At 33.7% G+C, this 72089-nt stretch overlaps 1 protein-coding gene across 1 annotated transcript; it reads right to left on the reverse strand.

The window, feature by feature from the left end:
- Nucleotides 1-16188: 16188 nt before the first annotated feature.
- LOC149552864 (DNA polymerase V family) lies at nt 16189-46363 on the reverse strand. Its single transcript, XM_089788395.1, has 7 exons — nt 45329-46363; nt 31744-31869; nt 20635-20838; nt 19506-19733; nt 18223-19404; nt 17600-17875; nt 16189-17501 (listed from the first exon to the last, which is right to left on the reverse strand). Exons 1-7 carry the CDS (start codon nt 46118-46120, stop codon nt 16263-16265), a joined length of 4047 nt encoding a protein of 1348 aa, XP_089644521.1. The 5' UTR covers nt 46121-46363; the 3' UTR covers nt 16189-16262.
- Nucleotides 46364-72089: the final 25726 nt, after the last annotated feature.

Consider the following 72089-nt stretch of genomic DNA (forward strand, 5'->3'; position numbering starts at 1 on the left):
TATTCAAGTTGCAAGGCGAAAATATTAATGTTATTGCTAAGTCTAAAGTGTTCTTAATGTGGTCCTATAATGATTAATTGAAGTCTAACAACTGACTCAGGGAATTGTTTTATGGACTTGGTATTAAAGAAGGACATTTTCCTTTATCGTGATGTGTGGATCATGATATGAAGAAGTGATTGTAAGCAGTAGAGAGAGCGAAATGTGAAGTTGAGCAGAGCAGATTGGAAATGAAGGAAAATTCATTGCCGAGGTTTTGTTGAGTGATCTGAGGTTTGATATTTGGATCAGAGGTTCGTGACCTAGTCTACAAGGTCTGGCAGTGATTGGTTTGGTTGACAGAACAAAGGAAACAAGAACATAACAATAAATTGCATGTTTGAGAAATGAGCTCTTTTTGTAGTTGAAATTGCATGTTTGGGAAGTGGGCTCATCTTGCATACATTGTACTACAACTCCTAACAGGGTTGGAATCTCCTAACAAGGATTCAAAGTCTCCTAACAGGGACTCATATGTACTGAATGTTGTAACAGAATCTTAATAGGGTCCATCCTCTAACAAGGAATATTAGTACATCATCTTGTGGGCATCATTCCCACTAGGGTTTTCCCTCTAATCAAGGGTTTCCCTAGTTAACATATCTAGTGTAATTGTCTATGTGCATCTTATTATGGTTGTTGTTTACTTTGGTTGAATAGTTAAGTTTTTTTAAAGAAGATAAATGTTTTAGTTGTTGGATAACCGATTCACACCCCCACCCTCTCAATTAGTCTAATAGAATTAATAGCCATAGCACTATCACTAAAAAAGGGAGTAGACACCAAGGGTCCATTTCCACACACATTCAGAGAAGCACTATTACAAGGAGTAGATGGTCAAGTCACATTCCCACCCACATTTGGTGGGACAGCAAGCACCAAACCACCCTTTGCACTCCTAACAGCAAAAACCAAAACATCTTGATAAGAGGCCAACACAAAATATTGCACAATGGATTAGGACAAACTTCTATCAAATATCTTCTAGACCATATAATGTTGATTTGATGCACCATTCCACCATGGAGCTAACAATTTCTTTTTTTCTAAACCACATTAAGCAGCTCCATGACTAGTCTTAAAACATCTTCTACATATATATAATTCCCTCTCATAGTCCAATATTTGAACCCATTTTATCTTCAAAGAATGAATCGCAATCTCAATAAGTATCCCTTTAGAGGCATTAATTTCCATAAGAATACAAGCTAAGGTGGAATTAAAAATATTTGTCAAGTAGGCATCAATCATCAAAAATTCACCAATTGTTTCTCTCACAACCTCTAAAAGAGAATGAACCCATAAATGGAGGGGGAGTTGAGGAAGCCACACCCAAATAAAAATCTTATCAAATGTTTTTGAGGAAGGGTAGAAATCAAAATGCCAAGGCTTAACCATTAAAAAATATATATCCTTCCAGCTAAAAAAGTGACCACATGGTATAATATTTTGTCCTAGGCATTCTCAAATTTAGCAATAAAAAATGCCTAACCATAGGGTAGATATGTATTACACCCAAAAGAAGGGGTTACCTAGATATATATTATACCTGAAAGAAGGGGTTGTCATTGTTCTGAGCTCCAAGCATGCAACTAAGGATGAATGATTTGAAAACCTCAAAATTGAAAGATAATACCATTAGAGGAGAAAATAGACACATTATGATCTATTTCCTTTTTATTTTCCTCACTCAAACTCACTAAAATGGCTCTCGATACAATAATGAACCCTCTGACAGCTTGCAAACACTTTGACTAAGGGGAATCAGGCCTACCTTCTGCAACCCCACCAAGAAGCAACACAACACCCATAGGGACTAAAGGAGAGGTAGACGCAACAACAAAAGTAAGAACGGGAACAATTGCATCGTGAGAAGATAGAGAGAAAGCATCCTTACCACTCAAAGCTCCACCTAACATCAAGACATAATTAGATACAAGAGCCTTGATAGAAGATGGTGTCAAAGCAAAGCTAGAAACTCTAAAGTCAAAAGGATTCCCCATCGAAGCAGAAATGCCAAAGGATTTGATGGTGGTGAGACACACCCACACTAGAAGAAGCACCACCATTAATCGTAGAGGGAGAACGTTGCAAAGATAATGGGAGGGCAAGTGGCAAAAAGTAATGGAGAAGACATTTTCAATGTGCAATTTGTAGATAATTATTTTGGTAAAGTGAGATGAATGAAAAATTGATATCTTAATGAATATACTGGATTTATTTTGTGTAGCCTTGGGGATTAAAGTCCCACTAACCAAACCTATTGTGTTGGATGGAGTAATCTCTCCCCCACCCCAGTGGCTTAGCAAGTATAATTTGGCTCATGGGGGAGGCCAAAAGATCAAGTGAGATACTTTTTTATCGCCTTTTTTGACTCTCCAAATTTATGGAACATGTGGGAACAAATCAAAGATAAAATTGATAGGAAATTGAGGAAATGGAATAAGGATTGTTTCTCTCATAGAGGGAAATCAGGTTTGTCTGAAAGTTTTATCTTCCTATGATATCTACTAGTCCTGTTGGCTATTCAGTCTGTATCATTTCAACCGCATTCAAAAGCATATTAGAATTTACCTTTGGTCGAATGGTAAAGGTAAAAAGAAGAAACATGTGAGATCGTAGTCATTCACCATATGTAAAAAGAAAGCAAGCCTAAGTCCAAAGGACCTTAAACTCTAAGGTGTTGGACTTGAAACTAAGTGGATATTCAAAGCACTAGATGGTATGAAGCCATCAAAGATATTGATTAGGAATAACATCAACAAAGTAGTAACAATTAGATATTTCTGACCAAAAATAAAAGTAGTAGCAATTAGAGGTGCAACATGGAAATAATTATGACCTCATAGAAAGTCTCTTCCCCATTAAGGTGTTGTGATGTGGAGACTAATCAGACTTGGAGATTTATTTAGTGCAATTTCTCCCTAGGTTATTTTTACAAGGATTTGGGGGCAATGCCTCCAAGACAGGGTCAAGGGGTAGTGCCCCTACGAGGTCCTCGAGAAACGCCCCAAGTGCGCACCCTATCGCAGTACAAGGTGGGGTCAAGGGGAAACACCCCCAGGGGGGTTTTCGGGGGCAACATCCCCAAAGCCAAAAATGACCTTATATTGTAAAAGGCGTCAGCTGCTATTTTACTATTGGACAATTTATTCTAGCCCTAATTTTGCAAGCGGAAAAAACTTGTTTAAAATAGGTTAGGGTAAGGGATTTCATTATGTATGGTGATATTGTATCTTTTGGCTATAATATTGAGTTGTAAGGGATTGCAAATTGTAATCACTAGATAGTAATAATATTGGATTTGTTGTTAGTGGACGTAGCCAAGGGATTGGGTGAAACACATTAAATCTTGGTGTCTTGTGTTCTCTTCTAGGCAATCTATTATTTTCTGATATTGGTTATATTTGCATGTAACTGTTATTTCTATCTGTGGTTAATCCTAACATAAGGTTATTAGATCAAATGTATTCAAAGCCACATCAAAAGGTTGGAACCTTGTGTCAAATAATGGGATCATATTTGATGGCTCCATTAAATTAAAATAATGAATATACATGACAAGAAAAACCTACCATAGCAGATAAAGAAGATTTTATTGATTGATTATAAAAATTGATTATAGTACCTCTCATTTATAGAGATTTTTACATCACAGAGAAATCAGAGATCATTACAAATCAAACTCTTAACAGAGTTGTCAGCTATCAATTATTATAAGTTATGATTTATTCGTAGGGAAAGGTCTATATGGAGGAAGTTATTTCACAAGGGTAAGCACCTAACTTTGTTGCAAGAATGCTCCATCAAACGTCGGGTAGCCAAGGGAGTTAGGAAGTTTGAATATATTATTAAATCATTTAAAATCTTAGACAATGCACTTCTTCAGAAGTTTGAAATTTTTCAATCCTAGTGGTATACCTACTTTGTTCTTAGTGAGGCCTCTCTCACTTTGTCCTTCCAAGATCTTTCCTTCCAAATAATTTTCATTGCTGAGTATGTCGACTTTGTTTGGGTTGTTGGTTGGGTCTCAGCTTCTTGGCAAAAAATCTTTGAGGATTTGTAAAGGAGATATGTTGATCCAAAAAAGAAATGTTTCCTTTGGAGGGTTTTGATTCACAGACTCACTTAAACATCCTACCAAGGAGTTTAACATATGCAGCATCTGCAAACTACCTGAAATTGTTGCTTGCCTTTTCTTTGACTATTTCTTTGCAAAGAAGGTTTGGAGCATCTTTGGCCTTTCTTTCAATCTGAATATTAGCATCCATGAGGTTGTGACTGGTCATACCTTGAGTCTTGTAAAGGTTTTAATGTTTTTTGGTTGTGTATTTCAATTGAAATTAGGTGGCTTATTCGGAAGTTAAGAAATGGCAGTGTTTAGTGGTAGGATTAGAGCTTGTAGGGTCTCCCTGAGGAGACTCGTCTTTCATGTTGTTGGTTTGCAGGTCTTAGTTACCATCAAGTTGTCCAGGAAGATGCTTGAAGATTTACTACAGGACAGGTCTACTAGAGTTTTCAAATGGGAAATATACCACGGTTACACATGCAGCAGAAAGACTGAAGAAAGAAACCGTTTTGAAATAGCCCTACACAGCTTCATGGAAAAACTTCACCTGTTATAGCAGAAGTTGTAGCAGAGTCTGTCTGTCACCAATACAACACATGTATTCAGTAGGACAAGGAGCTTAAGTGGATGGAAGGTGACAAAACATGGGTAGCTTAGGTTGACAGAAGGTATGTTTTAGTGAATTAGATCAATAGCCATGACAGTACCAACAAGCATATATACTCTATTATTTTTGTTTTTTGATATATTTTAGAATGTACCGAACTATAAACATAATATAATGTAGATATTATATAGCAGTCAATGTATATGTGTTGAGATGTATCTAAAAACTGGTAAGGCATTGTAATCTCCCCTTCACTTCGTATTGTGACTTCTCTATAATTCATAGAAAAAAATATGTACACTTCTAATTTTTCTTTTATTTTCCAAAATTTTCACTTGAAGAAATGTATTAAAATAATTTATCATATTGTTAAATAAAATTACAACATTGCCTAATCGTGTTGCATGGGAAAAGTAAAAACTAGTGGTTTCCAATGTTTTTCCTTAATTTGTACAAGTAAAAATTGTTTAAAATAGGAAATATTGAGAGGGGGTGAATCAGTATTTTACAAACTTTAGCACAAAACTGGATATTATTAACAATCTTATAACTTGCATATTAAAGAAAACTAACTATGCTAAGAAGTAAACATAACCATGCAATAAGAGAACTCATAACACCATAATTTGTTAACTAGGGAAACCATGGCCAAGGAAAAATTCTGGTAGGGATGGTACCCACAAAATGATCCACTAATCAGATGTGTCTTTTGAAAGATATTGACCATGTTACAATTCTATTACATCTATATAGTGTCTCGATCCTTGGTAGAGGACTAAGCCTTGTTAGAAGCCTCAACCCTGTTAGGAGTTGTTATCTACAAATACAAAATGTATACAAGATGAGCCCACTACCCAAACATGCTATATACAATATAGTTTCCTCAATACAAAGAGATAGATAAAAAAACATCTTTACTTCTATTGATATCTTGTATATCTGATATTGTCTTTGTTGATCATCAAAAAATTCCCATTCCTCTTATCATACATCAAAATTCACATCAAAGATCATTACATCAATATCACATTGCACCACACTGAACTTTGCATTTAGCAATCTTTCTTTATACCATGCTAATTACAAATTATCTTACCAATTGGCCTTCATACAATTATCTCCCTTATATATATATACATATGTATATACATATGTATGTATATACATATGTATATACATATGTATGTATATACATATGTATATACATATGTATATGTATATATATATATATATATATATATATATATATATATATATATATATATATATATATATATATATATATATATATATATATATATATCCTCATCTCTCCCCCTTTGACATCAATGACAAAGGTGTCAAAACTTATATACAAGTCAAAATTTTGTTGCAAGGTTGTTGCTAGCTAGTGATTCGCGATATGCAATCATCAAAGTTCTACTTCAACATGGTGAAGTCCATGTCCCTTTTTTTTTCACTGCATCTACCACACTCAAAATTGCACATAGAGCATAGGATGTTATCTCTGCTACACCTAAATCTCTATAGGAAAACTTGTCATAAGATGCCTTTAGTGCCAAGCATTCTTCCAATTGTCTTTGTACAAGGTCGATCTTCAATGCAAGGTGTTCCCTTAGTAATGAAAAAAAATTCAACTTCATCTCCTTTTGTAACTCTAGAAGCCTGATATCATCATTAACTTTACTAATTCTTCTCTCAAAATCTACAATCTTGGCTGAGGGATCTTGTACTTCATTCATCAATGCCTCTAGTTTTATGATTTAGGTACTCATCTCATTTGTGGTATCCCTAATAAGTGTGTGTTCCAACACACTTCTCATATACTATCTTCCCTTTTGTTAAACAGTGTCTTAGTTCCTTGATCTTTTCATCAAGGTTCTTCAAATCATTTCTGATATTGTTGCACACCTTTCTGAAAATCTTTGCATCATGTAGATTTTATGCCTTGATTGTTGTTATATCAAACAAATTTTTAAATGTTGCATCAAAAGCTTGAACAACATATTTTGCTCTTTCATGTGGATCTAGTTCTGTCATTCTCACAAATATTGTTTATGTAGTCTATCTGCCATTTCCATCAGTGAACTCTGCAAACTTTTTACTTTCTCGTTCTTCTCAATTATCTTGCCAAGTGATGAGATCAATTCGGTTTGATCGGCATCATCCAATCCAATAAGAACTGCTAATGCAAGGGGTGTCCTAGAAGAACTAGGTACACTTGCCTCCTTATCTTCCTCCTTTTTCTTCTTTTCTTCTTCCTCTTTCCTTTTATCATCTTCTTCCTCCATTCTCTTTTTCTCTACTTCCTCCTTTCTCTCTATTTTTGCTATCTTTCTATCTTCTTATTCTTTTTTTTTTTTACTTTTCTTCCTCCTTCACCTCTTCTTCTCTTTTCTTATTTTCTTCTTCTTCCTTCCTCTTTTTCTCCTCTTCTTCCAATTTTTTTCTCTTTTCATCCTTTTCCTAATTCTTTGCTTCTTCTATCTACTTCTTTTTATCTTCTTCTAACTTCTTAGTTGCCTCTTCATTTCTTTTATTTTCTTCTTCTAGCCTCCTTTTCTTTTCTACTTCTTTTCTTTTCTATTCTTTTGTTGCTCTCTTCTTCTCTTATTCTTCCTTTCTTTTTCTCTTCCTCATCATCAAAAATTGTATAGGTGACGAAATTGTCAACATTTGTAACATAATCCTTAAATGGATCTTCTTTTGTATCAACTATAACATTGGTAGTACCAATTTGCATTGTATTTGTACCAACTGTTACTTGTGGATCTCTACTACAACTGTTAGTATTGTTGTAGTTTTGATAGTTGGAGGGTGTGATGCTCTTCATCATTTGTACAATAGCTTCTTGGGTCTCTTCTCTCAACTCCTCATAATTACCACCCATAATCAGAATAGCCCTAGTCTTGTTCCTTAGGAAAGGTTCAAGACTCTGTAATAAACTTTTCAAATGTTCTTCACTCTCAACTACATAATTTTCTGATCAAATTTCCTCTTATCTAATTGTTTTCTTCTTGTACTCTCCTTTTCTATTTATCAACCTCTCATATAGATCATTTGGGATCTATCTTTAATATCCTCAAATTTCTTCTTATTCAAGATCATGTATCTAATTGTAGCACTCTCTAATTATAGCTTATCCAAATTGTTGTGTAGATCATAAAACTTATTCAACTGAACAAAGTTACCTTCATTAGTGATTGCATTGTTCAGTTTCTCAACCCTAGGCTTCCATGGTTTCCTTCCTTTGCTCACAGATTTTCCTTCTCCTTGCTTTGTTGGCTCGGTGCATTTGATCTTCTCAAGTGACTCTACATGATCTCCCATCTTTTTCCCTTCATAGGTCATCAAGACCTTTTGTCTTTTACCCAGTCCAATTGCCATCTCTTTACTCTTTTGTGTTTATGTGATTCTTCTAGTTCCTGCTTAATCTCATCTAATCTAGTTGACTTCCCATTTGTTTCCACAATTTTTATTTCTTCTTCTTCTTCACTAGACTCCATTGATTGAACAGTGGGTCAAGGATAACTTTAAGAAACCCCCCTTCGAACAAATATATAAAATCATGGCGAATCCAACATTATTTTAAGGGAAAAAAATTAATTTTAGTTGGCGATTTTATTTTTCAAAATAGGAAAAAAATTAATTTCATTGGCATTTTTTTCCGTCGTATGAAAATTTTGTAAATCTGTGGCAAATCTTTAATTGTTTTAAAAAATCGCAAGCAAAAGTAAAAATATATAAAAACCATAAATTTATATCATCCAAGATCTAATAACCCTTTTTGACGATTGTTAGATGATCACAAATCAACGGTCTAAACCCCATTTTGGGCTAAAAAGTTAAAGTAGAACAAGTTTTGAAGAAAGTTTATGAAATAACAACACTTGTTCACAGTATAATCTATTTTGGGCCAAAGATCAGAAGGATAAAAAGTTCCTTAGAAATTCTTCGGAATAGAAACTCTTATCAAATATATGTAATTTACATATAACCCAACTTAAAGTTTTACCATAGATTGGCGAATGTGACCATCTATTAAGACATGCCTCAAAAATTGTGGGCGAAAACATTTAATTTACAATGTGGAAAGATTAGATTCCATTGGCAAAGTCCTCGTCAAATTAAAAATGATTATGTATCAGTATTGGCAATTGGTCTGAGCATGCTACCCAATTTTCATAAATTGTGGGCGACGTCGCCACCCCAAAAGTGCCAAAAAAATTGTCAAATCCAGGGTCCCTAATGAGTGAGATTAGTCATTTGGCAAATATTTGCCACTAAAGTAAACCCTCTAGTGTGTTCTCTCTATGGTTGCTCTTGTGCTATAACTAGATAGGGAATGGTTGATGTTGTTGCTTGAGGTTCTGCAATAGTTATGCCTTCTGATAGTCTTGTTGTTGCAAGTGGTGACACATACATGATACCATGTTGATCACTTTGCTTCATTCCAGCAATTGTCTGTCTAATTGTTGCTACTTCTTCTACGGTTATTTGTGCTTCCTCCATGATCTTCCTTATGGTGGTCTCTACCTTCTTCTCTGATGACTCCTGAAGTTGAGCTTGATTGGTCATTTGCGTGGTTTCTTCATAGGTTCAAAACCTATTGAATTCTTCATCTCTCGCTGATTTCAATATGACTTCCACAGATCCTTCAATTTTCTCCTCACTGACCTCATAACCAAGAGGTCCACATACAACATCATGGGTTCAACTGGCTCTATGTAAGTAAAGTCAATGTCCACCATAAAACATGTCATTTATGTACTTTTTTACAACTAAGGGTGGAATCTTGTACCTCCATTTCATTTCACCTTGAAAGGTCTTCGCAACTAGATCCACACTACTCTCAATCTTGTCAATAGAATATCTTATGTACAAATCAATTATCTTCTCAATAATGCACTTATCATTGTTAAGTAATTCAGTCACAAATAGGAATGGAAATCTCTTTATCAAGTGGAAAAACATGTAAGTTATTAGTGACCTGAATCTGAATTGATTGTTCTTAACTTTATTTATCATCTCCAGTTTTCTATCAACTACACTCTTAAGATCTCACACATATTCACCTTTACTTTCTCTACACACATCTTATAGGTTGCATGCATAAAAATTGTTGCCATGCCATACTCTCTAGAGCTAGCACAAATCTTAGATGCCATGATTCTGCATATAAATTGAACATCATTCTACTTAATTTTACTTATCACAAATCCTCTCCCATTATACTCAGATTTAGTGTTCTCTAACACAAGCTTCTTCACATTCTTTTCATTCACTAGAATTGAACCTTCATTGCACAATCCAGTTGCTTCATGAATTAGGTTAGCTGATATGTTCACTATATTATCTCCTAACCAGAATTGTCCATCATGAATTTTCTCAATATTATCTTTGCCCAATCCTCATTGTCAAAGTCATATGAAAACAAGAACTTAACTAAATTATTATGTTCGAGGTGCTCATATCCACTCTTAAAGCTCATTTCTTGGTTGTAAATTAGGTCAAACTCTTTAGTAATACTTCATTCTCCTACTGTCTCAAACTTATTCTTAAGGTAACTGCCTACGTTTTTCAACTACATAACTATGTCTAGGATAATCGAAAATGTTGACGTGGGGTCTTATTCCAGGGGATGAATAGGGTTTATCTTGATCTTAGGTTTTGCCTCATCCTCAACATTGTGAAGAAAACTTCTATCCATGTCTACTACAAATTTTGAACTCAAATTCACAGTTTAAACTTTCGAAATTTGATAAATACCTCAATTACGCAAAAATAGGATTTTTCTGATGTATTTGTTTCAATGTTGCTTGGATTGCCTTGAATACAATCTCCAATCTCTCCTCAACTCTTCCCACATTCGAATGATACTCGAAATCTCAATTTTGATCCTTCAATCCTTTGTGTTTACCAACTTCATTAATTGCGCAAGTATGCAATCCTCAAAAAATTGTTCATTCTTTACCAGTAACTTGTTTTGCTTCGAGTAACCACATACTATCTTCAAACCACCTGTGAACTTAACCATAGCTTTCACACATCCTCTTTACCTCATATTAACTATGCATGCCCTAACTTACTCTCTAACATCTCTTCTATCTTTCTAATAATTGGTCTTTTGTAAAAGTACTTAATTTATAAAAGATAAATCAATCAGTAAAATTGATTTTAATCTCCCTTTACGTGCTTCATTTGACTGCTCTTCCAACACTACATGTGAACTTGATGGATCTTTAGCTTTGACAAATACTTCTTTGAATTCTTCTATATGTTCTTTTATACCGTCTTTTTTATAGTCACCATTGTTATCATTCCTTCTAGCATTCATGTTCTTATTCCTTCTGAAATTTGGGTTCCTTGTGTTGTTCCTCATATCCATTCTACAAAATATCACTAGATGACCAAAGTTGTTACATAAGTGGCATACCAATGCATTGTTTCCAAATCTAGATCCAAGTTGGTTAACAGGCGCTCTACAATTTCTTGCAATATGTCCAAAGTTGTTGCACTTGTAACATACAATGTTGTTCATTGCTCCATTGTTTCCTTCTTCAGATCTTCTTCCTACAGGGTTAGTACCTTTAAACATTCTACTATTGCTATTATTGTTATCAAATTTAGGTTTCTTACAATTAATTACTCTATGATCAAAACCATGACAATTATAACAATAAAAATCAGTAACAAGTTTAAATGACTTACCTGTGCAGTCATATGACCAACTTCATTACATCCATAACATCTACCATTGAATTCATATCTCACTTCTTTAGGTGATTTTGTTTGCTCAGATTGCTTAGGTTCATCAACTTGCTTAGGTTGTTTGGGTTGCTCAACCTCCTTAGGAGCATTATCGAATTGATTCAACTCAATCTTGTTCAAATGTTCTTTATCTTGCATAGGTTGATGAATTTCATGATTAGGTTCTTCTCTAGATTTAGATTTATTGGCTAACTTTTCTTCAATGAAATATCCAAGACCAGTCTGATCATAAGGTCTCTGAAAAGACATTTGTTCATCAATATTCTCACTGCTAGATTATAACCTCTCAAGTTGTTATTTAGACTAGGTTAACTCTCCTTTCACAATGATATTGTACTTCTCAAGTTCTAATACTACAATTTGGTAGACTCAAGCTCAGATGTCACTTTGGTAAGGTTGGATCTTAGATCTACATTCTCAAACTTCAAATCTGATCCAATTTTACCATCATCATTCTTCAAGCTTAACTTTAATCTGTAATCTTAAGTTCATGTTTCATCATCTCATTTTCTTTCTTCAATTTAAAAACTTCATCACTTCCCTTGAACTGATCTTTACGCTCTTTCTTGGATTTGAGATGATCTATCTTATCTTTTAGCTTTCCAATGTAGTCTTTAGCATCTTCATATCTATATTTCAAAGCATCTCTTTCTTTAGTAAGAATATCAATCTGGTCAAGAGCTTCTTCTAGGTTCTTCTACAATATTTCCATATCCATAGGGATATTACTCAAGTTGTTAAGTCTCTTCTGAGTAACTGTACTCTGATACCAATTTGTAGAAGTAGGAAATACTGAGAAGGGGGGTGAATCAGTGTTTTACAAACTGCAGCCCAAAACTGGATATTATTAACAATCTTATAACTTGCATATGAAAGCAAACTAACTATGTTGAACAGTAAACATAGCCATGCAATAAGAGAACTCATAACACCATATTTTGTTAGGTAGGGAAACCCTAGCCAAGGGAAAACACCAATGGGGATGGTACCCACAAAATGATGCATCAATATGGTAACCTAGCCAAGGGAAAATATTAGAATTTGCATCATAGATGATTACATCAATATCGCATAGTACCACACTTAACTTCACATTTAGCAATCTTTCTTTATACCTTGCTAATTACAAATTTCTTGCCCAATCAACCTTCATACAATTATCAAAATACAAAATTAACTTTCATTAACTTAGGGTTAACATATAGGATGTCATCCCTAATTAGTTAAGTAATTATTTCATAAACAAAATAATTCTTTAACCCAAAATATGCATTTCTCTGTCTTGCTTTGTTATGTTCATATACTGTTGTAACTAATAATATGTCCATAACTTTATCCGCATTGTATGTACTGACCTACGCACTCACATACATCATCATCATGATGTCAAGTATCTGTACATAACTCTGCACGTGTCCATGATATGCGTGTGGAGCTTGTCAATCAAATCTGTTCTGTCACATAAATTGTATGATACTTGGACAATTTTCTAAGTATAATTGTCATAATTAAATCTCTATGTTCTGCCCACTTCACATAGCTGATAAGTTGCCATTAATGACAACATCAAATATTCTAACCTAGCCAAATGGTCAACAAAAATAGATATTGTTTTTTATTTAGTGAAAATACTTTGAATAGGATTATAAACAAAATGGCATATAAATTGTAGTGAAGGTGAGAAATGTGCATGTTTATAGGGTTTGAAGATTCCTTTGCAAAATACGTTCACATGCAGTTGATTGTTGTTTGGATGCGTGCTGGTTAAATGGGGAGCAAGCAAAGCTTTTCCATGTTTATCACGGCTTTTATTTATTTTGTTTGCTGCTTGTGATGACTGATTCCCAAGCAATGTGATTCCAAGACGGCAAATGCAATTACTGATGAATTTTAGATTAACAATTTCATTTTAAAGGTTTTTAGCGGACATTTGTAAATTTTCAGTGTTCATTTTGTAGGTTTTTTGCATACATTTGTAAGTTTTCAGTGTTGATGTTTTATTTAGTCGAAATAAATATGCCAACTATAGCTCATGCAACTGTAAAGGTGGCGTTGTGAACTCCGCAGCTCATCTCTATCACTAATGGAGACACTTGAAATATACATTTTCTTGGTTTGATTGCAAGTGTTGGGGTTTTGCAGTACACCAGCTTTGATACTCATTTTTCTTAATAGCATGCTTTATTTTGATAACATTTTGTTGATTTAATTTAGTAAATGATGGGATGAGACAACTGCCCGTATATTGAAACAATCATTTTTGTAGTGCCACTGATGACCACCTACTCATGCAGTATCTAAAATTGTTGAGCCTAAATTTGTGATGTGGAACAGGTGGAAAGCTGAATTTTGCTGTTGAATTCACATGTTTTGTAGTTGTTGATGGAGGGAATGGTTTTATCATCTTATCTCTTATAAGAAAGATGCCAACTATAGCTCATACAACTGTAAAGGTGGTGTTGTGAACTCCACAGCTAATCTCTATCATTAATGGAGACCCTTGAAATATACATTTTCTTGGTTTGATTGCAAGTATTGGGGTTTTGCAGTACATCAGCTTTGATATTCATTTTCTTAATAGCATGCTTTAGTTTGATAACATTTTGTTCATTTAATTTATTAAACGATGGGATGAGAAAACTGCCCGTATATTGAAAAAATCATTTTTGTAGTGCCATTGACAACCACCTACTCCTCATGCAGTATCTAAAATTAATGAGCCTAAATTTGTGATGTGGAAGAGGTGGAAAGCTGAATTTTGCTGTTGAATTCACATGTTTTGTAGTTGTAGATGGAAGGAACGGTTTATCATCCTCTCTCTTATAAGAAAGAGAATATGACAGCACCCCAACCAAGCACTAAAATATCAAAGAAGCTGGCATTAATAATAGCACTACCCTTTGTGTAAACAAGTAACAAAAACTTCTCAGCAGAAAGGTATGCCATTTCTATTAGAATATAATGATTTGTATTTTCAAACTACGATTCTATAATATATATTCTATACTTGATTAATATTATCCTGAGTCACTGGAAAAATCTGCACAGCCAGGAAAGAGGGGAGTACCAAACCTTTTAGAGGAGAGTGAGTACAACTTTTTATCATCCAGTACCCGAAATGGCATGAAGATAGCGAACATTTGTGCCAGAGATTTCAGGGAAGCAGCACTGTGAATATCGGCACCTCAAATCACAACAGAAAAACACCAATGAAATAGAATGTGAATGTCCTCATCAATAAAATATCTACGACACAGCTTTTAAAAAAATGTGGGTCCAAAACAAATCGATATTACTTATAGCTTTCACATCATTTAGCACAGTTTTTGATGAGAAGATTGTGCAATAAGCATGGTCTAGTCCTAAGTTTGCTGGATACCCACATGTCCTGTTGAAAGTCCCACCACCTGCAACTCTCTGCAAGTTAAACACAGTTGTACACATGGACCCATAGTGGAGGATGACTTTTAGCTTTACTCTTTTTTCACGTTTTTTATTTACTTTATCATTTCAGTAATTTAGTTGCATATCTGGGGCTATTTCGGGAAGAAATTCAGAGCTTTCCCCTAGGCATCCTGGCATTCTGTCTGTGAGAGAGTGTCTGTGGGAAATATGGGGTGAGTAAAGAGAGCTATGAAGCAAATAGAGAACGTGAGGGACAGGCAACTCACTCACATTATCCAAGCCCAAAGGTGATTTGTTTAAGAAGTGCAAGGAGCTCTCTGTTTTGTACAATGCACATCTGGCTGCCATTGTTTTACCAGACACCAGGAAACGCAGCTGACCGTAATGACAGTTTTCATTTATTCAACTGCAATTCACGAAGTAAACTAAATGCACATGTGGCTGCCATTGTTTTATCAGACACCAGGAAAAACAGCTGACTGTGATGACGGTTTTCATTTACTCAACTGCAATTCATTAAGGAAACTAAAATAACCACAGAATCTAAGGTGTTGTGGAACTCTGTAGCAGCTTTCATCTGGGAAGTTAAATGTGTTTGATTGAAGCCACAAAGAACAACAAAAGCAGTCCAATGGAATGCAGGGGGCGAGTTGGGCAATGAATACAAAGATGGAGGTGAAGAAATATTGGACCAAAAAATTTCAGGAAAGTACGTTGTGAGAGAATTTCTAAGCCATCTGAAGCGGCCAGATGGACAAGTGGGAAGAAGAAAAGGCGATTATTGTCATTTCTGCATGCTGTTGTGATTCTGGAAGGAATGGAGATGCGAAATCGGTCATTTGTATGAATAGATAATTTAATACGGCAAATAACTAAAATACAGTGAATTGAAGTAAGGCAAAACGGACAGCCATGATCTATTTGATCCTCTTGCATTGAATATAATCAATTATCCAACGTAGATGTCAAAATACAGGTCGCCCTTTTTTAATGAGTATTCACTGTGTCATACAAGAGCAGTCATGCAAGTTCTTTATTCTGCAGATTTGGAGTTCCTTGGCTTCATGTGTCATTAGCAAAAATATTTTTCACTCTCCATTTAGCACCCATAAAACTTGTCCAGAAGTACCATATATATTGGCTAAATGTAAACACAAAGGATACCGTTCAAGAGAAGAAGAAAAAGTCCTCTCCATTGTATTTGTAAACATAACACAGAAACCAAGGAGAAAATAATTTATCAAAGGCACTAAATATTCTGTACAAGAATAAACCCGAACCAAAAAGTATCTAAAAATAGAGTTTAAAAGCATTTCAGCTCTTCACGTTATCCATTAACATTGTCAAAAAATGAGTAACAAGTTAAAGATTTCATGTATCTAAACCAAGTTTTGTTTGTAAGAGATTGGCTATAAATGACTCGGGCTTGATAAGTTGATTAAGTTGAAGCAACTCAGCAAAGGGCTTCTCGAGTTTCAAAAGTTGTACCGCTTCAATAACTCCCTTGCAAAATTGAAGCGCCTGCAGTCGAAAGGCCTTTTTGGCTTGTCTTTGCAAAAGGTGCCGGATCAACTCGGCTAGTTGAGACAAATTCACCTCAAGAAATTGCAAATTTTGACAACTATTCTGTGAAGATTTGCTGATCATGGGCCTTATTAGTGTGTCCATAATTGATAAAGCTTCACATTGTAAGAAATCTGATTTGGCTTTTAGGAAATTTTCAACAAGCACACTAAAACAAGCAGTGCCTAACCAATGATGGCGTCTAAACACTTCCCTCAAAAAACCTCCTTTCAGGCAGCATTTTTTGCTGTAAAAGAAACTTTCTAATGATGGGACAAAGATTTTTGAAACCTCATCTACCTCAGCATCACTCAAATTCCCATGTATAACCTTCAAAAGCCAGAAAGTACATGTCTGAGCCATAGACTCAATCTTTTTTCCCTTAGGACGGGAGACCAGTTTTAGAACCTTATCCAAAAGACTCTTCAAAACTGAGCTCACCTCCAAACCTTTTGGGTAGTCTTTTGCTTTACAAATTTTACGATCTAAAATAACACCAATACGGTTGGCAAGTTGCTCATTCCCTTCTGTTGGAGAAGAATTCTTCTCAAAAGCATGCAGTAAAGTTGAGAAAATCATCAAAACAATTGGTTTATTGGAGTTCCTCTGCAGATAGAACTCTAGAAGAGAGAGTACTCGTAGTTTAAAATTCACTAGCTGTGATGAGGCAGTATCATTCCCAACTGCATTACTTTTATCTTTAACAATCTGGGCGAGATAAGTATCCAATCTGAACATTGCATCATCATCAAACTCACTATCCATGTCATCTGAGTCTCCTGATCCTTTGGCATTTTTCTGTTCAAGTACTGGTTCCGTTTGAACTTTGCTCTCCTGCTCTTGAAGATTATCATCAGAATTTTCTTCATCCTCAGATTCCTCTGCTTCATCACCACTTTCAGATTCTTCAATTTCTATAGGATCTTCTTCATCACTATCACCAATAACAACTGGTTTACGTCGAGGTTGTTTCAGGTCCTTCTTCACAACTCGCAGCATATTCATTACTCCCGAATCAGTTATACTGTCACAGAAACACCTGAACACCTGCATGACAATAGAGAAATTAAAACTTTTGGTTTTAGAAACATCAAAATACGGGTAGGAAATCTCAGTGCAATACGGTCTTTGCAAAATAAACATACCTGCTCAACAGCCACACGCACAGGACCTGATGACTGAGGTAGCAAAGAAAGCAATGCATCTATAAGGACATCCATAAAAGCAGGTCTAACATTCTCCTCATTGTCATTTTCAACATCAAGATCTATAACATTACCAAATGCCTCCTTGCAGCATATCAGAAGTTCAGTAGCCGTTTCACAAACTTCCTCATGTTTAAGGGGAATTTGAAGTAACAATTGTATAAGCAAGAAGCGCATTGCTTGCATTCTCCTGATGTTACTCCCACCTTTATGGGCCTGTAAGATTAATTTCCCAAAAAGATTAGAATTAGAGGGATGAAGGTTAAACATGGACCAAGTGTCAGACAGCAGAAATTATGACGCTAGTAAGACATGACATGTAAATTAATTAAATATTGCTCATAATTACATGATTCTTAACCTATATACTAAAACCACAAATGGAAAAAATCATAAAATTCTGCAAACGTGAACCATGCCCACATCACAGAATGAAGCAGGTAAATATGATATCTCAAAGATCAGACTACTTAAAAAATTTAACAGCAATGAAAACATGTAATCATGCATTTCTATAAGTTCTATAAGAATAAGTTGAACCCTTAGATCATTATACAACTAACCGCTCGAAATAGTTGCGCTTCTGCATCAAGCATTTTGTTGAACGTATGCTCATCATCCTTACTCAAGGGCCTGAATAGAGAGACTGATGGGATATTCTGCAACGTCCCCAGAAAGCACATTGCATATGCTCCCAAGTCATTCGATTCCAATGGACTCAATTCATGCTGCATTATCTCATCTACTTCTGCACGTTTTTCTGAAATCAACAAACGTTGTGCATCTGCTAATAAATGCTGCATTTGCTCAATGCAAAGCCTCCTTATTTGAACTGATGCAGATTTCTTTGGCCACTTTAGCTTCTCCTGCAACTCAAAAGATGTTACCTCTATACCTAGAGATGCAGTAAATAGTCCCTGCACAGCAAGAAATTTCAATATCTCCTTTTGAAGGGGAAATTTTACGGCAGGTTCAAGAGAAGCATTTTTTGAAAGATGATAAATGCAATCCACTATCCACGACCTCAGAACATCATCTGAGCCACTTGCTTCTCCCAGTGAGCTTTCATCGTCCTTATCCATGATCTTGACCCCTAAGTTTGATGCCTCATCTTCTTCCACTGCATGAATCTTATCTGGATAACTTCTTTTATCTATATCAGGGTGGCATCCTTCCAGAAATATGCCAGTCAACTTCTGCAAAAACAATAACGATCCTCCTGCTGTGTCAAATTTACTAACCAATTTTCTTACTGTTTGTGTTCTGGAAATATTATCAAATTTCCCATCACTGTTTAATTGCAAAGCTATAACCACTGCTACTCGGCGCCCATCATCACCAATAGACCAATTTACCACTTCCTCCAAGCAATGCTGAGCAAATTTGTAAAGATGACTGTCCTTGGCTGATAAAACATCCTCTAAACACTGTACAAACTTGTTGGACAAAAATATTTGAACAAATGATGCAGGTATTCTTGGAAGTATCATAAGGAAAATATCAATAGCTAAATGCTTTCGATCATGAGACGATTGCAGAAGTGTTCCTTCAACCACCACTTCCCAAAAACAAGCAAGCTTCTTTGCAAGATTCTTTTCTGCACTGTTGCGCTTTTGGCTTTTCTTTGTTTTCTCAGAAGAATGACTTGAAACCAGGTGCTTTGTGACTTTTGCTAGCTCTGTAAACAAAATGTCTAATAGAGCTCGCCAGACAGAGTGAACCCGAGGATGACAGAAGGATGCTTCCTGCAACCCAAAAATGCCACTTAAGAAACAGATATCGCATTATTTAATACATCCATAAATGTTAGCTAGCATGTATTATATGATTGTCAATCTACAATTACCTTCAATGAAGGAACAAGAAATAGCATATTATCAGGGGTAAATAGATCACTCAAACTGCACACATGTGGCATCATCTTGCATAAATTTCTCATCTCTAAAGGAAGTTTGTCAAAAAGTTTTAAAGCTAACAATAGTGCGTCTGGATTTCCAATTACAGGGTCTTTTTGTAACCATATCTTTACAAGCGGAGCCTCCAATATTCTAGTTAAAAACACTTTTTTAGGCACCTGCAAAACTAGAACAAGTAAATTACATTAGTAAATACTAAAACCTAAGAGTTTGAAAACAAGCAAATTTAACAGCATAAAAATAAGAGAAACCAAGTTAAAAACTTAATAACCAACATGTATTGATCCCACTAAACCATTACTGCTTGCAATACTTAAATCTTTTAGTTCATTACAAAATGGGAGTGAAAACTATTGAGAAATTGTACATCTATCTTGCTTTTACTTAAACTGATTCCATATTCACTATATGATATTAACTTTCTTTACACAAGTTTTCCAAAAACTATTATCTGAAGAACTAAACCATTCCCTTTGTAAGGCTGGGCTATGAAATTTATAAACAGTCCTTTACACCAAACTCATTCTTTTCAAAGGCATAAAACCTAATCTCATGACACTCACATCATGTGAAACAACTGAAGAAATTTCAAAAAAAATTGTAAAGCTACAAGGATCGTGATTCCAATAAGTTACAGAAACGAAAAGCCATTCAACATGAAATAACTCGCTCTTTGTTAAAAAAAGATAAGCTTCAAACATGTTGACAATATTGAATTTGGTGTGCAATTTAAAAGACTACAATCTAACAACTATTCTCAATGCATACGGTTCTAAGATAGAAAACCGAACACAATGAGACAATTATGGTCGTAGCCACCAGATCTCTGGATCTGTTCTAAATCCAGCCAGATACAAATTGTTGCGACTGGTTTGATTTGTCTGATCCAATCCAAGATTTACTGTTCCTAAAGATGTTTCTGGAGATCCTTTAAAAATTTGTAGATTTCTGATTTTGTGTTTTGAAAAACGTGAATTTTAGAGGGGGAAATAAAACCTTCATATGACCAGTTAAAACCCATACATGTGAGCATATCTCTTTGAGATCATAAGAACATACCCTATCAACCAAATCCAGAATAATGGCAACAGCTGGTTCACGCATAAAACACTTCTTCTCTGCTAGTTCAAGGATATGTTGGGTGACATCTGTTGCAAATACAGCACCCTCTTCTGAAGCAAGAATGTTCTTTGCCTCTAAACGTCCAGATCTTACCAATGCTCCATATGCAAACAATTGACCTAAAAGGCCTTCTCTGGCTTCCTGCAAAATGCAGAAAGATTATTAGGCTATATAGCTCCAATACATTAATACCAAAAAAATAGAGAGGGTACCCGGTACACAACAAACACTCTCAAAGAGACATGTAGTAGCAGGATGTTAAAATTTTCAAAATGCTGAACCAGTGGAGTTTAAATATTACTGTAAGAGATAATATTACCATTGGGAGCACAACAGGAAAGCTTTTCAACAGATTGAAATTTCAAGCTATGCCCCTTACAAAACTCTAGCAGTAGCAATAATATCAATTATTGCTCGTGTTAAAATAATCAATTCACAACCCACTGATTTCTAAACTATTCATTTTTATATAACCTCTAGTAGTAGTAATAATATCAATTATTACTTGTGTCAGAAATAATCAATTCATAACCCACTGAATTCTAAAAATTCATTTTTAATTATAAAAGAACATATAGTTTTCCATAGCATATGAGAGACTCTTAATAAAAAAATTTAAAAATAGGTGAAAATATCAGGGACCAGGAGTTGACCAAGAAGGCATGCTGACAAGGTATCTTGAAAAGTTCAACAAATATAATAACAGGGCAGGGGCCAAATGGAGGGCATGACAAGATGGATAAGTTCAAGACTCTGACATAACCAAGGTAAGACCACAGTTGAATGTAAAAGCATACTCAAGCAAGAAAAATTTGTAGCAAGAGAAAACAAATACAGACCTAATATGTGCAGACTTAATAACTAAAAAGAAGATGTGTCAAGTCCGATGAAATTGTTTGTTCTTAAGCAATTCAGATGTTTCAATATTTGCGGACCCTCTTGTCAGAACCACAAATTGTTTGTGTTACAATTATCTTTGTTTCATACTCATCATGTTTATTTGAACCTATCTCGCTCACCATTGACAACCAATCTGGGATAACTCCAACTGGATCCTCTATAATGAAAAGTTTGTAAGTGAGTTTTTTAGAAGTATTTTCATCAAAAACTCCCATAGAATAATATGTTAATAGAGGGCTTTGTGGTCAGTGCCCATTTATTTGGACCTTCTTTGGTATTTTCTAGCGTTTTGGAGTTTTTTGGGGCCTCAAAGACATCGAAACTAACCCCTAGATCTTCTAGATTTGCATTTCCACCCTATCCTCTTCCCTTGCAATGTCCTCCCCACTTCCCTTTAGAACTTTAAGTCCCAATGGGAAGTTTGGACCAAAACTTATGATTCTCATTCCTCGTTTAACTCCACCCTTCATTGCTCGACTTTACCTTACATTTTATTTCCACACATCCCTCAAGACTCTCAATGAACATGGAGCCTAATGGTGCAGATCCTTGTTTCCTCCCCCACTCCACCGACCTCTTGTCTCTCTTTGCATTAGTTCCCTTTTCAAACCCAAGTCTCAACGTGCCCACTTAGAGACTGATCCCTAACATTTGTTATCCATTCATTTCTTTCAAACTCTGATCCACAACTAGAACCCAAAACCCTAGGCTTTAATCCTAGTTTCCTCTCCACTCCCAACCCCCACAGCACCCAAGCAAACTCTGAACTCCACTTGAAACTTGGAGCTTCAAGTTCCAAGCCCTTGTTATGCCTTCAAACTCGATGCTCAAGAGCCTATAAAGGTTCCACTTTTGTGTTTCCTCTCAAAACTTGAAGCCAAAACCCAACTTACTTCTCTTGGTAAGCTAATCCAACACATTTGTGTCCTACTTCTAGCTTAACTTGCACCAAATATTGGCTTTGACATCTCACATTCGCCCATCTATCAATGTAATGGGCCTATATTAATATAGCTACCTTCCTAAAAACATTGTCTATAGTGCAATGTGGCCTTTCGTCTTGTTCAAAATCATAATTAGACTTGTCACAAGAACTAGATCAATATTCACTAAAATTTTGGTCTCCTTAAATGTCTATTCTTTATCGGGATTCATGGATCTTAACTTGAAATATAGTCTCCATTATTATAATCACAAATGCTAAATCTAACTGTTGTTCCTTATGGTTATTTATTGATCTGCATTGATCCTCAATTGAGCAATCATCCTTTTATTTGCTAATGTTAATCTGAAATATGCCCTTACAATGGTATATTCCCTAGTTTCTTCCATACTTTCTCTACTAACTTATTCACATCTTAATTGGAAAAACCATAGATCAAAATATCCCTAATAAAACAACTTATTGTGTTGTGGCCGATAATAATAGACATAACTTTATCGCACAAAATATCACCAAGATTTTGAAATTTTATTGCAAAGAAAAATCCAACTTATCATCGAAGTTGCCACAATATCATCCGCATTCTATTAATAGGGACAGAAGGCCCAAAAATAATCCATTTAACACTTTCTAATTTGCAAAGTCGTGTTGGGAAAAGAGTTTGAAAGAGGTAAAATTGAAAAATTGGAGCTTGTTTGAGACATTCACATGAAGAAGAGGAAGAAACACCTTAATGACCTTGTCTTTGTGCAATATAACCTTTTGCTACATGTAAGAAAGACAGAAGTAACACCTATTAGTCCACTTGATTTAAATGATTGTAATGTTCCCCTGTCAGAATGTTACTCAATTTATCTTAAATTTCTAAATTAGGAGTTTTGCAAACAAGTTTCATATCGAATTTTTTTTCTATCCTTTTCTGTGTTAATATTTCTTTTATCAAGAGAAACGGTAAGTCTTTTCATTTAATTAATTTATTATATTATTTTTTATTATTATTATTATATGTAATGCATATTATTTATATACTTCAATTTATATATTTTATTATTATTAATTTATTATATAGAATTATATTTTATTATTTTATAATATAATATTTAATTATCGTTTCAATCAATTTCATACTATAACATTATTATTGTAATGTAGGATATTATGTGATATTATAATATGAAAATATAATATTAGAGTTATTACATTATTTGTATATTATTCATTTATTTATTAATTAAATATCAACTATGTAATTCTTACTTTGACGAGGATATCAAAATCCTCCCCTTTCAAATTTATGTATAACTTCTCTTAGAGAGCCAATAAATGAAGCATATAATTGGGTGCAAGAAGATACAAGGTATGCATGAAAACATGAAGCACACACAAAATAAACACGAATTCATAAAGACACAAAGTAGACACATGATTGCAAGAAGACACGAAGCATATACAATGTATACACATAATACACACATTCTTAATTAAAATCTTCAATTTTATAATTTGCAATGAGCTAGGGTTAGGAAATGTACTCCATTATGCTTTGGAATATGCATCTTGTAATCATAATGATCATTAGTACATGCATGTATATATAAGTTCCAAAGAAAATTTGAGTTATGATAAATTACTTAAGTCAATCACATACTAAGCTCAAAAGCAGAACCTTTGGCCCCCTTGGCCTCAATGACAAAGATGTTAAGCATCCACCTGAGGTGGCCTATTTAGTGAAATATTTGTTTTGTTTCACTCTTATTATTATTCCAGTTGAGAAGAACACTTAGGATGAAAGCCAATTGCTTAGGCACCAAACCTAATGGTTCCCTCAAAATTTACAAGGCCATGTTTGCATCTTGAAGGCCTACATATCGCTACCCCTACCCTATCTTGCAATAACCGATTAGTTGGATTTACACTAGCCTCTACCTAATTACACCTCTTCTCTCTCCTCAAACTTAATATTAATTATAATGTTCCTTAAAAGGATTAGTTGTTCATTTGTAGAACTCTTATCAACCTCACAAGTATGGAAGAAACTGATGTTATCCAAGTTAACTAGACACCAAATTTGCGATGGATTCCCTCAAAGCATACAAGTCCAAGTCTCTAAGGGTTACAGATTGTCGACCACTACCCTATCTTGAATCCATCAAAGCATACAAGTCCAAGTCTCTAAGGGTTACAGATTGTTGACCACTACCCTATCTTGGGACAAAGATCCAGTTGCTTGGATTTACACAAGCCCCTCCTTGGTAAAATCATATTCTTCCTCCCATAGATCAAATATTGATAATATTCGAAATTTACTTTGATAATTACCCATAATAACAATATTAAAAATTTATTCTACTCAATAATAATAACATAGGAATAATGATCCTTATTCTCAATTTCATTTACTTAATTATAATCTCCAACTATATTCCTTATAAAAGCACTACCTTGCTATTTATAATGGTTATGAAAGTATTAGATGTCTGAAATATTTCTCTAGGATGCTATGTGTTCACTTTCCAATATAGATAAATCGTTGCAAGGATATTGTTAAACTCTTATCAGCCTCACAAGTATGGAAGAAATTGACCAAGTTGACACCAAATTTGCGATGGATTCCCTCAAAGCATACAAGTCCAAGTCTCTACAAATTGTTGACCACTACCCTATCTTGGTACAAAGATCCAGTTGCTTGGATTTACACAAGCCCCTCCTTGGTAACATCATGTTCTTCCTCCCATAGATCAAATATTAATAATACTGGAAATTTACTTTGATAATTACCCATAATAACAATATTAAAAATTAATTCTACTCAATAATAATATCATAGGAATAATGATCCTTATTCTCAATTTCATTTACTTAATTATAATCTCCAACTATATTCCTTATAAAAGCACTACCTTGCTATTTATAATGGATATGAAAGTGTTAGATGTCTGAAATATTTCTCTAGGATGCTATGTGTTCACTTTCCAATATAGATAAATCGTTGCAAGGATATTTAATTCTTTATAATTCCTTTTAAATGCTTTTTGAATTGCTTTCCAATGCAATCTGGACTAATGATTTCGACCCGTTCATAAACTCTTTCCAAAATAGCTTTTTCTTGTACCTTGTTAAGGGTGTACAAAATATAGGTGATGGCCCCTTCCAAGTTTGCTATTCCCTTATACACGTGACTAACCTTCTTTCATACACAGTGGCGTTTATAGTTAAAACATATCATCCATTTAATATATGCAAGGGTGGGGGTCAGATCATTTAATGTGTCACCCTTCTTGTTTGAATGCCTTCTTATTTATTATTCTTTGGTCATATCATTTATTTTTTGGTTCCTTATATCTCCCATGGTTAAGTGAGACTATTTATATGTCATATCTGTTTTTTGTTATTCCATGTATTATTGGGTTGAATCAACAAACATGTTCACCCTATTTAATATGATTTATTTTTGTATCTCCTTATTTGGCAATTGTCGAATGGGAGTATGCTAAGCTTTCTTTTTGGTGCCTTATCTTCCTTCGCGGTCTGAATTGTGTCACTGTCAACTAATAACCATTGGAGATTTATATGCATTCCTTCTTACCGTTGTAGAATTATATGCCTTCCTTCTTATGTGTTTTTCTTTAATCGTTTTTTTCTTCCTTCATATGACAACCAATATTGGAGTATACATGATCAGTAATGCTAAAGGCAGATTTGTGGACTTATTACTAACAAATCAGTGTCTTGTTATCAATTGCTTTATATTAGATAGTTAGGACTGCAAGGTCAATATATATTTCACTGGTTATTTATGTATAATTTATGGTTTGAGTTTGTCATTGGGTCTCCAATGTTATCGATGTTAATTTGTGTGCCTATCTTATATAATTATAACCGCTGATTGAATTGTTGAATTTTTCATTTATCTTTTTGTTGTTGTTACTGTAATATCTAATATGAACATGACTTAGGCCATTGAATCTTCCTTATGCCATAGAGCACAGTCTTTAAAATGTTCAATTGATTTTTCCAATCAAATCCCACGTATATAATCCCAAAAATTAATTGTATGCATCTTATTTTTGAGCAATATAGATGGGCTATAAGTATTTAATTGATCTCAGTATTTTAAATCTTCAATGTTTTCCGATATTTATTAATTACAGATGTGTTGGATTTCTCTTTTCTCAACGATATCCCTCAAACTCTTCCCTTTGAACTTGTGATGTCTATTCTGCGATTAATGCCAGTTTTGAGTTGTGGATTCAAGGACTTGTTGATCAACATCGTTGCAACCAAAAATTGGAGTCGCACAGGTGTTTCTAGACACTGCTATTCTGCTTTGTAGAATGGGTTAATTGCTAACTAGGCTAATCAATTAGAAAATGTTGATAGGGATGATATATTTTGAATTTTATTAGGCTTAACACCCTTTGCATGCTTGATGCCATAAATACTTTGTTCTCTTGTGGAGAAATTATGCCTGATGTTTTGCCCGTGACTAGGAGGAAGTAATTGGTGATCACATATCATAGACCATAATGTATTCTTCCTTATGGTGAGTTTGACATCCATTCTTTCTCTGCTCTAAGATCTTTAACACTCACTAGACTTGAGTAATGATCTTATATTCTTTGATGATGCTATTATGGCATTTCAATGTTATCTTCTTACTGATCTCCTGTGATTGCTGCCCATCCTAATTTAGACTGATAATATTCAAATTTCTTACAGCACATTTCCAATATGAAGAAGTACCTTTCAAAGTGTTCCTCTTTCATTCTGCAGCTCTTTATATTAGCATTTTCCTCTTAGTTGCAGGCCATTGTTCACTTCCCTCAGGTTGGCAGGAATTTAGCTCTGATACCAATTCTGATCTCCCCTCTCAGGACATTACTCAATTTATCTTAAATTTCTCAATTAGGACTTTTGCTGATAAGATCCATATCAAAAAATATCTCTATCATTTTCTATGTTAATATTTCTCTTATATAAATTGTCAAGAGAAAAGGTGTCTTCTCATTTAATTAATTTTTTATATTATTAATACTAATATAATGTTATTATTTAATATTATTATATATGTAATGCATATTATGTATAGAGGTCAATTTATATATTTTATTATTAATTTATTTATTAGAAAAGAATTATATTTTTTATTTTATATAATAATATTTAATTATCGTTTGATTCAATTTCATACTATAATATTATTATTATTATGTAGTATTATGTGATATTATAATATGATTATAATATTATAGTTATATCATTTTTTTCAATATTAGTCATTTATTTTTTTGTTAATTATTATGTAATTCTTATTTTGACAGGGATATCACAATGACATAAACCCTTGTTGTGATTGGACATCACAGAAGTAGCCTCCATTGTTCACAAAGAATGAGATCTATGATTTGGAGAGACATGCTATGGAGGGTGGATTTGCAATGAAACTGGACAACATTGAGGAGGATGGGGACATTGAGGAGGATTCAAGTGATGAGGAGTCATTGCCTATTTCAGCAGCATCACCATCCAAGATAGAGGAAGAGTCATAGCCAGTTGTGCAAAGGGAGGAGAGACAAGCACAACCACAACAACAACGGACTTTAGGGCTAGAACCCCTACCACTCCAGTACTTTTACAGTTTTACTAGAGCTGCTAGGAAGAGGAAGAGGAAGAGGTAGACTGTTTTTATGTTGTACGTGTATCTTCCCATAGTCTTACAAAGAAATTGCTATATTTAGTTTGCTTGAAGAGTTCAACCAATCAAACTATAGCTACCAACCATCAATATTCCATGAAGATATGATTTTTGTAATGTCCCCACTATTAAGGTCATCCCCATTTAAGATAGAATTTTAATAATTATTAATACAATGTTATTAAATAAAATAATAAAGTTATATTAAAACTAATACTAAAATATAAAATAAGGAAATAGCAATTATTTAATCTATATTATTAATAAAATAATATTTAGTATGATATTTTAAATCATTACAAAAAAAATTTGCAATGAGTAAAGAAAGAAAAAAAACTAAATACAAGAGACAATATTGTAAAAAGTATGTTAACTTTCTAATTGAATTTAATAATAAATAGAATAAACACAAATAAGTACATAAATAATAAAAAATAGAATAATATAAATTAACTAAATCTAATGAAAAGTCAAGAGATGTTTAACAAATAGACATGACTCCTTAAAATTAAGATATAAAAGGGAGGAGAGTTTATTTTAGAGAGGAGGAAAGAAGGAAGAGAAAAGCAGAGGAATTCAAAAAGGAAAAATGGAAGAGGAAAATAATATGAAGAAAATAAGGAAGTGACTTTCTGAAAAAGTATCAATGATATTGAAAGGATGCGAACCTTTTGAAAGGGTCATAATTATGAACAGTTGTGACTCTTCAAAAATATTTTGATTATAAAGTATTGGGACTTTTCCAAAGGATTTTAGTTATGAAGTGTTGTAATTTTTCAAAAAAGATTATAACTATGAAGTGTTGCGACTTTTCAAAAGATTTTTATTATGAAAGGTTTGTGATTCTAGGAAAAGAAGAAATTAAAAAGTTTTTTATTTTTCCTTTCTTTGTAATTAGAAAATGAAGAGTTTTGGAAAGTAACTATAGAGTTGAGATAATCTAGAAGGAATAATTCATTGAAGGGCCGACTAAGGATAGAGCCACATGGACCAAGAAAAGAAGGTAAGAAAGGTAGGTTTATGGATTATATTTATTTAATTATGTTTATGACTTTATTTATATTAATAAATCATACTTGTGGTTAATATTGTGTTAACCTCTGAGGTTAGCACCATGGACATTAATGAGACTCGAAGCATGGAGCATGTGAGATATTAAGATATTCATTGTCTACCATGGCCGAAAATCGATATCGAAGCATGGAGTATGGAGATAATAAGATCTCCATTGTCCACCATGGCCAATAATCGATGTGCCAGAATATTTTGATGTTGTCAACATATGCATATGTGAGTAGCCTTGGATAGAGGATGCACGTCCAAGAAGAATCTTAAGGGGTGCGCTCCTGGGAAGACGGTGAGGTGGCTATGAGCTAGGAAGCCCAACTTGGAGATGTCCTTAAGATTGGCGTTAAATTAGAGGGTAGAGTAATATAGTTAGTTTTGTTGTTGTTGTGATTCTAACCATTATTTTGCAAGAATTACTTGTCCCAAACTAACCCTAATAGTGGGGACATTACAATTTTGTACCCTATTTGAATTTATAAATATCTAGACTCAGCTTGTTTGGTTTGTTTAATCATTTACTGACCCATTAGATGCATATCCTCATTGAATTTTGCGAAGTAATACAGTTCTAACTAAATTAAAGCATTTCCCAAGAGGTGGTCGATCTATTTCCAATATTTTCCCAACATTTTTTTGTTGCCCTTGGCGATAAGTTGTCGATAACGATATTTGAGCTGTTGAAAGAACCATGTCCCCTATACTTCTATAGTTTTTCAAGAATACCATCTTTCCCCAATATTGGCAAAACCCCTTCCTTGGTGGCTTTTGCATTTGCTTTGATGGTTGCAAAGGTTGAATATGAAGTAAATGCAGCAAGCAATTCAGTAAATATTGTGTTGTTTCAATGAGCATGGTTTCATATATCACCATTATCAATTGATTTATTGTGTTACCTTACACTTTGTGTTCAACAATTTATTCATATTGAGTGATAGAAGGGTCATGCTTTGGGTGGTAAAGGTGTTTCAAACAACTATCCCTTAGGCCTCAAAACTCTGTTCAAGTTGTTTCAAACACCTTCCCTACTTGAGTTATGACTGTGTATAATACATAACTTGCATCCACTGTTTTCAGCTTACATTATCAAGCTCTTTTCTTTATACCCTTGTGAAAATTAATAAATATTCATCTTTAATACTCTACTTTACTTCTGTAGTGGTTACTTTTAGCTTTTGTCATCATCATCATGTCACTAGCACCAACATTCCATGTACAATATCTCCATGGAAAAAAATATCTATCTGTTTCATTTCAGCTTTATTTCATAGGCCTTCTTCATTCTGTTAAAATAAGATTAATAGGACTCTACTTCCTATAATTATAGCTTTACAATCTCTGTTCATACTATTTATGCACATGCTAATAGATTACCTTTGTCACTACTGTCTTCAATGTTTTCTGTTGTATCTTTTCCTAATGACACTGATTTAGGTCTTCAAATCACAAGTTTGACAGTACTCAAAAGAGTATTCCTCCCTTCTGCTCAACTTTGCATTTAAAAACACCACTACTACTTTCCTAATGTTTGAGTTATCCCACGTGTGTGGATCAGCTTGTAGATGGATCATGTGAGCTCCAATAATAGTTTGCTGTTCAAGAATACAATCAGAAATCTATTATGTGATAAGCAATTTCACTATGTATATACCCCTTGCCAAATTAATATATACAAGCTAAGATTTATCAATATCGCATCAACACCTCTCTAATAGTTAGCAAAGAGTGCAAGAAAGTTTGAATGTGGTCTGGGAAGCCACGTAGCAATGTTGTTAGAGGCGACAGCAAAGCTATACTACATGACAATACTACATTGTGTATAATAAATATGCTTTGTTTTGTATCTAAATTCCAATAATCTGTCTTATTCTGCATACAAAATGTTAGAAATGTTAACCAAAGTTTAATAGATTTCTTTTTTAATGTTTAGTTTTGTCCATAATATATTAGAACTTTTCTTTTTTCTTTTGTGTGCCCAGGAGGATGGAAGTTGAGAAGTCATCACCCTCATTCCTTTCTTTAGCATATTTTAAGGGAATGAGAGACAAGGGGAATCAAGCTCTTTCACTTCCCTTAATATTTTATTTTTGTTAAACAAACTGTATAGGCATGGGGAAATAGTATATGAAAGGCCAGGACAAACCTTGTATTCCTTTTCATTGAGACTAATAACTATAAGCAAACCAGATAACACATGGAAAAATCTCTATTTTGAACATATATTACCTATCAACTACATCTTGTTATTAATCAGACTATATCAAACGTCCAACACTGGTAAAAGGCAGGCATAATTGTTCAATATTCACACACTAATTCATTCTTGAAAGAGAAACATTCACTGCTGACGTAAATTACTGTTGGCAACTGCAACTTCCCTGTCACTTCAAAAATTGCACAGCAATGTTAAAAGGTGCTCTAGCAGGTAAAGTATAGCTCAGACCTGACCCTTCATTGAAGAAGTAACCTCCAGCAACTCCTCAATGATCTTCACCAAGGCGTCCAGTTCAACACATGGAATTGAAGCAACCAATGTTGTAAATCCCAACGCAAAACCTTGCCTTGCACACTAAAATCATCAAAAGACAAATATTAGATAAGAATGAATCCCTAAAATGCACCCTCTTCATATGCAAACTAGAATTTTTCTTATAACAAAATATGAGAAAGAACCAATATAGAAACAAATTAAGCGGACAGACACACACCTGGAAAATACAGAATTTTCTATGAAAGCAAACAAAAAGGATTTCAAATACTATCATATTATATTTAAACCCTATTTCATTTTACAACTGAAAAGTACAGATGTAAATTCTGCATACCGATATGTGAACTCTATTTCATTTTATAACTGAATAGTAAAGATGTAAATTCTGATACCAATATTGTGCATCAGTTCCCCAAAGTTATAAATTTCAACTCCTGCAGGACCATGGCCTAAGGAATTATATTCATTTAAATCCCACTGCCCAACAAACATATATGTTCCAAAATTTTATTGTTTTCTAAATAGTTCTATATTTCCACAATATTTTATTTTTTTTGATATTTTAATTCTTATATAATAGATTAGCTTGTGGCACTTTCTTATGCCTCTTCAGTATCAAAATTACATTGGACGCCTATAATCATAAAGTATCAAACAACGGGGCAAAAGGTCCCATGGCTGAGAATCTTCATAGTTCCACGGAGTTTCTTGACAGTGGGACAAATGAGCCCAATTGATTTAGCACAAGTAAATCAACCCTCACAACTCTACAATTGCTACATTCAAGAATAATGTAGCCTTCTCATTGGTGGTCTTGAAAATTGTGATGAACTAGCAAGGAAATGCCTTGCAAGAAAATATGAAGCACATAGATAACAACCCAATCTCTTCCTCCCAAATTCTTTGCATTGTTGTCCTTAGAAGCAGCACAAGGTTTTTAAAAAAAATATGGCAACACTAGTAACATCAGAAGGACTGTTCATGACCATGGACATGGATGTAGATGCTCTTGTGAGTTGAGAAGACAATGTAGGTGTTCCTAATAACAATGGACATCAAAGCAAAAGGCTGGTCCTTCACTATCTCAAAAATATGGTGAGTAAAACAACAAAAAACTGGATGCAAGCCATCTTTGAGACTTTGTGTGTGATTTAAACATAATTCACACTAATAAAAAAAGATGTGAAATGAAAACACATAGGTCGTTGTCAGGAAAGACATGAAAAAAGAGACTACGCACATATGAAGAGAACAATATTCTACAATTTTTGGAAAAATTCTCGTCAACAAGAGGAAAAACGACAAGTGTCGCGAGCCAAAAATGTTTGGATGTGGGTCGAAAGGCCAAAAATAGTGTAACTTGCAAACAAAAAAGACTACTTTCAATCAGAATGACAGACATGCTTAAAAATGGCTCCAGGCCTCTACACACTCACAAACCCATTAAACAAGAAAATGGCACAAATAATGAGAAGGAATCCCACATGAAAAACAAATTACAAAAATCCTCAAAAAATAAATTACCCAAAAATTTGATTACACCTCTTATACCGTGTTAAACAATAGTAATTGCATATATTTATAGAAAGAATTTTAATTACCACTATGATACCATGTTAAACAATGGTAATTCATGTATTTATTGAAAGAATCAGAATGGAATGTACATATATAGGCAATTGCATTGTTGATGTTTCCTAAAGAAACAATCAAAACACTAAAGACTAAATAAGAAACAAATATAATATATCTACATATACATTATTGACCATTAAAATAAATATACACAAATATTAGTCTAATAGTGATGCAGGAGCATCTTGCATGGGAAAATTATTTATAAAAAAGAAAAAGAAAAAGAAAAAAAATTGGAGGAGAAAGAAAGTGACGAAAATTAGAGGAAAAAAATAAAAAATAAAAAAGGAAAAAGGAGAAAAAGAAAAAAAAGAGGAATTTCTATTTTCAAGGTGCATAGGTGGCATAAAATAGAAAAGTTAAAAAAGAAAAAGAAAAAAAATTGTCATTCCATTTATCGAGGTGTGTTGGTGGAATTCTAGAAAGTTGTGGATATTGTAGAAGGTTATGAAAGTTGTAGAAGGCTGTGGATATTGTGTAGGAGGAATTTTAGAAGGTTGTGGATAAGTCATGCATTGGGTGATAAGTGCCTATTTAAGCAAGGCATATAAGCATTTCTAATGAAGCTCGAGAAGTAGAAGCTGTGGAAGGTAAAGCTTTGGAAAGTCAAGCTTCAAAGTGTGAAGTTGGAAGGTGTGAAGACTTCAAGGTGTGAAAGCTCTAAAGCTGTAGCTCTTCAAGCAGAAGTTCTTGGTGAAGCTCTTGGTGTGAAGACTCTTATTTGGGATTTCTCTTATGTTGAAGAATTTGTAAACTTCTTTATGAAGAAGTCATATCTATGATATCATCTTGTGGGTGTTGTAAGGATTTTCAAGCATAATAAAATTTCTTGGGAAGCATTTTATCTCTCTTGTCTCCATATTGTTGCATTCTTGGTTATGAGTTGGTAGGGTGGTGTGGCCCTCCATCAAATGGTATCAGAGCGTACCTTCATCAAGTGGTATCAGAGCAGGAGTTCCTGAGTGTACAAGCAGATCACCGAAGTGTGAGGCAGTTTGTACCAAGACCTTGGTTGGGTGAAGTTTATCAGAGCGAGAGTTCTTGAGCGTGTAGACAGATTGTCGACGCTGAGGTAGTTTGCACCAAGTCCTTGGGAGGACATGCAGATTGATCGATGGATGCGGAGATGGAAGACTGAACTTGTTGAGGCATGATCGTAGAGAGCTTGTGGATTGCAGATCCATAGTCCTAGACTTGTGATGTGGTTCCTGATTGTTCATGCGAGGTGGCAAGTTGCGATTTGACTTGCAAACAATTTGGTTGTCACAAGGAGCATGGGAAGGATTTGTTGCAGAGGGTTTACGAAGATCTTGGGAGATGGCCCTGAGAGGATTGGACCCTAAGATGATTGTGAAAATCCATGATATAGTGGAGAGGAATTTTTCTAAGATGTTTGCTCGGTTGGATGCTAGATTGGTTGATCAAGCTAAGAAGGTCAAGGTGGAAGAGGTTGATTTTGCTGATCAGTTTCTAAAGCCTGATGCAGAACCTACAGAGAAACTAGAGGTTGTTGCTGAAGATATTCCTAACCTTGTTGATGTTGGGACAGAGGTTGGTTTTCATGATCAATTGGTTGAGTCTGACATGGAGACTACAGAGCATTTGGTCGTGGATGATCTAGTTGATGTTGGTGGTGACTTGTATGTTGCAGAGCACTTGGTCGTGGATGATCCGGTTGTTGTTGGAGGTGAGTTATGTATTGTAGAGCATCTTGTTGTGAGCAATGAGATTGCTGGTTTGGCATGTATTGATGGAGATCTCCATGTTGGTGCTGATATGGAGTTTATTGTTGCTGATGTGGGGTTTGTTGCTGCTAGTGTGGATTCACTAGTTGCTGATGTGAATGAAGTTTTGTTGATTAAGCATTATGTGCAGTTTGTTCCTGGGGGTGAACATGCTAATTGGATGGTTGAGATTCTAGTGTTTGATAGAGTAATGCAGATGTGAAAAATTTACATGGTGGTTTTCTTATCCCTGTTGAGGTGGAAGCCTTTGGTGAAGATGAAGATGGTTGTAGATCTTTTTTTTTGGCGTCAAAGTGTGGGACAAACTTTTCTATCTACCGGGGGAGTCTAATGCAGGAGCATCTTGCATGGGAAAATTATTTATAAAAAAGAAAAAAAGAAAAAAAAAATTGGAGGAGAAAGAAAGTGACGAAAATTAGAGGAAATAAATAAATAAATAAAAAAAGAAAAAGGAGAAAAAGAAACAAAAGGAGGAATTTCTATTTTTGAGGTGCATAGGTGGCATAAAATAGAAAAGTTAAAAAAGAAAAAGAAAAAAGGTTGTCATTCCGTTTATTGAGGTGTGTTGGTGGAATTCTAAAAAGTTATGGATATTGTAAAAAGTTGTGGATATTGTAGAAGGTTATGGAAGTTGTAGAAGGCTATGGATATTGTGTAGGAGGAATTTTAGAAGGTTGTGGATAAGTCATGCATTGGGTGGTAAGTGCCTATTTAAGCAAGGCATATGAGCATTTCTAATGAAGCTTGAGAAGTAGAAGCTGTGGAAGGTAAAGCTTTGGAAAGTCAAGTTTCAAGGTATGAAGCTGGAAGTTGTGAAAGCTCTAAAGGTGTAGCTCTTCAAATAGAAGTTCTTGGTGAAGCTCTTGGTGTGAAGACTCTTATTTGGGATTTCTCTTATGTTGAAGAATTTGTAAACTTCTTTTTGAAAAAGTCATATCTATGATATCATCTTGTGGGTGTTGTAAGGATTTTCAAGTATAATAAAATTTCTTGGGAAGCATTTTATCTCTCTTGTTTCCATATTGTTGCATTCTTGGTTATGAGTTGGTAGGGTGGTGTGGCCCTCCATCAAGTGGTATCAGAGCGTACCTTCATCAAATAGCAACCCTCTTAAAAGAATTATATCCTCAAGAGTTATTTCCAAGATTAGCTATCTGTAGCCCCAGCCCACGTGGCACCAGATGACGTGTCGCACCAGCATCATTGGTAGTGTTAAAAAGTTCACCTAATGCATTGCAAATTATGGTGGGTGCTCTGTTAGATTCTTGCAACCTTAAAAAAAAGATAAGTTATCTCAAAAATTTCTCCATAGAAGCATATAACTGCCCATAGCCATCAGAGAGAATGCAAACTAACCAAGAATGGAAAAAGGCCACCAGCAAAGAAGATTACATAATAGCATATTTGTAGAGTTCGGTTGTTGCAGGAGTTACTTCACCTGCAATGATTTTTTCTATTTGAAATTATCATTATCATCAGTGTTTGATGTTTCATATGTAGTGTGTGGGTACTGCAGGAGTTATCTAATTCACCTGCAATGATTGTTTCTATTTGAAATTATCATTTTCATCAGTGTTTGATGTTTCATATGTAGTGTGTAGCTGTTGGGCACTGAAGAGACTCTTCTTGCATGGCCTTTGGTATGCCAAGAGTCTTCCTTGCTGACTGGTTATATATATGAAAAGTCATGCTCATTAAGCACTATGAAGAATCTCCAACGTCAGCAGAAAAAAGGCATCACGCATGTGTAACAGTTCATATTTGGTGAGTCACATGTGTACATGGCTGTTGACGATTTTGTAACTAACATCTCCTTGTAGCAGCAGACATTTGATTCTCTGCGATATGTATTCTGGAAATACAAAAAACAAAGTGGGTGACAACTGTTCTTCTTTGAGTGGAAGGATTACCATTCAAACTGTTGGGGCAACTATTCTGAGATCTCTATGTGCAGATTGTTTCTGTAGGATTGCATTGAGCATTAAAGTGTTGTTGTAAACGTCATTACTGTAGCAGGGTGCCGTCAACACTATTGTGAAATTCTATCAGCAGAGTATCGTGATTTGTTTTGCATGATCATAACAGGAGTTACTTATAATTATCATATGTATTTCATCAATGTGTGGATTATCAAGAGTCATGTACATAAAAATTGCTTGATGTAGCACTGGATTTGTATTTAGCATTCTGAGGGTGAAGTATATCTGTGTCAGTATTATAGTCAACAGAAATCAGTACAGTGTTCATTAAGGGAGTGCAGTCTAGGCCTCTAGTGAGAATTGTATTCAGATTCATTTGTTTTAATAAAGTGGGATTAATTTCTTGGTGTGGCTGGGTTTTTCCCTCGAGAAGGAGGGTTTTCCCAGGGTACCGCTTGTGTTCTTGCATTTTTTAAGTTATATGCTATTTGTTTTATCTCTATTTCTGGTTCAAATCTTGACACATATTGCTGCCCATAACTATCACAGAAACAAAGAAGATCCACTTGAAGCTGATAATAATTTTCAGGAGCAGCAGCTAGAAAAGCCCTTATACCTTGTGTCATCACCACCTCCCTTGTACAGTAGCTTAACCTAGAGTTTTATTATTGAATTTGGGAATCGATCTCTGTGGCCTCATCACATACTCTTTATTGCTGGCATGTTGTTATGGACAGTTTGTATCAGAGTAACAAGACTCGCCACCAGTCAGCGAATCGAGTTACCTCAGCCGGGTCAAAATGACCCATGACCCTAACTCGACGGGTCAACTAGGCTGACTCAACCGACTCGGTTGACTCAGCTGACTTGGCTGGCTGACTCAGCTGACTCATCTGACTCGTCTGATTTTTAATTTTGTTTTCAAAATTTTCATAATACATCTAAAAATTACCTTTGTATTTATGTAATCGATGTATGTTATGTATGTGATCAAATTACCTTCTATTTCATGAAGTAATTGTGTCTTTAAGCTTTATTCAATAATGGGTGCATGGAATTTCTTTCAATCCTAAGAAATCTCTAAATTTCAAGGGTTTTGTCACTTTGTCGAGTCACAGGCGAGTCTGAGCTGGGTCACAAGTCGAGTTATCCTTGCCCCGGGTCCAAGTCACGTTACTTTGGTTTGTATCATGCCTTAATCAACAGTCTGTTGACTGTTTTTCTATTGTTATTTTTCTATGCATTCTCTCAATATAAAAAGAAAAGATCAGCTATCTCTTTGGTGTTATGCACTGAAAGGCTCTGTACGTATACTTTGACTAAAAGTGTAATAAGGTAAATTATCTCTTAAATAAAAAAATAGCTCACACTTAACTTTTAGTCTTGTGAAACCATTAAGTTATCAACAATTCTACTATCCTTGCATTATAAATAGATGAACTAATTTAAGTTTTCAAAAGGAAACGGCTTATTCACATTTTGTTTTTTATTTGTGGGGTTGAATGTATTAAATGTAGAAAAACAACTAATTACTGCCCTTATAGAATTGATGTAAAAATTGCAAAGAGTTTTTAATTAAGTCCAATCATTTATTTTTCTTCCATATATGAAGGCAATTCTAATATCAAAGGTTTCACCTAACAACAAATTCAATCACACAAGCTAAATTTTAATTGCAATCTAAAGCATTTCAAAACAAAATGAAGTTATAATTTGAAACCAGATCAAGAAGTAAAAACAATGGACTTTGGTTGCAAAGACCCAGGTTCAATCCTTAATGCATGTTAGGTGCAATAAAAAAAATTACAGTCATTATTGACTGTAGTGCATCTTGATGAATGAAACCAGATGCAGTGACCTGTGCAATTTCTGATAAAATTATAAACCTCTATTATGGCATCTAAGATGACAATGTACAACATTCTCATCGAGTATATACCATCCCACTGTTGTCCTGCACCAATCCCCTTGGCTCGAAAAAGATTAGCAAAAAGGAAACTATTCAACATCCTTCAGGCCAAAATCTTGGACCCAAAAATGGACTTCTTCCCACATTCTTTTTTAAGTTACTTCAAACAGACCTTAATTTTTCAGCGTTGCATGTCCACCAGATGAAAAATTAATTCAATTGTTGCTAAAATGTGCCAAGACATTTTGTTGGACTAATCAAGTGCGTGTTTACTGGCAAGATTTTTTCTATTGACGTTTAGTTTTATCATTATCCTAAGGGACTGTTTGTTTTGCGGAATTGGACCTGAATTGGGTTAGTGGTAACCTGATTTTTTCAAATTCGCCGTTTGTGTCCAAAATGATAAAGCGGAATTAGAATTTCAGAATTCTAATTTTGCCCCAAAATGAGGTTACCAGTCTTCCATCCATATATGTGGAATTGGGAATTGAATTGTAGTGCCTGCCCCTAGTTTACATTTTCGAGCTACATTTATGATATGATTGCCAAACTCTTTTAGGCCAATTTATGCTTGATGAGTAGCATTATTATTTTAGAGATTATCAGATGATGTTTACACTCAGTTTATTATATGATGAGATTACTTGGTACTCTATATTTCATGCATGTATGATGATTATTCAATGGTTTCAGTTATTGATGATGATTAGTTAGATGGCTTAATATTTCATGTGCTTCTTATGGATACTTACCACATACTGCATGTGTATGGTGTGCGTGTTGTTTTATTTATGTATGGTGTTTCTGATATGGTTAAGGAAGGGAGTCGTAGTCACCTGCTAGTCGGGATCTACACGATGCACCACTTCCTGCCATTGTCTGTTTAGCTTAGAATATTGTGTTTGTACATGCGTGGATTTTATGCAGGTTGCAGGTACCGGATATCGACTTCTCTGAATTGTCAGGATGAGCGTACCCTATCGCACTGTCTCAATGGTAAGAGAGGGGAGATAAACTCTTAAGTCCAAATCCTAAACCCTTTAGCCAATTGTCCTAATTAATAATTAGGACAAGTATCTGAGTTAAGTACCCTCTGAATGCATCAAATGATGTAATTTTGTGATTATAACCCTTTTGTTTGATTTGGTATGTATTTTTCTATGATGGGTTTTCGTATGTTGCTTTATGAGTCTTTGGTGTATTTTTCTATTAATTAAGTTTAATTAAAAAGACTAATTAATGATTTAATTTAATAAAAAATTATTATGATACCTTTATATTTAATTAATTAATTAATTAATTAAAAGAATTAAAGTTGGAGATTAAAGTTCAAGATATATTTAGAACAAGATAATATTTATTTAATTTAATAATAATATATTTGGAATTCATTTTTAAATAAATGCTAAATATTATTGTTATTTAAATTAATTAAATATGTTATCAATTAAGTTCTAAAATAAATTAAAAGTTGAAAGATATTAATTTATTAAGAATTCTAGATCGCATGATCTAAACATGAGTTAAATTTAAGAATTAAATTAAAAGATTAAATTATAAAAATTAATAATGTTATTATAATTTCTTAAAAGTGCACATAAGATTTAAAGTAATAAATTAATTAAGAATTGAAGTCAAGTGAAATTTTAAATAAAGTTATTTAATAATTCAACTTAATGTGCATGAAAGTTGAATGCAAAAGAATAAGAAAAGATAATAAAAGTTAAATTGGAGTTAACTGAGTTGTGCAAAGAGTCTTCTCGGGTAAACGCACAATTAGTGCCCCGAATTGAGGAGAAATTGCTTATCACAACTTTGGGGGTTCATTTTTGAGGGAGACGAATTTGGACGAGAATTTTTGAGAGACAATTTTTGGAAGCAAATTTCAGAAGGCTGATATGAAGAAAGTCTTCGAGGGGAAGGTTATTGAGAAGAGCGAATTCGCATACAGTTCCTGGAGATTGCACAATAGCATCAGGATCAGGTAGGGTCTTGTGTTTTGACTATCCATTAAATATGCAATTATCCCTTCCTGTCTTCTTCGTGTCTGGGGTTTGTAGATCTAAATTCTCTGTGATGAAAGTTTTAACAGTTCAATATTGTGAATTTATTAATTGCTCTTCAATAATTTCTGTATCCATGGAGACTGGATGAATTATTAGAACCCTTGTTTTCTTGATTTAGAAATTAACATTTAATTTAGTAGGGGTTTTGATTTTTTTTAAATTGAAAAGTTCTAGATAAATAAAATATATATATATATATATATATATATATTACATATTTATCCTTTGGAAGAAATTGTTTTTATTAAAAATTAAACAAAATTAATTTTTAAAATAAAACTTATTTTATTTATATTAAAATAAAATAAAATAAAATATAAAAAAATATATATAAAAAAAATATATATATATATATATTAATATATAGTGGGGGGGAGGGAATCACCTCGTACCCGCCCCCCACTGTCGGAGGCTGACAGTACCTGCGTCGCAGGTACTGCGACGGCAGGTACAGAGTACCTGCCGCCGCAAGCCCTGCGACCGCAGGCCTGCGGCCAAGCCGACGGGCTATAAACGTTGTGTGAATAAAAAATATATATATAAAAACTTTGATTTCGTTTTTATTTTTTTTATAATTTTTTTTAATTTATTAAAAACAAATTTTATTTATTTAAAATTTTTAAATAATAAAATTTTAATATATTTAATTTTATAATAGTTTAAACTTTATTAATATTTAATAAATAAATATTAAATGCATAGACATAGTTTGTAAATTTTAATTTATTAATAATTTTGCTTAAATATTAATAAATTAACAATTAATGGTTAGATTAAAATAAGTAATTAGATCAAATGATTATTGATTAATTTAATTAAAAATTAGTTTAATTAAGTTAATTAATAATGAATTTTATTTGACTAAATTATAAATTTGGATATTGATTTAATGAAAGTTATTATAGAAAGGGATAATCGTAAAGGGTAGTTGAGAAAACCTAGTTACTTGAATTTGACATTAAACTGAAACATAAACCTTACCTTAACTCAAACAATATACTTTCAGATCCAATCCCTGAGACTTTGATGTTGTCTTTGTACTTTGAATGTTTTGGGGTTGGTTTAGCGTTGACCAGTTTAGGTTGTTACCAGAGGCTCGGGGGTTGTGAATGTGATGTCATGATGATTTGGTCTCGATCTTTCTTAACCTGACCATGGTAATGTGATGAAGTGCTCTATGACATGATTGTGTTACTGTTTGTTGTTGCTTTCCAGTTTCCTTGTGTGAAGCTGAGGTGTATGTATTTGAGAATACCTAACTTAACCATTTCTGAGTCTCAATCAGTTATACTTGTATTACTTTCTGGTTGCTCATTAGAGAACCATTGGATTTTGTGACTTATCATTGATGCCTTCAGTTGCTGATAGAGAACTGTCGTGATTACATGATTACTATTTGATGTTATCTGTTGCTCATGAAAAACTGATGTAATTTTGTGGATTATCTTTTTATGATGTTTTTCAGTTGCTCGTATAGGACTGAGGTGGTTTTATTATGATTCTTTGATTTACGAGTTCATGAGCTAGGGTAGGTTATCTATGTGTAGAGTCGGGAAGTGGCTTGCAATGGGGGTCGGAGCCCTAAGAGGCTGCCTTGAGAAACCCATTGTAAGTCGTTTTTAATAAGTGAAAACATTTACACTAAATGAGAGAAAATGAACCTAACAAGATAATTGTATGTTCTCTCCCATGCCATGAGTGCTAGTACAGACTAGGATGGGGTAGAGAGAACGCTTGGTTACGACCTTGCATTCCATAGTATGCCTCGTCAGTACGAGAGGATACTAGTGGCCGCAGGATCAGTAGGGACCCGGGATTCCTAAGGGATTGCTCGGGTAACTTCTACATGACTTTTGCGATGACACTTTCCCGCTTGCATATTAGGTTTCCTACGTGTCTTGTGGTACCTCTGGGAGTTAGATGTCGATTTTTTTTAGGGACACTTGAGTTAGCATACTTATAGGATTTCTTGGACTTAGAGAGTATTTTTGATTATAAGTTTTGTTATCCTATTTGGGACTTGAGACTATCTCCTCAGCGCGGTGGGAGTGGACCATTTAGGTTCCACGCGGTCGGGTGGTAGTGCTTTTACTCTTACCATTGAGATCCGTTCCGAGGTCACCGTGGCTGGAGATTTCGTGATTGACATTTACCTTCACTATGTTCTTGGATTATTATGATGGATGGTTAGATTTTATGATAGATGTTTTATCATTATGGATGTATCATGTATGGTGAATAGTTTCATATATTTTACTTTACTTTGTATCATAGATTTGAGGATGTTGTATATTGATCTTTACATATGTATATTCTTTTAAGCCTTTCATACCCTATGACTTGTACAGTGGATGATTGAGCATTCCGAATTAATTTGCCAAGAGGCATTCGGAACAAATGTATAATATGGACATGGGACTTCTGATTATTCTTTCATATTTATGTGGTATTTGTTAGACTTAGAATTAATTAAATTTAAACGTGACCCAACATCTTGGGATCTTTAAGAAATGTAACTTGCAATGTATGTTTGTCGATGATTACATGTCATTGCTTCCGCTACTATGTGTTTGATGTGTATGTCATACTTTCTTACTTTAAAAATAAAAAATAAAAATGTTTAGCAAACTTAGTGAAACTTTAGGTTAATTCTTTTGGATCCCTTGGCGGGGCGTTACATGAATTCCAAGTTTTACTTTTTGAGGATTGGAAAAAAATTAAAATGTATTAATTTTTGAAGTCCCGTGATTTTGTACTTCGGTGACTTTCGAGTTTAATGCTCATAGACATGCACTGTGTTTTATTTGCAGGCAAATGCTCCAGACCGAGCAGTGGAGGTTGATCTGCCTCACAACGTCCAGGGGCATCGAGGTCAGTTTGAAGCTGCAGGGGGACGATTGCAGAAGACTCACGTCGCGAGACCAGAGAAGAGAAAGGGACGTAATAGCAGCCCACACTCCTTGCAAGTCGTCCTGCGCTGAAATGGGGGAAAATAGCGAGAAGAGAAGAAGCAGCGGTAGATAAGATGGTGGTGGAGATGATAAGAAAGGGGGATAACGAGGGGCTCAAGACAATCGCTGGGGAACACATCTACGTCAGAGACCATTGTTCCTTTATCTACTTCAACCCTCATCCACTATGGTCATGGTGCAACATTCTTATCTTTTTCCACCCCCTCGATGGACTCACCCACCATTATTTCTTTGGCTATTATTCTGGTGATATCTATGATGACGATGACACTACTGTCAATTAGTTCTCATAGGTTTTGCTCTGTTTTTGTCTTTTGAATCGGATGAATCTCAGATTCAGTTTGTTTGGGAAATGCGTTTAATATGGGTTTCTCACTAGTTCGGGATCAATCTTAAGGTCTGTATTGAGCAAATACTCCGTTAGAGACTAATATCATTCAAATCAACTAGAAGTCTTTGATATGGATTCGTCTATTCAGATCAGTTGTAAGGTCTGTATTGAGCAAATCCTCTAGAGATGAATATCACTCAAAATCAATCTGTACTAAAGAGCATTCAATGAATTTTGTTCTGTTTTTATCTTTTAGATATTCAGTATTCAATGAGTTCTATTTTGTTTTTATCTTTTTCTATTATTGAGCAATTGGATTGAAAGCAGATTTAGTTGATTTTGGGAAAATGTTTCTGGTATGAGTTTGCCACTTCACGAGAGCAAATATTTACTTGAGAAAAATATAATTCAAATTATTTAGTTACAAACATTTTCGTATGATACACCAGCTAGTTTGGCAAATTCAGATAAAAGTCATGGGCTTGTTCTAAAAATGTTTGCTATGACTTTACAGGGATTAAAAACAACTGGATACTATAGTTTTAGGAAGTACTCCAATTTGAGACAGTTTTGATCAACATAATGCTCCCATATGTACATAATAGCATTCATATGATTATGAATTTTGCCCATTAAAAATGTCTAATTCCAATTCCAATTTCACGAACCAAACGCAGAAGATGTATCTTCATCTTCTCACTCATCTTCCTGGCGAAACAAATGGGACCATTTTGAAAAACAAAACCTGATTTTGACAAATTCAGAATATGAATCAAAACCCAGTTTTGCTAATTCCACGAAACAAACGGGCCCTAAATTCCTACAGCTTTATTTTTCTTGTAATTATTTCGAAGTATCTCAAAAATCCCTGAAACAGGGCCCGGAATTGATACCAAAATTATATATGTGCACCTGCTAAAATCTCAAAGCTTTAATCGTATAAGATGGTAAAGTACTTACTGCTCTGGATGACGAAATCCCGCGAATGAGCCTGCGTAGAGCATATCTCAAAGTGGGACAACAATTCGTAAGATAGTCGTCCTTAGCAGCTTCTAACTGCACATCCCTCGCACCAGATCTATCCTCATTCGTGTCGCGTTGTTCATAAGCCGCCTGAATCTCCTGCAGCTCCTTCACCAGACTTAAAGCAGCAGATTCCCTGACTGTAACATCGGGTGAGGAGAGTTCCCTGAATGCATCCATGTGTAACTCCGGCTGGTTCTCAACTCGTACATTTTGATTAGTGTTTGTATGTTGACTAAGGTTTGCAGATTCCTGCTCTATTTTATGACGTTTCCTCTTTCCTATTTTTTCAGGCCCCGCATCGCTGGGGCTTGCAGTATCCTGCCCTAAAATATTATGTTTTTTCTCATCATTCTTTTCAGGGTCTGGATGCTGAAACCCTTCAGTGAGATTTGTATCATCCTGCCCTGATTCATTGCATTTTCTCTTGTCACTTGTCCTCTTCTTTTTCTTACTGCTATCTGCACCTTCTGCTTCCATGAAATTTTCCCGCCCCTTCATATCCTTTTTCTTATTCTTTTTCTCGTCCACTAATACTAAATCTCCATTCTCTTCATTTTTTGGTAGCTCGGCAATTTGTTTCTTCTTCTTCTTCTTCTTCTTCTTCTCTGAATCAGGAATTCCATTCTCGTGCTGGTGCTTGCGTTTTCTCAACGAAGAGGCGACTTCATCTTCATTCTGCTTCACTAAAGCCTCTTCCATAGAGTACCTTTTCTTGCTCCCGCCCATTGTATGAGATTTCCAGAAGAGAGAGCCCGAAAAGCTCTGGTTTTTAGATGTTTAAGCAATGGATATTAAAAGCAGATGGCCAATGAGGCCTCCCCTAAACCCTAGAAAATCTTATCAAACAGTGTTTGTGAACTTAAAACCCTTCTTGTTGGTTCCATTTAGTAAACGTCGCGTTTTAGGTCTGGTTGTTCAGCGGAAGTATTTCTATTTTTAAGAACATTAAAAAAATATGAAAATTATAGTTCCGTGCTGCCTATGGCAGTTTGGTATCTCGCCTTTATGCTTCCAAGTTCACTTCTTTTTTTTTTTGTTTTTTTAGATGTAAAAAAGAGTGCAATAACCTTATAGACTTTATAAGTAGACTAGTTGGTTTACAAATTGTGTATTGTTAAATTTATTAAATAGAATATTTTGAGGACATTTATAAACATTTTTATTATTATCTAATATTGTTAAAGAGAGATATTAGTTGATAGATCTTATGAGTGGATTTGTGAGTAAATGGAAATTATAGTTCCATGCTCCTACCAATTTGGTGTCTCACCTTATTTTTCCAAGTTCACTTTGCTTATTCTTCTTCTTTTTTAAGATGTAAAAAAGAGTGCCAATAACTCCATAGACTTTATAAGTGGACTAGTTGCTTTACAAATTGTGTCTCGTAATTTAAAATTGTTAAATTTATTAAATAGAAAATTTTGAGAGCATTTATAAACATTTTATTATTATGTAATATTGTTAAAGAGTATCTATTAGTTGATAGGGGGGATTTGTGAGTTTATAAATTTTGTTCTGTGATTTTAAATTGTCATAATTTAAAATGAAATATTTTGATGGAACTTACAATTTTTTTTTGTAGTGCACGTAAAACATATAATTTAAGGATAATTATTAGAGTGTTTGGCAAAGGAAAACATTGCATTCATATGGGATTCGTATATATGGAATTTGTAATCATCACATCAAATATTAGAGCAATTATTGCGATAAAAAATTGGCCTTGTTCAAAATCTACAACAACATTACATCTTCAATGCTCGACTAAGAAAATTAGGGAAGAAGATGTGTTAATTTTTCAAAAGCATTAATCACTTCAATGCCTTGTTGTGTCTTTGGCACCTTCAACTACTACCCAAGATTTCTATGAATATTGCACATTGAATTATTATGTATATCAACAACCGAAGAAAACTCACAAACTAAAATGTGTATTTAGTATTAATTGCATATTTAGGTGAACTTCAAATTGCAGACGAGGTTGTAGCATGTTGAAGAACAAATAACATCTAAAATTCATAAGTTGTCTAAATTTACTAGAGAATTTGGAGACCATATCTAATGTTTTTCTACCTACAATATTAACATTGGTTTTTTTACAATATATAAAGCATTTTGATGGATTAAATTGTCACATATTTAGAATAACATTCTTTATGATTTTTAGCTTTGCACTAATGTCTATCAATTTGAAAAACAAAATAGGTCTACTTAAATGGCTCTCAAGATTACATGTGTTTTAGAAGTACTTATCAATCTTTTGCATATGTTCCCATTTGAATGAATCCTTAGCAAAATTCACTTGTATAATCTTTTAGACTTTGACCATCATTTTGGTCTAAGAATTTCTACTCCATACAATTGTTTCCTCTCTGCGAGAAATGAGATAGGTTAATTTTGATATTATCTTAATTTTCCTAAGGAAATAAAAATGAAGTTTGTGTCCTTAATGTTAGGATTAACCTTAAACAGAAATAAAAATTACATGCAAATATAAACAATGTCAGAAAATATTGAATCGCACAGAAGAGAACACAAGACACCAAGATTTAAAGTGGTTTACCCACACCTTGGGCTACATCCACCAAACAACAAGTCCAATATTGTTATGATCTAGTGATTACAATCTGTAACCCCTTACAACTCAATACCGCCGCAAGAAGCAATTTTCAAATCACCCACAATAATACAATCCCTAACCCTAAGCCCTTTTATACAAGTATTTTATAACAATCTCCCACTTGGAGACTGATCATGTAGCTATGTCACTACTCCACGAGGCTCACACTGGACCAAACCACCCTGGACTCTGTTGTTCTTTTATTTTGTTTAGTCTAGAAGACCACCGAAGTTGAAGAGGAGTTTAGCTTCTTCCTTGTCACTACCTTTGTAAACATATATGTTGGATTGTCATTTGTATGTATCTTGTCCAGCTTTAAATTTCCATCATCCAAAACTGACTGAATGAAATGGTGCCGCAACTATATGTGTTTTGTCTTTGAATGCAGACCAAAATTCTTCGCAAGATGAATGGCACTCTGACTATCTGTAAACAAATAATTATCCCTCTAAGGGTGTCCCAATTCTTCCAGGAATAATTGAAGCCATATCATCTCCTTGGTCACCTTTGTAGCAACAACATACTCTACCTCTATAGTGGATAAAGCATTAACCTTCTGTAAACAAGAAACTGAGCTCATTGTTGCCCCACCAACAGGAAATACATAACTTGTAGTTCTCTGCCTAGTATCAATATCCCCTACCATATCTGAGTCAATATATCCCTATAAATCAGTAGTAGAGCCCCCAAAATGTAGACACTTATTGAATGTTCCTCTTAAATATCTGAGAACCCATTTTACAGCATTCCAATGCTCAAGCCCTATATGACTCATATACTTGCTAATGACTCTCACTACATGTGCAATATTTGGCCTTGAGCATACTGTAGCATACATCAAGCTTCCTACGGCTGAAGCATAAGGTACCTTGGACATCTTGTCCTCCTCTTGTGTCTTGGGACACATCTCCTTAGTCAACTTCAAATGACCAAGTAAAGGTGTGCTGACAACTTTAGCATTGTCCATAGAGAAACGTTGCAACACCTTCACAATATAATCAGCCTGAGATAATGTTAATTTCCTATTCTTCCTATTCTTCCTATCTCTACAAATCTTCATACCAAGGATTTGTTTTGCTACCCCCAAATCCTTCATAGCAAATGAATGTATTGACTGGCGTTTCAGCCCCTTAATGTGATCCATGTTAGACCCAGCTACAAGCATATCATTAACATATAAACATAAAATAATGTAGTTGTCATCATCCAACCTCTTAAAATAAACAATGATCTGAATGACACCTACTATATCCATGATCATGCATAAAATTGTCAAATTCCAGAGACCATAGCCAAAGTGCTTGCTTCGAGCCATATAAACTTTTCTTCAATCTGCACACTAAGTTCTCCCTACCTTTGACCTCAAATCCTTGTGGATGTGCTATATATATCTCTTCATCCGAATCATCGTGAAGGAAGGTTTTTTTAACAACAAGCTGCTCCAAATGCAAATCTTCAATAGCCACAATACTTAAAATAGTACGAATAGAAGTCATTTTTACAACAAAAGAGAATATCTCATCAAAATCAATGCCCTTTTTTTGTGTAAATTCTTTTACAACCAACCTAGCTTTAAATTGTTTCTTACCTCCATCCTCTTCTTTCAACCTGTAAACTCATTTTTTTTGTAAAGGCCTTTTACCTGCAGGCAACTTGCATTAATCCCATGTCTTATTTTTTAGCAAAGAGTCCATTTCATCTTTAATTGCAGACTCCCATGAATCTTAGTATCCACCTACACAACTTCATCACAACATTCAGGTTCACTAGTATATTTAGTAAAATAGAGTACAAAGAAGGAGAAAATATTTTTTAAGGTCTACTTAGCCTTGTTGACCATCTAACATTCACTGGGGTGTGTGGTATTTGTTGTTGCAATTGTTGTAGATCACGAGGAAATGTTGGAGCATCAACTTTTGGAGTATCATCGAACACTACATAATCATTTTTTTTTCTTCTCATGTTGCTCCAACATATCTTTGTACAACACTTTCTTATTGAATATGACATCCCCACTTCTTACAATTTTACAATTTTCAAAATCCCAAAACCTATAACCAAGTTCATCAATGTCATCCAACAAATACACATTTCTTCGACTTAGCTTCTAGTTTGGTTCTATTTTCAAAATCTATATGAGCAAATGCTTCACAACCGAAGGTTTTGAGAAAAGAATAACTCACCTTCTTACCAATCCATGCTTCCTCTGGAATACCACAACCCAAAGGAGTAGAGGGACCTCTATTAATCAAGTATAAAATAGTATTAATAGCCTTTTCCCACATGTTTAAGGGCAACCTTGCATGCAACTTCATGCTCCTTGCATGCTCCATTATAGTCTTGTTCATGCGTTCAACCACTCTATTTTCCAATGTAGTCCTTGGAATAGTTTTGTGTCTATGAATATCATTAGTGGAGCAATAATCTTCAAATTCATGAATGCAATACTCACCACCATTATCAAATACGAGGCATTTTAATTTCTTATCAGTCTTATTTTCAACTAAGCATTTCCATTTCTTAAAAGTTTGAAATACATCAGATTTATGTCTAAGGAATTAAATCCATACTTTTCTAGTTGCATCATCAACAAATGTAACATAATAATGAGAGCCACAAGGGAATATACCTGAGTTGGTCCCCATACATCTGTATGCACAAGCTCTAATCGTTCACTTTTCTTTTCCTTCCCAATCTTCGCAAAACTCAATCTCTTCCTAGTTAGATTGTTGGAAATGGGAGAATTAAGATTAAGTTTCAAAATGAGAATCATTGGCTTCTACAAGAGGTAAGACATGTTCCAAGACTAAGTAGGAATTTAATTTCAATAGGGCAACTGGGTGATGAGGGTTGCACAATTACTTTTAGTGATACAAATGGGAAGGTCTCAAAAGGTTCCTTAGTAGTAGAAAAATGTGTGAAAGTAGGAACCTTTTATCTTTGTATATGTCATACTACTCCTTCTACTGTAACTATTTTAGAGAAAAAAATGAATGCTCTAGAATAGTCGTTGTAGTTGGGCAATAAGAACATAATATAGATGCTAGAGATTCTAAAACAACACCATGACACAACAGACTTAGGGACATGAATGAAAAAGGTATGAAATTACTTCATTCAAAAAAAGTATTACTAAGTTTGAAATGTGTCAATATGGATTTTTGTGAAAGTTGTGTGTATGGAAAGCAAAAGAGACTTAGTTTTGTGAGGAGTGTGAAGAAAAAAAATTGAGAAATTAGAGCTTGTGCATACATACGTATGGGAACTACTCAAGTATCTTCCCTTCGTGGAGCTCATTATTATGTTACATTCATTGATGATGTAATTAGAAAATTATGGAGTATGTACAATATTTCCCTGATCAGTCACCACAAACTAAAACTTAATGTCATAGAATATAATATCAAACCAATTTAGACCATGTTTTCTCACTCTTAACTTGCCAAATCAAATATTTTATTATAAATTAAGAGAGTGTGTGATAAAGTATACATTGAATCAAGCAAAGCATTGAGTAAACTTTTCTACATTCATGTTATCTTTGAGTACTTCAGAGAAAATAATTTATAGGGCTATTCTCAGCCTTTACTTGGTCTTCTCTTTTTTACTGAATTTGGGCTTGTATTACCCAATCTCTCTATAGGGGTCTTTATTGGACCTCTTGTTGTTTTTATTAATCAATACAAGATTTCTATGGAATTCTTCATCTTCAAGAATCTTCTATTTGACCATGGTGTGGGCATTGGCCCACAAAACACTTGCGACAATTACTTTCCAAAAGGATTGAAACAAATTTAATACCATTTGATGAAAAAACTAAGGTGGATATTCCACTTATAATTAATATGGCTTTTAATCTTGGTTTAGCAAAGAAAAATAACTAAACTTAAAAATAATCAATGGACAAGAAACATAATCAAAGATAATAAACAAGAAACACCTACTCATGTACTCTAAGTGGCTCTTATAATAGGCATAACCTTATAGGAATGCAAATTAAGTTAGAACACATCAACACTTAGCTCGATACTAATTTCAAATACTTTCATATCGCTTTCCTTATCTTTATTTTTATAACAATCATTATAGACTGGACATTAAAATATGGATTGCCCTTTTGGTCCCTAATGTAGAAGCACTTAAACCATCATGACTATTGATCAAGTTGATTTGTATTTCTTTTGTTTATGTTTCCCCAATATTTGGTTTGTATTATAATAGTATACATCATATATTCTCTTTTAGGTTATTTTCTCATTGAAAGTTAGTGGGGCAACTGTAAATCAAACAAAAGTGTACATTTATCCATTCTATGTCCTTGATAATATTTTAAAAATTAATATCTTGATTTTTTAATGAAGGGTGCTCTCGTTAATGACATAAACGCACAACAAAAATAGAGAAATAACAACTAGTTGTTAGAACATATCATTGGCTTCTTATTCTTTCCAAAAGCATGGAATTACAATTTTTTAAAATATAACATGCATAGCCACATGGCCATTTTTCTTACAATATTTTATAAGCTAGAGCCATTATAAACATACCCCAAAAATTTCTTAAACAACCCTATTGGCCTTCTTTTATATAGGCAAATTTTCACTGCCCAAGAAGGTTCTAGAAATTTTAACCTTTGATCTTGAGGTCGAACAAACCTTAAATTTTATTATTATTCATAATTTATTACATTGGAGTAGGCCCCAACAACTTAAAAAAAATAAAAGAAATTTTGAAGGAGATAATTTTTTTTTGTCCATTTTGGGAGGCACCACATCCTTAGACCATAACTCATCACATATTACTTTGATTGGATATTATGACCCCATTTTGGAAATGTGTCAAGCTTCTCTACAACACTTGACTTGTGTGAGCTCCAATCAATTGAGGTTCGACCTTTTTTGGCAGCCTCTAAAGCCTTCAAAACTTACTTCAAAGTTTTATACACTACTACCAATGACAAAAAAAATCAATAACTTCACAAATAGACTTGATATTGCAGTGAAATTTTACTAGCAAACTAATATAGATAAAATGAACCTTTGGGGAAGAAAGAAAAACATTTTGATCTTGAATAACCAACTTAGTTAAAATAATAGCCTTTAAAAATAACAACTCTACACTAAGATAGCCCTTATAGAAAGACAAATCATAAATATTTATTGGTGATGCAGATTGCCTTTACATCCAGGATGCTCCTACCTCACTTTTCTCTCATCTTTTCTTGGTTTTAAAATTTTAAGTCTTTTTGAATATTTTTACACCACTTTTCAATTCCAAACTAACTTCATTCTTATCCTCTGATTCTCAACATTCCAATAATATTTGTTACATTTATATCTAAAATATGGTTTCACATTCCTTTAAGTCATGTTTTATTTTTTATTTTTTTAAATGCTTTTCTTAAACCTCTCATGAAACTATGGCTTTTTAAATTTACTCCCTTATGGTTTAGACAATGCATATGATGGGTTTAAAGTTCTTTAAGGATTCTTCTCACCCATTGAGGTCTCATCTTCTTTCTTGTGAATGTGATGGGGAGGTTGGATAAATCACTCACTAATTCATGCTCTTGGTCTCCTTACAAGATTCTTAGGGTGTCTCTTCCACACCACTTGTGAGCTCTAGGACCTTAACTAGCTAAGAATCCCCTTGTCACTCAATCCAACTTAACTACCAAGAAATATTCCTCAATCAAGTCAAAACTCGATGCATTCCCATTTCATCCACCTAGCCCTTAAAGCAACATAAAGGCTCTCAACCCTCAAATCTTGAACTAGGCCTTGCTGAGGTATGGAGGTATTGTCAAACACTTCAACTCAACCAATTAGGTGTGTTAGAAGCCCCGTCAATTTCATCTTCCCATCTGATTTCTTCATTTCTTCTCAAATAGGCCTAAAAGGCTAGTAGCCCTAATTAGGTCTCCTACAACGAGAAAATAAAGGTTTTCTCTTATGCCTTCCAAAAGAACCTTGCAATATTTTCTAGATTTCTTGGTTCATTAGTCATCCCCTTAAGGATTTTTGGGTTCTTGGGGTCATTCCCTTCCATCCATTGCCTTAACCCAAATTAGGTGAAAATTAGGCTTTTTAGGCTTCACGGGCTACTTCAACAATCAATATTATTTTAGGCTTGTTCTAGGATGATGGTAAGACTTCCTTCTTCCATGTCCAAAATTAATTTGGATTCTAGCTTTGCTCCTCTGCAACTAATGTTGATCCCTATATGGCCATCCCTAGCCAGACTCACCACAGGCTCGCCTGGGGCAAGACCTTACAAATATTTTCTCTACATTTGAGGGCCCTGGATTTTGTACATATTATATACATGGAGTCTACTCACTATTCGCAAGAGGTTCTACAAATTGGATAGTGGGAAAGTGAGTTAGAGCTCCATCTTCAACAACTGCTTGGACAAAACCAATGACAATGTAAAACCAAAATAATTTTACAAAAGGAAAAAAAATGATCAAAATACTTATTTACCAACACACAAAATCAAGAAAACATGTCATACAAAGGATACACAAGTGACAACATGAGTCTTTAATTTCTAACTACCTGTTGTCATCAGGAACAAAGAAATTGCTCACAAAATGCTTCAAGATGTTGATTTCAAAAATACTTAATCTATACAATGGGCATGTAATGCCCCACCAAGGGATCCAAAGAAATAATCTAAAATTTCACTAATTTGACAAACAATTTTTTTTTTTTTAACAACATAGATAAACCATTTACAACTTATACTTAATAACGGAAGCAATAACAACAATTCGAATAAAAGTAAACATAACATACATAACAGGTCACATTCTTTAAAGATCCCTTAATGTTGAATCACAGCTAAATTAACTATTCATGTTCCATCTAATACTACATCCACATGAAATAATAATGAAAAGCCCAATGTTCATAAATTACATTTTCAAATGCTCAATCATCCACTGCACATGTCACAAGGTATGAAAGGCTTAAAAGAATATACATTCGTGTAAATAAAGTACAACATCATCCAATATTAATCCACGATGCAATTAAAATAAATGAAGCCACATATCATACATGATACATCATCACAAAAGATATAACATCCATCATAAAAGATAACCATATATCACAAACATAAATAACTAAGTGCACGGTTCCTCCCAACCGTAAATAGCATCATTAGACCATCGTGGATCCTAGCCATCCCTCCGTGCATAACATTCAAAATCACCGAAGAGATCGACAGTATTAACATAGTAGGAATGTCACACCTAAATCATACTACCTCATATGGAGAATATAATCTAACTTGCAAAGTAAAGCATAAGATAACATCATCTAATGTATGCAAATCATCAATATAAGAAACATACCATTAAATACATCCATCATAGGTATATCATCTACCATAATGATCTAAGAACATAATGAAGATAAATACCAACCAAGGATGCTCCAACCATGGTGTCTACGGATGGATCTCAAATGATAAGAGTGATAAAACACTACCACCCGACCACGTAGAACCTAAGTGGTCCACTCCCTCCATGCTGAGGAGATAATCTCAAGTCCCAAACAGGCTATCAAAATCACATAGCACGAAAATACTCTCTAAGTCCAGGAATCCTAAAAGTATACTAACTCAAAGGTTCCAATCACAAAACTGACATCTAATCCCAGAGGCACACAATGACATGTAGGAAACCTACTTTGTTAGCGGGCAAGTGTCATCGCATATATCATGTAGAAGTTACCCTGGCAGTTAGCTTACAACTCCATGGGTCCCTACTGATCCTTATGCAGCCATTAGTATCCTCTCATACTGACAAGGCATACTATGTAATTCAAGGTCGCAACCAAGCATTCTCTCTACTCCCATCCTAGTCTGTACAAGCACTCGAGGCATGGGCGAGAACAAAACAATTATCTTTTTAGGTTCATTTAATCCCCATTTAGTGTAAATGTTATCACTTATTAACAAAACTTACAATGAGTTACCCTGGCAGCCACTTAGGGCCTCGAAACCCATTCCAAGCCACTTTCTGACACTACAAGTAGATAACCTACCCTAGGCTCATGGAATCATAAAATCACCTGAGTCCTATACAAGCGACTGGAAAGAAATACCAAAAGATAATCCACAATAAGAATCATCAAATATCCACAATAAAAGCATCAAATCTCCATGAGCATTTGAAAAACATCCATAGATAATTATGATCACAATAGTTCTCTATTGACAACTGAAGGTATCACTGATAATCAAAAGTATCCATTGGTTCTCAATAACCAAATATATCTCAAAATCATACTGATCGAAGACTCCAAAATGGTTGAGTCAAAACATGTCGCAACATGACATCATCAAGAAATAAATCAACATTTCAGTCCCATCATGGCGATAGGAAAATAATCCAAAGATAACTGATCGATGACTCAAAAATGGTTAAGTCAAGTGTCTCAGATACATATAACTCAGCTTCACTCAAGAAGACTGATGAGCAATAACAATCAGTAAATACAAACATCTCATAGAGCATACTATCACATTACCATGGTTGGGTTAAAAGATCGAGACCAAATAAGATCAACATGTCATCACATCTTATAAACCCCCGAGCCTCTGGTAACAACCTAAGACCGGTCAACACTAATCAACCCAAAAATCCAAAACAAGAAGCATAGAGAAAACACAATGCAAACACATATTTTGGTTTACTAAAATCACATAGTTAAATTAAGTATCGAGGTTTCAGTTTCTGTTTGCAAGTATACTTCAAGTGTCTAAGTTTAATCATTTGACCTACAAGTCAACCCGTTTATTCCCTCGATAACATTATCCTTCCATTATTAAAATAATATTCTAAGAATAACTTACGGATAAATATCTACTCATTAAATCATTTGACACTTAATAAAATCATTCGCTTTATTTTGCTAAAATCAATGTTCTAATCGAATAACACTTCCTTAATGTTACTTCATCTTTTCAACATAATCAAAGGATCATTATTCATTAAATTATAAGAGAGCCAATTATCAATCTTCGAATAAGAAGATTATAACTTTATTTAACTCAATCAATTAACATAGGTACACAATCCATGACCTTTTAACATTCTAATAGTTCTCAATTAAATATTACTAAGTCTCACCATTAAAATATCTAAGGTCATTATTCAAGTCATTAGAATAAGACTTATCAACTTCGATGTAAATACCTAACAACTTCACTAAAAGAATCGATATTAGCATATCAATTAAAACTCTATTACATAACTTAATTTTCAATTAAATTAATCAACTCTAATTAATTAATTTAATTAATAATTACATATCCATATCAACGACCCAATAAATAACTAGTCATAATTTGTAAGTTAAAGGCCAACCATAATCCAATTCTCTAATATAAATAACAAGTTATATATTATTAATAAATCTATATAATGACCACATTTGTCATTCTTTCAAAGAATACTAACATTTCCTTAACAAACCCATATTACCGATAATCATTTCAATTAAGACTCTATTGCACATCTTCATTATTAATAACATAGTTATATTATCAACTCAATGAATATCAATTAAAAATCAACTATACTCCAAATCCAAAAATTAATATCTTTTACAAAACTTCAATCATTAAATAATCTCTACTAGATTAACTCTAATCGAATTTATTGATAACTATTTAAACTATTATTTATTAATAGTTTGTTAGACCCAACAAACATTAATAAATAATAAACTCATCAAAACTATTATTAATCGATCTAGAGAACCTTCCATAAACTTCATTAGTTAATATTTAACTAACTCTTAACACCATTAAGGTATATCATTAAAGTCTCTTAATTTAAATCAACATAATATAAATTACCATCTCTTATTATTTAATACATATATTAAATAATATTTAATATACATTAAATAATTAATATTAAAAGTCAACCATTGGACTCAATTTGCTAATTGTTGTAATAATATTTTGTTTATATAAACGTTATTTGCAAATGTCCCCCTTTAAATTTAAATAGTAAATTTAAACATCTTTTCTTCATGATCCAAATTATTTAAATCTATATAGTTACACTGTGATATTACAAAATAATTCATTATTATAAAAGGTGATCCTTTAATTCTAATCATTTATCAAATTATGATAATTATTAATTACTAATAACTTATATACATACTTACACACACACACACACACACACACACACACACACACACACACACACACACACACACACACACACACACACACGCACGCACGCACGCACGTAGATATATATATATATATATATATATATATATATATATATATATATATATATATATATATATTAATATTAATATTTTATAAAAAATGAAATATAAAATCGAATTATGAATCCGAACCATATAACATGTCATTATTGTTTTTAAGAAATTGAATACGATTTTAAAATCGCTGCACATTCTTATAAATATTGGCTCCCTCTTTTAAAGGGAAGCCGTGCAGCCTGCCACTATCACAGGGCCTGCGATAGCACAATGTTATTTTTTTATAACGTTTTCAATAACATTTTTTCAAATCGTGATGCGATATATCATTCATTCTTTTAATAAAATAAAAGTGTGTGTGTGTGTGTGTGTGCGTGTGTGTGTGTGTGTGGGCGCGCGCGCGCACATGTAGGTATGCAGATCTGAATTAACATGTCCATATCTACAAAATTTTAAAGGCTTTCAATTTTAAGAAATCCATAAAATATTTGTTCTCCAAATTTACTTAATACATTTTCTAATGGATTTGGCTATAAATTTAAAAACCCTTTTCAAATCTATTTAACAAATCGATTCTAGTTCGAACCCAAACCCGATTTAGATCTAATTTCCTCCTTAATTGGATTTAGGGTTTTCTATTGTTTTCTTCTCAACCAATTAACATACATATCTAGATTCTAATTTCAAAATTGCAGATTCAATCACAGAGAATATTTAGACACATATAACAGACACGATGAAGACAGGAAGAGAAAGAGTGCAAATAGAATAAGCAAAAATCACGAGTGCACCTGGACACTGATGCTAATTTGCCATGCCTCAGAAGTCCATAGAAAATCTCTTCCTTCTCCAACATTCGCAATTCCTCCAAGATCCAAGGCAACCGAAATTCCCATGTGACTAGAAGTGCTTAAAGAAGCATAGGAGCATGTAGAAACATGTGAACATGTAGAAGCATATGAGCTTCTCAGTTGCATGTAAGCTTTGAAGCTTGTCCAAACACACTAGGAGAGCCTCTAAGATGCATCTAGAATGTGTCTAGAAAGAACTAGAAGATAAGCATGACAACTAAGCATGAGTCTTCTCCAACCTTCTAGCTGAATCATAAGGTTGTAGACACCATGTTCTCAAATAATATGCTAATCTCCTAAGTGTAGACAACTTGTGCATTCTTCAAGTGCAAACTCCTGTGTTGTCTACATGACAACTCTCGAGAATTCGCAAACTCCTATGTGAGAAAATATTAAAATAATGCACATTAATTAATTTAATATTTACTTTATCTATTTATTTATTAAATTTTAAATCTCATGCACTAACTTTAATAACTCCACTTATTTAAAACTAAATATATTTATATTTTAATCACGTGCACACATCATGCAACCTTTAATCTTTTAATAATTTTAATATCTTTTCCACTTTTACATTTATTTTCGAAACTTTAATTGATAAAATATTTATTAACTTAAATAAATATTATCACATTCCAACTTTAAAATTATAACTTTTATCTTCAAATTTAATTATTTAATTTAATTAATTTCCCAATTAATTAAATAAAATAAATATTAAAATATCATATTAATTTTTCATTAAATTAAACCATTAATTGAATCTTTTAATTAGGCTTAATTAATAGAAAATACACCAAAGACTCACAAGGTAAGATGCGAAAACCTATCATAGCCAAAATACATACAAAATTAAACCAAGTGTTAATATCACGAATCACGTCATCTGACACATTCGGAGGGTACTCAACTTAGATACTTGTCCTAATTTTCAATTGGGACAAATGGCTTAAAGGGTTGGGATTTGGACTTGAGAATTTATCTCCCCTCTCTTACCATTGAGATAATGCGATAGGGTACGCTCATCCTGGCAATTTAGGAAAGTTGATACCCAGTACCTGCAACTTGCATAAAAACCACGCATGTACATACAATATATATATATATATATATATATATATATATATATATATATATATATATATATATATATATATATAATGCTAAGCTAAAAGGCAATGGCAGAAAGTGGTGCATCGTGTAGATCCCGACTAGCAGGTGACTACAACTCCCTTCCTTAACCACATCAGACACGTCATACATAAAGAAAACAAATACGCACACCATACACATGCAAGTATGGGGTAAGTATCCACAAGAAAACACATATAATAAACCATCTAACCAATCATCATCAATAACTGAAATCATAATATATACATGAAATGTAAAGTCCGAGTGTTCTTATCATATATCAACTGAATCCATAACACAATATCTGAAAGTCTGAAAACAATGCTAGTAACCATCAACATAAAACCAACTCTAAAAGAGTTCGGCAATGATAACAAAAATGTGAACTAGGGGTAGGCACTACAGGGCATCCAACCCTACTTATAGGTCTTGTCATGCCTTATTTAGGGTGGTTAGATGGTTATTTACCCATTAGGACTCCTCTCCAACAATTTGCAACTTTCTTGCCAAAAGTTGCAAAGTTGCACAATGCAACTTTTACATTTTTATCAACTTTTCTCTAATTTGGTCAAATGACCTTCATATCTTCCCAAACTTAACCACAAACCTTAAATAAGGTAAAAACCTCGCCCTAACCTTTCCTAGACCCTACTGACCTCATGATGACAACATCATCATGTTTTGTGCCAATCAGACGGCTTTACAACTTGATAGCCCCTAATTGAACCTAGTAAAAGGCTCTAAGATCATATGAACAAAATATCCATTGTACTTATATTATGGTCAACATGACCTTATATCCAATGCATCCAAAATTCACTAAGGCTTACACCCACACAACAAAACATGAAATCTTAGATTCCATAGGTAATCCCTAGGTGCTCCTACACCAGAATGGATTTGTCATTGTCCAATCTCTCAATAATGGCTTGCATTAGGTCTTTTTGTTGGTATGTTTTCCATTGTGCCAAAAGCTCAAGCTATCAATGAACATCACAAACAAGAGACTCATCTAGATCCACGAGAGGCGGTTAAGCCATGTCACAAACCTTGAAAGAGGTGCTAACCACCAAGTCAACAATCTCCCTCTCAGCACCGAGGGTTCTGCATCGACGGAATGAAGGAGACCTCTCAAAATTCAAATTTGTGACCCAAGGTTCTGATACCAATTATGGTATGTTTGTTGTTACGCCAAAAGCTTGAGCTATCAATGAATGTCACAAACAAGAGACTTACCTAGATCCACGAGAGGCGGTTAAGCCATGTCGCGAACCCTGAAAGAGGTGCTGACCACCAACTCAACACTTTCATGGTTATATTGACTAAGAAAAACATTCTACGACATTCATCATCTTCATTAATCTCCCATTTTACCATTTTGTGGGCATCATCTATAAACCACTCACAACACATACATTATAGAATAGGTGAAATAACGTTGATTTTGGATTTTATCCCAAAAAATTATGGATATTCAACTAATAATTATATATTATGGATTTTTATCTCAATTTAACATAGAAAAATGATTAAACTTATAGAAACAAATAATGAACAAGGAATATATATCAAAGAGAACAAATAAGAGTAGTCAAGAGAGACTTCTAACTTGGATAAACCTGATTTTGGTTAAAAGTATATGATCTAATTATCTACCTTCAAATAGAATTTATTACATTTAGAATCAAATATATGGTCTCATGTTTATGCAATTATGTAGGGTGAATGTGAAGCAAGGAAGTAAGCCTAAGTTCATCACATAACCTAACAGGTCTCAAAGGGGGATCAAGAAAATTGATCCTTTCAACTCTAATTCTAGGGCAACTAGATCCAAGAAGACTAGTCCCAACTAAGTGATAAAGGAGCACTAATGCAAGCAAATATCAAATGGTTATATAATTAGAGAAAGAATGCAAGACCCTTAACAACACGGTGTAGAAAGAGTGATGAGAGATAATAGAGTTATAAAGTAAACAGGCTAAAATAAAGAAAGAAATTAAAGGACATCGTGAAAATGAAGAGGAATATTATAACTCATATTCTAATCTCTGTGTAACTCCAGTCAAAAAATAGCCCAAGCCCCAAACTTGAATTGTGAGATCTCAGAAACACAAAAAATGTTTGGTTATTTGGCAAAGCCAACTTTTTGTGAGCAAGGTCGACTTTCAACAACAATATATAATAAAATATAATGTAATAGATATGAAATATAAATAAATTAGCAATATATATGAAAAACTATAAGAATGTGTTTAAATTGGTAATATATATAAAAATATAAAATTAATTAAGCATGTTTCCTTTATAATTTAATATGCTTTATTTTATTTTAAAATATTTTAAATTAATATAAATATAATAATATAGATAATAGAAAATTTTATATATTATAATATAACATATATTTATCATAATAACATAGCATATATTTATATTATTAAAAAAAAATTATATTAATTAATTAAAGTGTCATATTTACTCTTTTTTTCAATTGATAAGGTCCAACAATTTTTTAGTTTGTCATATACGACTCAAATGTATACAAACAACTAATGAAAATTTAGGCCTCAAATTTCACATACTCTTATTCTTATTCATTAATGCAATCATATTTGTTATACTTAAATTTGAAATATACAACTTTTTTTTAATCGACAAGAGGCCTAAAGGCCAAAACTTTCAGATTCAAACAAAGAAAATTCTCATCTCAATTAGACATTGAAGGTAAAAGATGGGGTAGGTATCTCCAATTTTTTCCTTATGATTTTACCATATAATTGAATTGTACAAATTTCAACTAGCGGTTGTTGAAGAATTTTCTCTGAAGATGTATGTAATGTTTGAAATCTTGTAACTCAAAACTATCTTTATTAGTGTTTATTGATATACTTACATATTTAAATTACCAAATATACCTTTAAGATTTATTGACAAAAAATACATCGTTTCCTAATTATATTAGCAATATATTTATTTGGGTCTTATTCAGTCAGTTGCTCATTTCTTTAGCTTAAAACTATTTTGGTTGAAGTAAATAATGTCTACCACAATCAACTAACTAGAGTGGATTCATTAATATTAATGAATTTGGCTTTGTATATAAGAAATAAATTGAATAAATTCTAATCAGGCATAATATAGCTTATTTACTTGTGTTTTCAAGCCAATAATAGGATATTAAAGCATGCAACTGACAAACTTCCCTTGAAGATTATTTTGATTAACTCATAATCAATAATTTAATCCTTTTTTATAAGACTGAGAGGGATTTAGAGAGAGTGCCTCAATGTACCTTAGGCTAAAATAGAACAAGAAGTAAATTACTAAGAAATATTTGAGGAATGAGGATTCCCCTGAGTTGATGTATCCAGAAATCATGTTACAGACATAACAACAAAGGGGGAAGCTTCCAGACTCAAAAGACACCATCAAACAAGAGCATAAACTAGATAGAGAGAAAACACAGGATCTCCAAGAAACAAAACAAAACAAAAGCAAGAAGACACAAAGGCTAAGGAAAGGGTAAAAGAAAAGAAGAAAGACAAAAACAGGAAAAAACTGTAGACAAGGGGAAAGGAAGCAGGAGGAACAAGGATACCAGGAAAATCAACATAGTCAATGAAGAGACCTGACCATAGATATAAAGACACAAAACCAAGACAACCAAAACTTACCTAAAAAGTAATATAACATGAAACAACATAAATCAACAGAGAATGGCAGTAAATGACAAAACTAAAATAGGAGAAAGAAGGTAAAGACAAATTGGAATCAAGAAAACCACCTAACTTTAATGAAGATGATCAAAATAAGAGTTATAAGATAATAAGTATTAAATTATATGGGTAGATTAGTTAATAAGATAATAAGTATTAAATTCTACGGGCATACTTTTTGGATGCTTGGGGATCATCTTTCATTAATTATGTCGTGACTATTTCTATTCATCCGGGGAAGGTAATCTAGAGAGACCCCTCCTCTCTTCATGTTTCTTCTAAGGTTGTCAATATTTTTAATCAAACTTTATCCAAACATGAATTTTTTTTGTCTAACAAGCCTAATTGCATCTTTTGGGCTCCTTTAAAAGATGGGGCATACTCAGTTAACCATGGTTGTAAGGTGCTTCGGTCTAGTCACTAGAAAAATAGGGCATCTATGTTTTGTTGGAATAAGTATGTCCTACCTAAAGCTGGCTACTTTGCTTGGTTGACCCTCAAGAAGATAATTCTCACTAGTGATAGATTGCAAAAATTTAATATTGCAATTGCTTTTTAATGTGATCTTTGTAATCAAGACATAGAATCAGTTGATCACCTCTTGTTGAAATCAAAGAGAAGTTTGGAGAAGTATATAGAAGGGGAGAAGAAGAACAATAGATAAGATAAGAGCTTTGAGAACTAATCTTCTCTTTTTCTCGTTGAAATCAAAGAGAAGGATTCGACGAATCTGGCCAAACCCTAAGATCTACAATGATGTTTAAGCAACAAAAGATCAAAACTACCTATTTAAGGAGGCACAAGGGTAACTTAATCTAGGTTGACAAGTAGATGTTTGTTGATGTTATTGACTGGAAAACCAAAGCAGGAGGCTGAGAAGAGTTATGAAGAGGTGAAGTGTGATCACTTGAAGGATTGCCAAGCATATCAGAGACAAAGATGATAATGGAGGTCAATCAGTGAATCAACATATGAGCTATATTGTGATCTATATTTGCAAAGTGAGTTGTATTTATTCAAATCAACCTGTTATTACTTTCTAACCATTATATTAGTTTGAAATCCTTTAATCAAGGTTGATCTAATAGTCATTTGTAAATTCTTTAATCAAGGTGGTATTCTAATGGAATGCCCTAAAGCCCTCTAACCAGACCACTCCTAATAGGGTGATTAAATCCTTTAAAACAAGGTCACATTCAATAGTGTGTTTTGTAACCTTTAACAGGGTTGGCTCCTCACAAAGCTCACTTCAGAAGAGTGAAAATTGGTAGAATGTTACTGGTGGTTTTTCCCAAATTGGGTTTCCATGTTAAATCTTGGTGCCATACTTGTGTGGATGTTATATGAGATGTTTTACTATTAATGTTTTATATTTTGCGAGTTTGTTACTATTAGGATAGTGGACTACAAGTTTTATGTTACTGATTATTTTCTATAGAGACTGGGCTACTTAATGATTAGATCTGAAGTGGTTAAAAGTTGAATTGGTACATCTAGACCTAGGGATAACTAATTCACCCCCCCATCCTCAGTTATTCTAAATCATTCTCACATGAATTTGTCTTGTGAAATGGGCAATTTGTTGCCTCTTCTCTCTATGCTCAATAAACATGCCTTTGAGATAAGTTTGAGAGGTTTGGCAATTTTAAAAGTTTGTGCTATTATTCAAATTGTTGAGCACCCTCACCCGGTGTTTGACATCTCCCTTCCTCCTTCTGGTTTTATGCCTAAGTCACTTCTTGTAGATGATCTTTTAGAGGAAAATTCACATTATGAGTCCTGGCTAAATATCCTCCTCTTTTGTCATTGATTGGTGAGGAGGGCGAATGTATTGATTCTATGGACGCTTCATAATATATACATACTGACTACGATGATATCTTTTGTTTTTTTTTTGTCTTTTTAGTCTTTAAAGGATACTTTGGATATTATATCATTATTTTGGGTTTCATGCTCCTTCCTACATGATTTTTTCTCAGGTTTTTCCATGGTGATAGAGATCATGGGACTTATGTCTTATCCGATCGTCACTTTTTTTCTCTTTTCTTTTTCTGACTATATTGGTGTTGACTTTTAAGAAGTCTAATATTTGTGCTTAGTTCATTGCAACTCATTTTGAGAATTAACTAATAAACTTATTGCCTTGTTAGCTCTTTCGCTTTTGTGTATTGTGTTTTACGGGGTTTTTAGACCATTTGAAGGGATATATGTGGTTTACTTGGTTGAATTTATTTTTTGCAGTCATGGTGCTCAATGATGTCACATTCATTTCCTTCTTTGATGATGCTCTATTTTGTAAAAGTGTATGCTCATATTCATGTATTGAGTATTGGCACTACATGTAATTGTTTATAATTAATTTCTTCATTATGGTATCTATATCATGGGCTGGCCATTTTGGGTTTTTGTTTTTAGGAGAGGGGGTGTGGATCGCTCTAATTTGTTAAAGAGCATTAATGTATTGGGGCATATTCTGGGGTAGTAGTTTTGGGGATTTCATAGTTTGCTAATACTTTCTTGCTCCTTCTAGATGCTCCATTTTTTGCATCCCTTTTGTATTATGCAATGACCAAAGTTTTCTTCACTAGTTCTTTTATCTGGGAGATTTTTTTGAACAACTTTTATATTAATAAAAAAACTAGTTTCGCCAAAAAAAAAAAAAAAAAAGTTATTGAAGAACTATTCAAGAATTCTAAAGAAAGACATCGAGAGATTAAACAAGCAATTTGCTTTTGGGATTATTGATTTACCTTGTTCTAGAGTATTATTTAAATTGCAATGAAATTCGCTTCCTTGTATTAGAGCTTTATAAATGAGCTTGACTGGAAACATATGTACATAGCTAAAATTTCTATACCAATGAGAAATGAGTACTTATGGAGATCATATAGATTCTAAGGATTAAAAAGAGATAATTCACATCAATTACCTTCAAAATTCTTGACAATTTAGCATCTCAGTCAGTTGACTTAACTAAAGTTAGAAATTAAAAAATATTCTGAATGTGATATTTAAGTGGAAGATGAAATTAAAAGCATTAATTAATTGTCTAATTTTGCTGACTAATAAATAAATTTTAAGCTTAGTCATAATTGTAAAGGCTTAATTTCTAAAATACCTTACATTTGTTGACATGTCATCTTTATACAAAAATTGATAGATAGGAAACTGTAAACATTTCCCTACAAAGAGATATCATAGAAAATGGTTTAGGTCATAAATACTTGAATGAGCATAATTTAGAGATTTAAAAGAAAACTATTATATTATATCTTTACATATTTTATACAAAGATATAAAGATCTGAAAACTAAAAGTAGAAACTAAGGATAGAAACCAAAACTAACTAGATTGTCCACCTAATAGATACATGGAGAAAAGAGAACTACAAAGAGGAAGAAGTCAAAAGCCCTAAAGGAAACTAACCAAAAAGGACAAGCAAGCAAGAAGAAAAGAAAAAAACCTTATGGAGAAAAATACCTAGAAATATAAATAAAAGTTAACCCAGGATCACTATTTAATCTTCTTATGTATCTTTATCAAGGTCTAGATTTTCTACTTCCAACATTAAAGTTCTATTACTCTTCTTCTAGCTAGATTTTTTATGATTAGGGAGTTGGAGAGAAGATCTGTTGAGATCACTAATAGCAATCAATGTTAAATTCATGGATCTTGGTCAACTGTTTACACTCCTATAGATGATCCTATGTGGGCAGATTACTAGAAGAGTAGACTTATTGATTTCGGTGTGTCTTCTAATCTGCAATCTAGCCCTCCCTTATACCTGACTCAGAGGGCATGTTCATTGAATGGACATGTCCCTCTCTAGGCTAGCCTATTTAACAACATAATTGTTTCCTCAAGATTGGTGCCCATTCCAAGAGTTACTAATGGTTAGTAACTAACTAACCACCTTAGTAAATAAAGAAGGCTTATAAAAGCCACAAGGAAAATGTCGATCTGTCTAGAGGGGACAATATGTTCTAGTGACCAATACTTAAGGGAACTCATGCATCCAGATTAGACTGATCTGAAAATCAGAACACTTGTCTTGTCAAAGTTACAAGGAATTAACACTCCCTCTTAACTTGATAAGTGATAGAAACATATCTAGCAACATCAATAGAGATGACTAAGCATAGATATACACTCTATATCTTTCTAAATTTCAAGCATGATGTATCATTAGACAAATGATACCTAAAAACACATCATTTTACAAATCTTGTAATATAAGTTATCACCAGAGCTTGTGATCAAATCATTAAGCATCGTTCGTAATACAAATTATCAAATCACCTAGGCTTGTAACATAGAGTGTTTGGCAAGGCTTGTGATATGAAGTATTACCTAAACTTGTGATAATAGTATTTTATAGAATGCAATACTCAGGATAAAGACTAGAGAATAATTAAATTCTCCCTTTACCCAAGTTGTGACGTCTGGAGTTTTAAAAAATGTCATTGTCACAACATGATCTTGATTTCGTCCAAGATCTAGATTCTACTAGCAATCCATTACTAGAATGCTTTACATAGGATAAAATCCAGAGAATAATTAAATTCTTCCTTTATCCAAGTTGTGACTCATAGGCACACAACATGATCCTAAATTAAGATCTACTAATACACTGGATAAAATCTGGAGAATAATTAAATTCTTCCTTTATCCAAGTTGTGATTCATAAACCCAGAAATGTCTCCATCACAACATGATCTTAAATTCATCCAATCTACTAGTAGTTCTCTACCAGTCAAAACATTATCTCAAAGATCATCACCTCTTATAATGTCTTTATACAAGTCTTCATTATTTCAGAGATCGTCACCTCTTAAATAACAAACACAAATGGTGAAGCCCCATAACAGTCAATATCCTGACAATAATATAAATTATTATAAAAACAATTCAATCATACCTGAATCTTTCTTGAGATGATCACTCTCAAAGAGGTTTGATAAGAATACCTGCTTTCTAATTTCTAGTACTTAAGGATAAAGTCTAGAGAATAATTAAATCCTCTCTTATCCAAGTTGTGATTCATAGACGTCGAAATGTCTCTTTCACAACACAATCTTGAAATTTTCTAGTAGTCCTCTATTGATTTAAAACTCCATACGATCATTTGCTATCACTGCAAATTCATGGTGGAAGATTGTTTTCTATTATTGCAAACTGATTCTGCAAGACTGTTTGCTGAGAAATGCTTCCACACCATGATGTTTATAAAGGTAGGCCCATCATATGGTTGCTCACTTTAAATTTTCCAGACTCCTACTGGATATCAAATCTTCCAAGCTCCTTATTCAAGGTTGCCTTGATGAGATGTCAAACTCCCTCTAAATCCAAAAATTCTTTCCTACAAGAACATTTTTCAAAAAATCAAGGCATATACTCTTCTTATAAAAAATACACATGAAAGATATTATAGACATAAGGTAAAAGAAGAACTCAAGTACAATAGATATTTATCTTTCCATCATAACCTTGATGAAAGCTTTTGTACTTTATGAGTATACACCATCTTGACATGGTACACTCAGTTTGAGTTTGTATGACCTAGATCCTAGGGAGTCAACTTTATCTTCTAGGTACTCTCTCTGACATATAACCTTCTTACTAGATGATACTTATGATTCTCTACTACAAATTCTTTATTACTCGGGAATCAATAAAGCATGGTCTACTCCCTCTGAGTCAAGATTCACTATTGTAGATCATTTAGCTTCTCCTTTTGTCAGGAAGACATACCATGCTAATATCCATGATCTTAGTGTCACAACATGATGTCACTTTATTCCCTCCTTTCTAAGAGAACCATAATCTGAATAGTCATAAGATTATATAGAATGCATCTTTTCTAAGTCCATAATCATTAACGCTCCCTCTTGGACTTGAGGGAAGATCAGAAATGCCTTGAGTAAAATGATATGTAGCCTCATGATGTAATCTTTATCCATGCACATCTCATCAATGATTCTATCCATGAGTTATCTTCAATGATGAACTCCCTCTCAAACAAAATAATTGAGTTTGTCTAAGATGATAGAATCATTGGTTCTTATTCCAAGGTTCCCTTTTCTAATGGATCAAAATTATTTTGAATAAGAGTTTCCTTTCAATAGAGCAGAATTTAGCTTACTCACTGTAAATTCTCCAAATGTCTCCATATCTTATGATTAAAAAAATAGACTCTCTTTGATTCTGAGTCTTGACAGGTGCCAAGAAAACTTTCTAACTTGATGCCATCTCCCCTTCTGGAAGAACACGTAAGCAATTACTAGGAACTGACAAAAAATTCCATATACTATTGATCACAGAATGGGAATTATTAATCAACCCGGTACGTCAATTAATCATTCACATTACCACTTATCTTCAATCATCCTCTTAATATGGTTATGTTTTGTTGGTTTTTCTATGGGTGTCAACTAAATGAGACCATTCCTACAAGTCTCACCATTTCACATATCAAAAGTGGTTCTCCTATTTGCTAGTTTAGCCTGACATATAGCATTCAATATTTTCCTTGATGGAAATGCCACGTCAAATGTTTGCCACATACATTGCCAACTGGGAGTAATTTTTCTTTGATTTGTTTGCAGTCTGATATTATCTCCTCATATCATAGTCCTAATTCCAAGAATAAAGCACAATCGATCCAATTCTTTAGAAATAGCAATGCAGACTTTGATCCACGCGACATTGCCATTGCTAAATTGCTATGCCCTGCTAATTTGATCTATTTTTGTATTCCTTGTCATGGTATCCATGTGGGATTCAAGCGCTTTATACATGACAACACTTTCTTATCCATGTGTCAATTCGACCATCTAACATTCGGGAAGTTTGGTGTTATCCAATCTATATTCTAAACAAAAATTGATGATCTCTCACATTAAAGTAATCATAGATTTGTAAGGAGGCGACTTTCCTTAATATAATTAGCACCCTTGATAAAATTGTTATAGGACAAGTTAACATGAGTCATCTCTTGTTCTCTATTTTCATTTGATGTGTTACAATAGGAATATAGAAGTGTTGATTAAATTTGGCAGATAATCACTACATATTCCATGTTTTCATCTCCTTATATTCCTTTCTTTCATTTGCAGTTTTCAATCTTGACTCCTCAAACATATTCCATAGCTTCTGGTGATGGATCTATATTCCAAATGTAGCCACAATTCCAAAGAACTCCACCCACACGCCTCAATAATATTAATACTGGTATCAAATAATGCTCAAGCTAGAACCTGGATGCCCATCGGCGCTGCTATGAATGTACTTGCACTCAATTCAACCTAGAATGTCAAGAAAGATCAGCAAACAAAATGAAGTTTGCCTCAATACGATCTAAAGGTTCTTGATTATTTGAGTAATGTTGCACAATTTCCAGCAGCAGTCTCTCATTTACTTCCCACGCCAATGCACAGACAACTATTCTCTTTAAATGCTAGTCTGAAGTGATGGTACTTCTTGATACAGGCAATCGCATGTTCAAATAACAAAGCTAGATGACACTAATAATGATGTTTCAGGCAGACAACTAGCTGTTGTATTGAAGGAACACACTGCAGGTCGTAATGGCCAGTTATAACCCCAAATCGCAATCCTGTTAGTAGGGTTTAATTGTCATCCAATCCTCCAACAATGTAGCATCCAAGAAGCTAGGTAAATCACATCCAGATATTGGGTCTTTGCATGCTAAAAACAATATTACTTATGCATCTTTATCAGGGATTTGCAATGCCTGAAATCTACAATGTTGACTGCCCAACTTTGAAAGACAATTATTATCAATCTACAACTCAGAATATCATTGTAGTCCTACACAATGACAATCTCTTGAGTTGCCAAATTCTTCATCAAGCAATAGCTTCTCATCCATAGTAGAAATAGTACAAGTAGTCACAACAATCTTTAGAAACCTCAAATTAAACCCAATGAATTTGAATTGATCTACCTTCAAGTAGTTAAGCTTCCCATGAAGGAACTAAGCTCTGATACCATGTTAAATTCATGGATCTTGGTCAATTGTTTACACACCTATAGATGATCCTATTTGGGCAGATTGCTAGAAGAGTAGACTTATTGATTTCAGTGTGT

The sequence above is a fragment of the Cupressus sempervirens genome, chromosome 6, assembly GCF_028749045.1.
Source record: "Cupressus sempervirens isolate cs-2001-9-10 chromosome 6, ASM2874904v1, whole genome shotgun sequence".
Taxonomy (NCBI): domain Eukaryota; kingdom Viridiplantae; phylum Streptophyta; class Pinopsida; order Cupressales; family Cupressaceae; genus Cupressus; species Cupressus sempervirens.

What these genes read in the sequence shown, in the direction of transcription:
- LOC149552864 (XM_089788395.1), bottom strand. Translation starts at nt 46,120, where the DNA reads ATGGGCGGGAGCAAGAAAAGGTACTCTATGGAAGAGGCTTTAGTGAAG. An exon ending in CTTCTTCAATGAAGGGTCAG is followed by an intron (nt 20,839 to 31,743) that starts GTCTGAGCTATA and finishes TGCATTTTGCAG; the next exon opens with GAAGCCAGAGAAGGCCTTTT. An exon ending in TTCTGGATTTGGTTGATAGG is followed by an intron (nt 19,734 to 20,634) that starts GTATGTTCTTAT and finishes CTAGTTTTGCAG; the next exon opens with GTGCCTAAAAAAGTGTTTTT.